This window comes from Dama dama, unplaced genomic scaffold, assembly GCF_033118175.1.
Source record: "Dama dama isolate Ldn47 unplaced genomic scaffold, ASM3311817v1 ptg000109l, whole genome shotgun sequence".
In the NCBI taxonomy this organism is placed as follows: Eukaryota; Metazoa; Chordata; class Mammalia; order Artiodactyla; family Cervidae; genus Dama; species Dama dama.
The window spans coordinates 4,499,497-4,571,585 of NW_026870920.1; positions in this window are offsets into that span (position 1 = coordinate 4,499,497).

Consider the following 72,089-nt stretch of genomic DNA (forward strand, 5'->3'; position numbering starts at 1 on the left):
CATGTTTTTGAACACCGCTTCATGCTCCTCCTATTTTTCAGTCCGTTTCATGGTCCCCTGTATTTCCCACTTTTGAAGCTCTTCATATTTTTCACACCTTTTGACGCTCTTCATTTTTTTCAACATCGCATCATGCTCCTCCTGTTAATCAGACCATCTCATGCCCCTCATATTTTTGACACCTTTTGAAGCTCTTCATATTTTTCACACCATTTCAGGCTCTTCAAGTTTTTGAACACTGCTTCATGCTCTTCCTATTTTTCAGATCGTTTCATGCTCCTCATGTATTTCACACATTTTTAAGCTTTTCATATTTTTCACACCTTTTCAGGCTCCTCATGTTTTTCAACACCACTATATGCTTCTCCTATTTTTCAGACCGTTTCATGCTCCTCATATTTTTCACACCTTTTGAAGCTCTTCATATTTTTGAACACCGCTTCATGCTCCTCTTCTTTTTCAGACCGTTTCACGCTCCTCATATTTTTCACACCTCTTGAAGCTCTTCATATGATTCACTCCTTTTCAGGCTCTTCATGTTTTTCAACACCGCTTCTTGCTCCTCCTGTTTTTCAGACCGTTTCATGCTCATCTCTTTTTTGACAGCCTTTGAAGCTCATGATATTTATCACACCTTTTGAAGCTCTTCATATATTTCACACGTTTTCATGCTCTTAATGTTTTCATCACCGACTCATGCTCCTCCTATTTTTCAGACCGTTTCATGCTCCTCCTATTTTTGACACCTTTAGAAGCTCTTCATATTTTTCACACCTTTTCAGGCTCTTCATGTTTTTCAACACCGCTTCTTGCTCCTCCTCTTTTTCAGACCGTTTCATGCTCCTCATATTTTGACAACTTTTGAAGCTCTTCATATTTTTCACACCTTTTCAGGCTCTTCATGTTTTTCAACACCGCTTCATGCTCCTCCTCTTTTTCAGACCCTTTCATGCTCCTCATATTTTTGACACCTTTAGAAGCTCTTCATATTTTTCACACCTTTTCAGGCTCTTCATGTTTTTCAACACCGCTTCTTGCTCCTCCTCTTTTTCAGACCGTTTCATGCTCCTCATATTTTTGACACCTGTTGAAGCTCTTCATATTTCTCACAACTTTTCAGGTTCTTCATGTTTTTCAACACCGCTTCATGCTCCTCCTATTTTTCAGAGCGTTTCATGCTCATCTCATTTTTGACACCTTTTGAAGCTCTTCATATTTTTCACATCTTTTGAAGCTCTTTATATTTTTCACACATTTTCAGGCTCTTCATGTTTTTCAACACCCCTTCTTGCTACTCCTATTTTTCACACCGTTTCATGCTCCTCATATTTTTGACACCTTTGGAAGCTCTTCATATTTCTCACACCTTTTCAGGCTCTTCATGTTTTTCAACATCGTTTCATGCTCCTCCTATTTTTCAGACCGTTTCATGCTCCTAATATTTTTGACACGTTTTTGAAGCTGTTCATATATTTCACACCTTTTCAGGCTCTTCATGTTTTTGAACACCACCTCTTGCTCCTCCTATTTTTCAGACCGATTTATGCTCCTCATATTTTTCACACCTTTTGAAGCTCTTCATATTTTTCACACCTCTTCTGGCTCTTCATGTTTTTGAACACCGCTTCATGCTCCTCCTATTTTTCAGACCATTTAATCCTCCTCATGTATTTCACAACTTTTGAAGCTCTTCATATTGTTCACACCTTTTCATGCTCTTCATGTTTTTGAACACCATTTCATGTTCCTCCTATTTTGCAGACCGTTTCATTGTCATCTCATTTTGACACCTTTTGTAGCTCTTCATATTTTTCACGCCTTTTCACGCTCTTCATGATTTTCAACACTGCTTCATGCTCCTCGTATTTTTCAGACCGTTTCATGCTCCTCATATTTTTGACACCTTTAGAACCTCTTAATATTTTACACACCTTTTCAGGCTCTTCATGTTTTTCAACACCGCTTCATACTCCTCCTCTTTTTCAGACCGTTTCATGCTCCTCATATTTTTGACAGGATTTGAGGTTTTTCATATATTTCACACATTTTCATGCTCTTCATGTTTTTCAACTCCACTTCATTCTCCTCGTATTTTTCAGACCGTTTCATGCTCCTCATATTTTTGACACCTTTAGAACCTCTTAATATTTTACACACCTTTTCAGGCTCTTCATGTTTTTCAACACCGCTTCATACTCCTCCTATATTTCAGACGGTTTCATGCTCCTCATATATTTGACACCTTTTGAAGCTCTTCATATTTCTCACACCTTTTCAGGTTCTTCATGTTTTTCAACACCGCTTCATTCTCCTACTATTTTTCAGACCGTTTCAGGCTCATCTCATTTTTGACACCTTTTAAAGCTCTTCATATTTTTCACATCTTTTGAAGCTCTTCGTATTTTTCACACGTTTTCAGGCTCTACATGTTTTTGAACCCTGCTTCTTGCTCCTCCTATTTTTCAGACCGTTTCATGCTCCTCATATTTTTGACAACTTTTGAAGCTCTTCATATTTTTCACACCTTTTCAGGCTCTTCATGTTTTTGAACACCGTTTCATGCTCCTCCTATTTTTCAGACCGTTTCGTGCTCCCATTATTTTTGACACGTTTTGAAGCTCTTCATATTTTTCACACCTTTTCAGGCTCTTCATGTTTTTCAACACTGCTTCATGCCCTCCTATATTTCAGACCGTTTCATGCTCATCTAATTTTTGACACCTTTTGAAGCTCTTCATATTTTTCACACCTTTTGAAGCTCTTAATATTTTTCACACTTTTTCAGGCTCTTCATGTTTTTCAACACCGTTTCATGCTGCTTCTATTTTTCAGACCGTTTCATGCTCATCTCATTTTGACACCTTTTGAAGCTCTTCATATTTTTCACATCTTTGAAGCTCTTCATATTTTTCACACCTCTTCTGGCTCTTCATGTTTTTGAACACCGCTTTATGCTCCTCCTATTTTTCAGTCCATTTAATCCTCCTCATGTATTTCACAACTTTTGAAGCTCTTCATATTGTTCACACCTTTTCATGCTCTTCATGTTTTTGAACACCATTTCATGCTCCTCCTATTTTGCAGACCGTTTCATTCTCCTCATATTTTTGAAACCTTTTGAAGCTCTTCATATATTTCACACATTTTCAGGGTTTTCATTTTTTTCAACACCATTTCATGCTCCTCCTATTTTTTAGACCGTTTCATGCTCATCTCATTTTGACACCTTTTGAAGCTCTTCATATTTTTCACACGTTTTCAGGCTCTTCATGATTTTCAACACCGCTTCATGCTCCTCCTCTTTTTCAGACCGTTTCATCCTCCTCATATTTTTGACACCTTTAGAACCTGTTAATATTTTACACACCTTTTCACTCTCTTCATGTTTTTCAACACCGCTTCATACTCCTCCTATTTTTCAGACCGTTTCATGCTCCTCATATTTTTGACAGGATTTGAGGCTTTTCATATTTTTCACACATTTTCACGCTCTTCATGTTTTTCAACTCCACTTCATTCTCCTCGTATTTTTAAGACCGTTTCATGCTCCTCATATTTTTGACACCATTAGAACCTCTAAATATTTTACACACCTTTTCAGGCTCTTAATGTTTTTCAACACCGCTTCATACTCCTCCTCTTTTTCAGACCTTTTCATGCTCCTCATATTTTGACAACTTTTGAAGCTCTTCATATTTTTCACACCTTTTCAGGCTCTTCATGTTTTTCAACACCGCTTCATGCCCTCCTATATTTCAGACCGTTTCATGCTCATCTAATTTTTGACACCTTTTGAAGCTCTTCATATATTTCACACCTTTTGAAGCTCTTCATATTTTTCACACTTTTTCAGGCTCTTCATGTTTTTCAACACCGTTTCATGCTGCTTCTATTTTTCAGACCGTTTCATGCTCATCTGATTTTGACACCTTTTGAAGCTCTTCATATTTTTCACATCTTTTGAAGCTCTTCATATTTTTCACGCCTTTTCAGGCTCTTCATGATTTTCAACACCGCTTCATGCTCCTCGTATTTTTCAGACCGTTTCATGCTCATCTCATTTTGGACACCTTTTGAAGCTCTTCATATTTTTCATAATTTTGAAGCTCTTCATACTTTCACACGTTTTCAGACTCTTCATGTTTTTCAACACCGCTTCATGCTCCTCCTATTTTTCAGACCGTTTCATGCTCCTCATATTTTTGACGCCTTTAGAAGCTCTTCATATTTTTCACACCTTTTCAGGCTGTTCATGTTTTACAACACCACTTCATGCTCCTCCTATTTTTAAGATCGTTTCATGTTCCTCATATTTTTCATACCTTTTGAAGGTCTTCATATTTTTCACACCTTTTCAGGCTCTTCATGTTTTTGAGCACCGTTTCATGCTCCTCCTATTTTTCACAGGTTTTGAAGCTCTTCATATTTTTTCACACATTTTCAGTCTCTTCATGTTTTTCAACAACGCTTCATGGTCCTCCTATTTTTCCCACCTTTTGAAGCTCTTCATATTTTACACATCTTTTCACGCTCTTCATGTTTTTGAACAACACTTCATGCTCCTACTATTTTCAGACCGTTTCAACCTCCTCATGTATTTCACACCGTTTGAAGCTCTTCATATTTTTCCCACCTTTTCAGGCTCTTCATGATTTTGAACAGCGTTTCATGCTGCTCCTATTTTTCAGACCCTTTCATACTCCTCATATTTTGGACACATTTTGAATCTCTTCATATATTTCACACCTTTTCAGGCTCTTCATATTTTTCAACACCACTTCATGCTCCTGCTATTTTTCAGACCGTTTCATGCTCCTCATATTTTTGGCACCTTTTGAGCTCTTCATATTTTTCACACCTTTTCAGGCTCTTCATGTTTTTAAACACTGTTTCATGCTCCACCTATTTTTCAGACCGTTTCATTCTCCTCATACTTTTCACACCTTTTGAAGCTCTTCATATTTTTCACACCTTTTCAGGCTCTTCATGTTTTTGAACACGGTTTCCTGCTCCTCCTTTTTTTCAGACCGTTTCATGCTCCTAATATCTTTGACACCTTTTGAAGCTCTTCATATTCTTCACACCTCTTCAGGCTCTTCATATATTTGAACAACGCTTCATGCTCCTCCTATTTTTCAGACGGTTCCATCCTCCTCATATATTTCACACCTTTTGAAGCTCTTCATATTTTTCACACCTTTTCAGGCTCTTCATGTTTTTAAACACTGCTTCAGGCTCCACCTATTTTTCAGACCGTTTCATTCTCCTCATATTTTTGACACCTTTTGAAGCTATTCCTATTTTTCACATCTTTTCAGGCTCTTCATGTTTATCAACACAGCTTCATGCTCCTTCTGTTTTTCAGACCGTTTCATGCCCCTATGTATTTCACACCTTTTGAAGCTCTTCATAATTTTCACACCTTTTCAGGCCCTTCGTGTTTTTCAAAACCGTTTCATGCTCCTCCTATTTTTCAGACCGTTTCATGCTCCTCATTTTTTTGACCTCTTTTGAAGCTCCTAATATTTTTCACACCTTTTGAAGCTCTTCATATATTTTACACTTTTTCAGCCTCTTCATGTTTTTCAACACCACGTCATGCTCCTCCTATTTTTCAGACCGTTCCATGCTAATCTAATTTTTGACACCTTCTGAAGCTCTTCATATTTTTCACACCTTTTCAGGCTCTTCATGTTTTTGAACACCGTTTCATGCTGCTCCTATTTTCAGACCGTTTCATACTCCTCATAGTTTTGACACCTTTTGAAGCTCTTCGTATTTTTCACCCCTTTTCATGCTCTACATGTTTTTTAACACCACTTCATGCTCTTCCTATTTTTCAGACCGTTTCATGCTTCTCATATTTTTGACACATTTTGAAGCTCTTCATATTTTTCACACCTTTTCAGGCTCTTCATGGTTTTCAACACCGCTTCATTTTCCTCCTATTTTTCAGACCGTTTCATGCTCCCATATTTTCGACACCTTTTGAAGCTCTTCATATTTTTCACAGCTTTTCATGCTCTTCATGTTTTTCAACATCGCTTCATGATCCTCCAATTTTTAAGACCGTTTCATGCTCTTCATATTTGTGACATCTTTTGAAGCTTTTCATATTTTTCACACCTTTTAGGCTCTTCATGTTTTTCACACCATTTCAGATCTTCAGAAAACCCAAGATCACTATTTCAAGTCTAGAGAGATCCTGAGGTCACTGGAGCAACACGAAAAGCCTCCGTGGAACCCAAATCAACTCGAGATGAGAGCTTAGTCCCTGGCTTCGACTCAAGAGGCATACCACCTTTCCATAAGCACCTCAAGAGTAGGCTTCTCTCAGCTACAGGTATGTGAGAGGGACCCTGAATTTGTGGCCTCAAGTGGAATGGACACCGAGATGCTCTGTCTCGAAGTAAGGCCGGATATCCCTGCAGTGAATTGATTGCAGCCTCGTCTTGCATCTCCCAAGAGGAAGGGATGTCTGAATCCCCTGTGGAGACCACAGAGAAAGACCTAGTCCTCCCCCTCAACGCGACCGGAGGCCTCACATCCTTTGAAAACTCGAGAGGTCCGCAGAGATCAATGCTTCCAAAGGAGAAGATGCCTGACTCCTCTTGAAAATGGATAGGAGTTCCAGGATCCCTGTGGCACGCGGAAAGGGACCCTGGGTCTCCCACCTCATGTGGAGACGCGTCTCAATTGCCATGCCAAGACTCGAGGAGAATCCCGAGGTGTCCCTCGCACCTAGGCAGGAGGGCTGACGTCGCTGAACAAACACTTGTCTGGAAGGGCCCTCCCCGTCGTAACTCGAGAATATACCCCAGGTTTCGGCCGCAACTTGAGAAAAACCATGAGACTTCCGCCTCGCCGCGAAATGAGGCCCGATTCCCCTGCACTGCGTGAAGAGCTATTCCGTGTTCCACATCAAACATGAAAGGAGCCTTGATTTCCTTGATGGCACTCCAGAGAAAACCCAAGATCACTGTCTCAAGTCTAGAGGGATCCTGAGGTCACTGGAGCAACATTAAAGGGCTCCATGGACCCAAAATCAACCCGAGATGAGAGCTTAGTCAATGGCTTCGACTCAAGAGGAGTACCAACTTTCCACAAGCACCTCAAGAGGAGGCTTCTCTCAGCTACAGGTATGTGAGAGGGACCCCGAGTTTGTGGCCTCAAGTGGAATGGACACCAAGATGCTCTGACGGGAAGTAAGGCCGGATATCCCTGCAGTGAATTGAATGCAGGCTCGTCTTGCATCTCCCAAGACGAAGGGATGTCTGAATCCCCTGTGGAGACCACAGAGAAAGACCTAGTTCTCCGCCTCATCACGACCGGAGGCCTCACATCCTTTGAAAACTCGAGAGGTCCGCGGAGATCAATGCTTCCAAAGGAGACGATGCCTGACTCCTCTTGAAAATGGATAGGAGTCCCAGGATCCCTGTGGCACGTGGAAATGGACCCTGGGTCTCCCGCCTCAGGTGGAGACGCGTCCCAATTGCCATGCCAAGACTCGAGGAGAATCCCGACGTGTCCCTCGCCCCTAGGCAGGAGTCCTGACGTCGCTGAACAAACACGTGTCTGGAAGGGCCCTCCCCGTCGTAACTCGAGAATATACCACAGGTTCCGGACGCAACTCGAGAAAAACCATGAGACTTCCCCCTCGCCGCGAAATGAGGCCCGATTCCCCTGCACTGCGTGCAGAGCAATTCCGTGTTCCACATCAAACGTGAAAGGAGCGTTGATTTCCTTGATGGCACTCCAGAGAAAACCCAAGATCACTGTCTCAAGTCTAGAGGGATCCTGAGGTCACTGGAGCAACACGAAAGGGCTCCGTGCACCCCAAATCAACTCGAGATGAGAGCTTAGTCCCTGGCTTCGACTCAAGAGGAATACCAACTTTCCACAAGCACCTCAAGAGGAGGCTTCTCTCAGCTACAGGTATGTGAGAGGGACCCTGAGTTTGTGGCCTCAAGTGGAATGGACACCGAGATGCTCTGACTCGAAGTAAGGCCGGATATCCCTGCAGTGAATTGAATGCAGTCTCGTTTTGCATCTCCCAAGCCGAAGGAATGTCTGAATCCCCTGTGGAGACCACAGAGAAAGACCTAGTTTTCCGCCTCATCGCGACTGGAGGCCTCACATCCTTTGAAAACTCGAGAGGTCCGCGGAGATCAATGCTTCCAAAGGAGACGATGCCTGACTCCTCTTGAAAATGGATAGGAGTCCCAGGATCCCTGTGGCACGTGGGAAGGGACCCTGGTTCTCCCGCCTCACGTGGAGACGCGTCCAAATTGCCATGCCAAGACTCGAGGAGAATCCCGAGGTGTCCCTCGCACCTAGGCAGGAGTGCTCACGTCGCTGAACAAACACGTGTCTGGAAGGGCCCTCCCCGTCGTAACTCGAGAATATACCCCAGGTTCCGGCCGCAACTCGAGAGAAACCATGAGACTTCCCCCTCAACGCGAGATGAGGCCCGATTCCCCTGCACTGCGTGCAGAGCAATTCCGTGTTCCACATCAAGCCTGAAAGGAGCCTTGATTTCCTTGATGGCACTCCAGAGAAAACCCAAGATCACTGTCTCAAGTCTAGAGGGATCCTGAGGTCACTGTAGCAACACGAAAGGGGTCCGTGGACCCAATATCAACTCGAGATGAGAGCTTAGTCCCTGGCTTCGACTCAAGAGGAATACCAACTTTCCACAAGCACCTCAAGAGGAGGCTTCTCTCAGCTACAGGTATGTGAGAGGGACCCTGAGTTTGTGGCCTCAAGTGGAATGGACACCGAGATGCTCTGACTCGAAGTAAGGCCGGATATCCCTGCAGTGAATTGAATGCAGGCTCGTCTTGCATCTCCCAAGACGAAGGGTTGTCTGAGTCCCCTGTGGAGAACACAGAGAAAGACCTAGTCCTCCGCTTCAACGCGACCGGCGGCCTCACATCCTTTGAAAACTCGAGAGGTCCGCGGAGATCAATACTTCCGAAGGAGACGATGCCTGACTCCTCTTGAAAATGGATAGGAGTCCCAGGATCCCTGTGGCACGTGGAAAGGGACCCTGGGTCTCCCACCTGACGTAGGGACGCGTCCCAATTGCCATGCCAAGACTCGAGGAGAATCCCGAGGTGTCCCTCGCACCTAGGCAGGAGTCCTGACGTCGCTGAACAAACACGTGTCTGGAAGGGCCCTCCCCGTCTTAACTCGAGAATATACCCCAGGTTCCGGCCGCAACTCGAGAAAAACCATGAGATTTCCCCCTCGCCGCGAGTTGAGGCCCGATTCCCCTGCACTGCGTGCAGAGCAATTCCGTGTTCCAATTCAAACGTGAAAGGAGCCTTGATTTCCTTGATGGCACTCCAGAGAAAACCCAAGATCACTGTCTCAAGTCTAGAGGGATCCTGAGGTCACTGGAGCAACACGAAAGGGCTCCGTGGACACCAAATCAACTCGAGATGAGAGCTTAGTCCCTGGCTTAGACTCAAGAAGAATACCAACTTTCCACAAGCACCTCAAGAGGAGGCTTCTCTCAGCTACAGGTAAGTGAGAGGGACCCTGAGTTTGTGGCCTCAAGTGGAATGGACACCGAGATGCTCTGACTCGAAGTAAGGCCGGATATCCCTGCAGTGAATTGAAAGCAGGCTCATCTTGCATCTCCCAAGACGAAGCGATGTCTGAATCCCCTGTGCAGAACACAGAGAAAGACCTAGTCCTCCACCTCAACGCGACCTGAGGCCTCACATCCTTTGAAAACTCGAGAGGTCTACAGAGATCAATGCTTCCAAAGGAGACGATGCCTGACTCCTCTTGAAAATGGATAGGAGTCCCAGGATCACTGTGGCACGTGGAAAGGGACCCTGGGTCTCCCGCCTCACGTGGAGACGCGTCCCAATTGCCATGCCAAGACTCGAGGAGAATCCCGAGGTGTCCCTCGCACCTAGGCAGGAGTCGTGACGTCGCTGAACAAACACGTGTCTGGAAGGGCCCTCCCCGTCGTAACTCGAGAATATACCCAAGGTTCTGGCCGCAACTCGAGAAAAACTATGAGATATCCCCCTCGCCGCGAGTTGAGGCCCGATTCACCTGCACTGCATGCAGAGCAATTCTGTGTTCCACATCAAACGTGAAAGGAGCCTTGATTTCCTTGATGGCACTCCAGAGAAAACCCAAGATCACTGTCTCAAGTCTAGAGGGATCCTGAGGTCACTGGAGCAACACGAAAGGGCTCCGTGGACCCCAAATCAACTCGAGATGAGAGCTTAGTCCCTGGCTTAGACTCAAGAGGAATACCAACTTTCCACAAGCACCTCAAGAGGAGGCTTCTCTCAGCTACAGGTATGTGAGAGGAACCCTGAGTTTGTGGCCTCAAGTGGAATGGACACCGAGATGCTCTGACTCGAAGTAAGGCCGGATATCCCTGCAGTGAATTGAATGCAGGCTCGTCTTGCATCTCCCAAGACGAAGGGATGTCTGAATCCCCTGTGGAGACCACAGAGAAAGACCTAGTCCTCCGCCTCATCGTGACCGGAGGCCTCACATCCTTTGAAAACTCGAGAGGTCTGCAGACATCAATGCTTCCAAAGGAGACGATGCCTGACTCCTCTTGAAAATGGATAGGAGTCCCAGGATCACTGTGGCACGTGGAAAGGGACACTGGGTCTCCCGCCTCACGTGGAGATGCGTCCCAATTGCCATGCCAAGACTCGAGGAGAATCCCGAGGTGTCCCTCGCACCTAGGCAGGAGTCCTGAAGTCGCTGAACAAACACGTGTCTGTAAGGGCGCTCCCCGTCGTAACTCGAGAATATACCCCAGGTTCCGGCCGCAACTCGAGAAAAACCATGAGACTTCCCTCTCGCCGCGAGATGAGGCCCGATTCCCCTGCACTGCGTGCAGAGCAATTCCGTATTCCACATCAAAAATGAAAGGAGCCTTGATTTCCTTGATGGCACTCCAGAGAAAACCCAAGATCACTGTCTCAAGTCTAGAGGGATCCTGAGGTCACTGGAACAACACGAAAGGGCTCCGTGAACCCCAAATCAACTCGAGGTGAGAGCTTAGTCCCTGGCTTCGATCAAGAGGAATACCAACTTTCCACAAGCACCTGAAGAGGAGGCTTCTCTCAGCTACAGGTATGTCAGAGGGACCCTGAGTTTGTGGCCTCAAGTGGAATGGACACCGAGATGCTCTGACTCGAAGTAAGGCCGGATATGCCTGCAGTGAAGTGAATGCAGGCTCGTCTTGCATCTCCCAAGACGAAGGGATGTCTGAATCCCCTGTGGAGACCACAGAGAAAGAAGTAATTATCCGCCTCATTGCGAGCGGAGGCTTCACATCCTTTGAAAACTCGAGAGGTCCGTGGAGATCAATGCTTCCAAAGGAGAAGATGCCTGACTCTTCTTGAAAATGGATAGGAGTCCCAGGATCCCTGTGGCACGTGGAAAGGGACACTGGGTCTCCCGCCTCACGTGGAGACGCGTCCCAATTGCCTTGCCAAGATTCCAGGAGAATCCCGAGGTTTCCCTCGCACCTGGGCAGGAGTCCTGACGTCGCTGAACAAGCACGTGTCTGGAAGGGCCCTCCCCGTCGTAACTCGAGAATATACCCCAGGTTCTGGCTACAACTCGAGAAAAACCATGAGACTTCCCCCTCGCCGCTGGATGAGGCCCGATTCCCCTGCACTGCGTGCAGAACAATTCCGTGTTCCACATCAAACGTGAAAGGACCCTTGATTTCCTTGATGGCACTTCAGAGAAAACCCAAGATCACTGTCTCAAGTCTAGAGGGATCATGAGGTCACTGGAGCAACACGAAAGGGCTCTGTGGACCCCAAATCAATTCGAGATGAGAGCTTAGTCCCTGGCTTCCACTCAAGAGGAATATCAACTTTCCACAAGCACCTCAAGAGGAGGCTTCCCTCAGCTACAGGTAAGTGAGAGGGACCCTGAGTTTGTGGCCTCAAGTGGAATGGACACCGAAATGCTCTGACTCGAAGTAAGGCCGGATATCCCTGTAGTGGATTGAATGCAGGCTCATCTTGCATCTCCCAAGACGAAGGGATGTCTGAATCCCCTGTGGAGACCACAGAGAAAGACCGAGTTCTCCGCCTCATCGCGACCGGAGGCCTCACATCCTTTGAAAACTCGAGAGGTCTGCGGAGATCAATGCTTCCAAAGGAGACGATGCCTGACTCCTCTTGAAAATGGATAGGAGTCCCAGGATCCGTGTGGCACGTGGAAAGGGTCCCTGGGTCTCCCGCCTCACGTGGAGACGCGTCCCAATTGCCATGCCAAGACTCGAGGAGAATCCCGAGGTGTCCCTCGCACCTAGGCCGGAGTCCTGACGTCGCTGTACAAACACGTGTATGGAAGGGCCCTCGCCGTCGTAACTCGAGAATATACCCCAGGTTCCGGCCGCAACTCGAGAAAAACCATGAGACTTCCCCCTCGCCGCGAGATGAGGCCCGATTCCCCTGCACTGCGTGCAGAGCAATTCCATGTTCCACATCAAACGTGAAAGGAACCTTGATTTCCTTGATGGCACTCCAGAGAAAACCCAAGATCACTGTCTCAAGTCTAGAGGGATCCTGAGGTCAATGGAACAACACGAAAGGGCTCCATGGACCCCAAATCAACTCGAGATGAGAGCTTAGTCCCTGGCTTCGACTCAAGAGGAATACCAACTTTCCACAAGCACCTGAAGAGGAGGCTTCTCTCAGCTACAGGTATGTCAGAGGGACCCTGAGTTTGTGGCCTCAAGTGGAATGGACACCGAGATGCTCTGACTCGAAGTAAGGCGGGATATCTTTGGCGTGAATTGAATACAGGCTCTTCTTGCGTCTCCCAAGACGATGGGATGTCTGAATCCCCAGTGGAGACCAAAGAGAAAGACCTAGTCCTCCGCCTCAACGCGACCGGAGGCCTCACATCCTTTGAAAACTCGAGAGGTCCGCGGAAATCAATGCTTCCAAAGGAGACGATGCCTGACTCCTCTTGAAAATGGTTAGGAGTCCCAGGATCCCTGTGGCACGTGGAAAGGGACCCTGGGTCTCCCGCCTCACTTCGAGACGCGTCCCAATTGCCATGCCAAGACTCGAGGAGAATCCCGACGTGTCCCTCGCACCTAGGCAGGAGTCCTGACGTCGCTGAACAAACACGTGTCTGGAAGGGCCCTCCCCGTCGTAACTCGAGAATATACCCCAGGTTCCGGCCGCAATTCGAGAAAAACCATGAGACTTCCCCCTCGCCGCGAATTGAGGCCCGATTCCCCTGCACTGCGTGCAGAGCAATTCCGTGTTCCACATCAAACGTGAAAGGAGAATTTATTTCCTTGATGGTACTCCAGAGAAAACCCAAGATCACTGTCTCAAGTCTAGAGGGATCCTGAGGTCACTGGAGCAACATGAAAGGGCTCCATGGACCCCAAATCAACTCGAGATGAGAGCTTAGTCCCTGGCTTCGACTCAAGAGGAATACCAACTTTCCACAAGCACCTCAAGAGGAGGCTTCTCTCAGCTACAGGTATGTGAGAGGGACCCTGAGTTTGTGGCCTCAAGTGGAATGGACACCGAGATGCTCTGACTCGAAGTAAGACCGGATATCCCTGCAGTGAATTGAATGCAGGCTCGTCTTGCATCTCCCAAGATGAAGGGATGTCTGAATCCTATGTGGAGACCACAGAGAAAGACCTAGTTCTCAGCCTCATGGCGACCGGAGGCCTCACATCCTTTGAAAACTCGAGAGGTCCGCGGAGATCAATGCTTCCACAGGAGACGATGCCTGACTTCTCTTGAAAATGGATAGGAGTCCCAGGATCCCTGTGGAACGTGGAAAGGAACCTTGGGTCTCCCCCCTCACGTGGAGACGCGTCCCAATTGCCATGCCAAGACTCGAGGAGAATCCCGAGATGTGCCTCGCACCTAGGCAGGAGTCCTGACGTCGCTGAACAAACACGTGTCTGGAAGGGCCCTCCCCGTCGAAACTTGAGAATATACCCCAGGTTCCGGCCGCAACTCGAGAAAAACCATGAGACTTCCCCCTCGCCGCGAGATGAGGCCCGATTCCCCTGCACTGCGTGCAGAGTAATTCCGTGTTCCACATCAAGCGTGAAAGGAGCCTTGATTTCCTTGATGGCACTCCAGAGAAAACCCAAGATCACTGTCTCAAGTCTAGAGGTATCCTGAGGTCACTGGAGCAACACGAAAGGGCTCTGTGGACCCCAAATCAACTCGAGATGAGAGCTTAGTCCCTGGCTTCGACTCAAGAGGAATACCAACTTTCCACAAGCACCTCAAGAGGAGGCTACTCTCAGCTACAGGTATGTGAGAGGGACCCTGAGTTTGTGGCCTCAAGTGGAATGGACACCGAGATGCTCTGACTCGAAGTAAGACCGGATATCCCTGCAGTGAATTGAATGCAGGCTCGTCTTGCATCTCCCCAGACGAAGGGTTGTCTGAATCTCCTGTGGAGACCACAGAGAAAGACCTAATTCTCCGCCTCCTCGCAACCGCAGGCCTCACATACTTGGAAAACTCGAGAGGTCTGCGGAGATCAATGCTTCCAAAGGAGACGATGCCTGACTCCTCTTGAAAATGGATAGGAGTCCCAGGATCCCTGTGGCACGTGGAAAGGGACCCTGGGTCTCCCGCCTCACGTGGAGACGCTTCCCAATTGCCATGCCAAGACTCGAGGAGAATCCCGAGGTGTCCCTCGCACCTAGGCAGGAGTCCTGACGTCGCTGAACAAACACGTGTCTGGAAGGGCCCTCCCCGTCGTAACTCGAGAATATACCCCAGGTTCCGGCCGCAACTCGAGAAAAACCAAGAGACTTCCCCCTCGCCCCAAGATGAGGCCCGATTCCCCTGCACTGCGTGCAGAGCAATTCCGTGTTCCACATCAAACGTGAATGGAGCCTTGATTTCCTTGATGACACTCCAGAGAAAACCCAAGATCACTGTCTCAAGTCTAGAGGGATCCTGAGGTCACTGGAGCAACACGAAAAGCCTCCGTGGAACCCAAATCAACTCGAGATGAGAGCTTAGTCCCTGGCTTCGACTCAAGAGGAATACCAACTTTCCATAAGCACCTCAAGAGGAGGCTTCTCTCAGCTACAGGTATGTGAGAGGGACCCTGAGTTTGTGGCCTCAAGTGGAATGGACACCGAGATGCTCTGACTCGAAGTAAGGCCGGATATCCCTGCAGTGAATTGAATGCAGGCTCGTCTTGAATCTCCCAAGACAAAGGGATGTCTGAATCCCCTGTGGAGACCACAGAGAAAGACCTAGTCCTCCCCCTCAATGCGACCGGAGGCCTCACATCCTTTGAAAACTCGAGAGGTACGCGGAGATCAATGCTTCCAAAGGAGACGATCCCTGACTCCTCTTGAAAATGGATAGGAGTCCCAGGATCACTGTGGCACGTGGAAAGGGACGCTGGGTCTCCCGCCTCACGTGGAGACACGTCCCAAGTGCCATGCCAAGACTCGAGGAGAATCCCGAGGTGTCCCTCGCACCTAGGCAGGAGTCCTGACGTTGCTGAACAAACACTTGTCTGGAAGGGCCCTCCCCGTCGTAACTCGAGAATATACCCCAGGTTCCAGCCGCAACTCTAGAAAAACCATGAGACATCCCCCTCGCCGCGAGATGAGGCCCGATTCCCCTTCACTGCGTGCAGAGCAATTCCGTGTTCCACATCAAACGTGAAAGGAGCCTTGATTTCGTTGATGGCACTCCAGAGAAAACCCAAGATCACTGTCTCAAGTCTAGAGGGATCCTGAGTTCACTGGAGCAACACGAAAGGGCTCCGAGGAGCTCAAATCAACTTCAGATGAGAGCTTAGTCCCTGGCTTCGACTCAAGAGGAATACCAACTTTCCTCAAGCAACTCAAGAGTAGGCTTCTCTCAGCTACAGGTATGTGAGAGGGACCCTGAGTTTGTGGCCTCAAGTGGAATGGACACCGAAATGCTCTGACTCAAAGTAAGGCCGGATATCCCTGCAGTGAATTGATTGCAGCCTCGTCTTGCATCTCCCAAGACGAAGAGATGTCTGAATCCCCTGTGGAGACCACAGAGAAAGACCTAGTCCTCCGCCTCAACGCGACCGGAGGCCTCACATAATTTTAAAACTCGAGAGGTCCTCGGAGATCAATGCTTCCAAAGGAGACGATGCCTGACTCCACTTGAAAATGGATAGGAGTCCCAGGATCCCTGTGGCACGTGGAAAGGGACCCTGGGTCTCCCGCCTCACGTGGAGACGCGTCCCAATTGCCATGACAAGACTCGAGGAGAATCCCGAGGTGTCCCTCGCACCTAGGCAGGAGTCCTGACGTCGCTGAACAAACACGTGTCTGAAAGGGCCCTCCCCGTCGTAAATCGAGAATATTCCCCAGGTTCCGGCCGCAACTCGAGGAAAACCATGAGACTTCCCCCTCGTCACGAGATGAGGCCCGATTCCCCTGCACTGCATGCAGAGCAATTCCGTGTTCCACATCAAACGTGAAAGGAGCCTTGATTTCCTTGATGGCACTCCAGAGAAACCCCAAGATCACTGTGGCAAGTCTAGAGGGATCCTGAGGTCACTGGAGCATCACGAAAGGGCTCTGTGGACCCCAAATCAACTAGAGAAGAGAGCTTAGTCCCTGGCTTCGACTCAAGAGGAATACCAACTTTCCACAAGCACCTCAAGAGGAGGTTTCTCTCAGCTACAGGTATGTGAGAGGGACCCTGAGTTTGTGGCCTCAAGTGGAATGGACACCGAGATGCTCTGACTCGAAGTAAGGCCGGATATCCCTGCAGTGAATTGAATGCAGGCTCGTCTTGCATCTCCCAAGACGAAGCGTTGTCTGAATCCCCTTTGGAGACCACAGAGAAAGACCTAGTTCTCCGGCTCATCGCGACCGGAGGCCTCACATCCTTTGAAAACTCGAGAGGTCCGCGGAGATCAATGCTTCCAAAGGAGATGATGCCTGACTCCTCTTGAAAATGGATAGGAGTCCCAGGATCACTGTGGCACGTGGAACGGGACACTGGGTCTCCCGCCTCACGTGGCGACGCGTCCCAATTGCCATGCCAAGACTCGAGGAGAATCCCGAGGTGTCCCTCGCACCTAGGCCGGAGTCCTGACGTCGCTGTACAAACACGTGTATGGAAGGGCCCTCGCCGTCGTAACTCGAGAATATACCCCAGGTTCCGGCCGCAACTCGAGAAAAACCATGAGACTTCCCCCTCGCCGCGAGATGAGGCCCGATTCCCCTGCACTGCGTGCAGAGCAATTCCGTGTTCCAATCAAACTTGAAAGGAGACTTGATTTCCTTGATGGCACTCCAGAGAGTTTCCAAGATCACTGTCTCAAGTCTAGAGGGATCCTGAGGTCACTGTAGCAACACGAAAAGGCTACGTGGACCCCAAATCAACTCGAGATGAGAGCTTAGTCCCTGGCTTCGACTCAAGAGGAATACCAACTTTCCACAAGCACCTCAAGAGGAGGCTTCTCTCAGCTACAGGTATGTGAGAGGGACCCTGAGCTTGTGCACTCAAGTGGAATGGACACTGAGATGCTCTGACTCGAAGTAAGGCCGGATATCCCTGCAGTGAATTGATTGCAGGCTCGTCTTGCATCTCCCAAGACGAAGGGATGTCTGAATCCCCTGTAGAGAATACAGAGAAAGACCTAGTTCTCTGCCTCTTCGCGACCGGAGGACTCACATCATTTGAAAACTGGAGAGGTCGGCGGAGATCAATGCTTCCAAAGGAGACGATGCCTGACTCCTCTTGAAAATGGATAGGAGTCCCAGGATCCCTGTGGCACGTGGAAAGGGACCCTGGGTCTCCCGCCTCACGTGGAGACGCGTCCCAATTGCCATGCCAAGACTCGAGGAGAATCCCGAGGTGTCCCTCGAACCTAGGCAGGAGTCCTGAAGTCACTGAACAAACACGTGTCTGGAAGGGCCCTCCCCGTCATAACTCGAGAATATACCCTAGGTTCCGGCCGCAACTCGAGAAAAACCATGAGACTTCCCCCTCGCCGCGAGATGAGGCTCGATTTCCCTTCACTGCGTGCAGAGCAATTCCGTGTTCCACATCAAACTTGAAAGGAGCCCTGATTTCCTTGATGGCACTCGGGAGAAAACCCAAGATCACTGTCTCAAGTCTAGAGGGATCCTGAGGTCACTGTAGCAACAAGAAAGGGCTCTTTGGACCCCAAATCAACTCGAGATGAGAGCTTAGTCCCTGGCTTCGACATAAGAGGAATACCAACTTTCCACAAGCAACTCAAGAGGAGGCTTCTCTCAGCTACAGGTATGTGAGAGGGACCCTGAGTTTGTGGCCCCAAGTGGAATGGACACCGAGATGCTCTGACTCAAAGTAAGGCCAGATATCCCTGCGGTGAATTGAATGCAGGCTCGTCTTGCATCTCCCAAGACGATGGGATGTCTGAATCCCCTGTGGAGACCACAAAGACCTAGTTCTCCGCCTCATCGCGTCCGGAGGCCTCACATCCTTTGAAAATTCGAGAGGTCCGTGGAGATCAATGCTTCCAAAGGAGACGATGCCTGACTCTTCTTGAAAATGGATAGGAGTCCCAGGATCCCTTTGGCACGTGGAAAGAGACACTGGGTCTTCCGCCTTACATGGAGACCCGTCCCAATTGCCATGACAAGACTAGGCGAGTATCCCGGGGTGTCCCTCGCACCTAGGCAGGAGTCCTGACGTCGCTGAACAAACACGTGACTGGAAGGGCCCTCCCCATAGTAACTTGAGAATGTACCCCAGGTTCCGGCCGCAATTCGAAAAAAACCATGAGACTTCCCCCTCGCCGCGAGATGAGGCCCGATTCCCCTGCACAGCGTGCAGAGCAATTCCGTTTTATACATCAAACGTGAAAGGAGCCTTGATTTCCTTGATGGCACTCCAGAGAAAACCCAATATCACTGTCTCAAGTCTAGAGAGATCCTGAGGTCACTGGAGCAACAGGAAAGGGCTCCATGGACCCCAAATCAACTCGAGATGAGAGCTTAGTCCCTGGCTTTGACTCAAGAGGAATACCAACTTTCCACAAGCACCTGAAGAGGAGGCTTCTCTCAGCTACAGGTATGTGAGAGGGACCCTGAGATTGTGGCCTCGACTGGAATGGACACCGAGATGCTCTGACTCGAAGTAAGACCGGATATCCCTGCAGTGAATTGAATGCAGGCTCGTCTTGCATCTCCCAAGACGAAGGTGTGTCTGAATCCCCTGTGGAGACGACAGAGAAAGACCTAGTTCTCCGCCTCATCGCGACCGGAGGCCTCACATCCTTTGAAAACTCGAGAGGTCCGCGGAGATCAATGCTTCCAAAGGAGACGATGCCTGACTCCTCTTGAAAATGGATAGGAGTCCCAGGATCCCTTTGGCACATGGAAAGAGACACTGGGTCTTCCGCCTCACGTGGAGACGCGTCCCAATTGCCATGCCGAGACTCGAGGAGTATCCCGAGGTGTCCCTCGCACCTAGGCAGGAGTGCTGACGTCGTTGAACAAACACGTGTCTGGAAGGGCCTTCCCCGTAGTAACTTGTGAATGTACCCCAGGTTCCGGCCGCAACTCGAGAAAAACCATGAGACTTCCAGCTCGCCGCGAGATGAGGCCCGATTCCCCTGCACAGCATGCAGAGCAATTCCGTGTTCCACATCAAGCCTGAAAGGAGCCTTGATTTCCTTGATGGCACTCCAGAGAAAACCCAAGATCACTGTCTCAAGTCTGGAGGGATCCTGAGGTCACTGGAGCAACACGAAAGGGCTCCGTCGACCCCAAATCAACTCGAGCTGAGATCTTAGTCCCTGGCTTCGACTCAAGAGGAATTCCAACTTTCCACAAGCACCTCAAGAGGAGGCTTCTCTCAGCTACAGGTATGTGAGAGGGACCCTGAGTTTGTGGCCTCAAGTGGAATGGACACCGAGATGCTCTGACTCGAAGTAAGGCCGGATATCCCTGCAGTGAATTGAATGCAGGCTCGTCTTGCATCTCCCAATATGAAGGGATGTCTGAATCCGCTGTGGAGACCACTGAGAAAGACCTAGCCCTCGGCCTCATCGCGACCGGAGGCCTCACATCCTTTGAAAACTCGTGAGGTCTGCGGAGATCAATGCTTCCAAAGGAGACGATGCCTGACTCCTCTTGAAAATGGTTAGCAGTCCCAGGATCCCTGTCCACATGGACGGGGACCTGGGTCTCCCGCTTCACGTGGAGACGCGTGCCAATTGCCATGCCAAGACTCGAGGAGAATCCCGAGGTGTCAATCGCACCTAGGCAGGAGTCCTGACATCGCTGAACAAACACGTGTCTGGAAGGGCCCTCCCCGTCGTAACTCGAGAATATACCCCAGGTTCCGGCCGCAACTCGAGAAAAACCATGAGACTTCCCCCTCGCCGCGAGATGAGGCCCGATTCCCCTGCACTGCGTGTAGAGCAATTGCGTGTTCCACATCAAACGTGAAAGGAGCCTTGATTTCCTTGATGGCACTCCAGAGAAAACCCAAGATCACTGTCTCAAGTCTAGAGGGATCCTGAGGTCACTGGAGCAACACGAAAGGGCTCCGTGGACCCCAAATCAACTCGAGATGAGAGCTTAGTCCCTGGCTTCGACTCAAGAGGAATACCAACTTTCCACAAGCACCTCAAGAGGAGGTTTCTCTCAGCTACAGGTATGTGAGAGGGACCCTGAGTTTGTGGCCTCAAGTGGAATGGACACCGAGATGCTCTGACTCGAAGTAAGGCCGGATATCCCTGCAGTGAATTGAATGCAGGCTCGTCTTGCATCTCCCAAGACGAAGCGTTGTCTGAATCCCCTTTGGAGACCACAGAGAAAGACCTAGTTCTCCGGCTCATCGCGACCGGAGGCCTCACATCCTTTGAAAACTCGAGAGGTCCGCGGAGATCAATGCTTCCAAAGGAGACGATGCCTGACTCCTCTTGAAAATGGATAGGAGTCCCAGGATCCCTGTGGCACGTGGAACGGGACACTGGGTCTCCCGCCTCACGTGGCGACGCGTCCCAATTGCCATGCCAAGACTCGAGGAGAATCCCGAGGTGTCCCTCGCACCTAGGCCGGAGTCCTGACGTCGCTGTACAAACACGTGTATGGAAGGGCCCTCGCCATCGTAACTCGAGAATATACCCCAGGTTCCGGCCGCAACTCGAGAAAAACCATGAGACTTCCCCCTCGCCGCAAGATGAAGCCCGATTCCCAGGAACTGCGTGCAGAGCAAATCCTTGTTCCACATCAAACGTGAAAGGACCCTTGATTTCCTTGATGGCACTCCAGAGAAAACCCAAGATCACTGTCTCAAGTCTAGAGGGATCCTGAGGTCACTGGAGCAACACGAAAGGGCTCCGTGGACCCCAAATCAACTCGAGATGAGAGCTTAGTCCCTGGCTTCGACTCAAGAGGAATACCAACTTTCCACAAGCACCTCAAGAGGAGGTTTCTCTCAGCTACAGGTATGTGAGAGGGACCCTGAGTTTGTGGCCTCAAGTGGAATGGACACCGAGATGCTCTGACTCGAAGTAAGGCCGGATATCCCTGCAGTGAATTGAATGCAGGCTCGTCTTGCATCTCCCAAGACGAAGCGTTGTCTGAATCCCCTTTGGAGACCACAGAGAAAGACCTAGTTCTCCGGCTCATCGCGACCGGAGGCCTCAAATCCTTTGAAAACTCGAGAGGTCCGCGGAGATCAATGCTTCCAAAGGAGACGATGCCTGACTCCTCTTGAAAATGGATAGGAGTCCCAGGATCCCTGTGGCACGTGGAACGGGACACTGGGTCTCCCGCCTCACGTGGCGACGCGTCCCAATTGCCATGCCAAGACTCGAGGAGAATCCCGAGGTGTCCCTCGCACCTAGGCCGGAGTCCTGACGTCGCTGTACAAACACGTGTATGGAAAGGCCCTCGCCATCGTAACTCGAGAATATACCCCAGGTTCCGGCCGCAACTCGAGAAAAACCATGAGACTTCCCCCTCGTCACGAGATGAGGCCCGATTCCCCTGCACTGCGTGCAGAGCAATTCCGTGTTCCAATCAAACTTGAAAGGAGACTTGATTTCCTTGATGGCACTCCAGAGAGTTTCCAAGATCACTGTCTCAAGTCTAGAGGGATCCTGAGGTCACTGTAGCAACACGAAAAGGCTGCGTGGACCCCAAATCAACTCGAGATGAGAGCTTAGTCCCTGGCTTCGACTCAAGAGGAATACCAACTTTCCACAAGCACCTCAAGAGGAGGCTTCTCTCAGCTACAGGTATGTGAGAGGGACCCTGAGTTTGTGCACTCAAGTGGAATGGACACTGAGATGCTCTGACTCGAAGTAAGGCCGGATATCCCTGCAGTGAATTGATTGCAGGCTCGTCTTGCATCTCCCAAGACGAAGGGATGTCTGAATCCCCTGTAGAGACCACAGAGAAAGACCTAGTTCTCTGCCTCTTCGCGACCGGAGGCCTCACATCATTTGAAAACTGGAGAGGTCGGCGGAGATCAATGCTTCCAAAGGAGACGTTGCCTGACTCCTCTTGAAAATGGATAGGAGTCCCAGGATCCCTGTGGCACGTGGAAAGGTACCCTGGGTCTCCCGCCTCATGTGGAGACACGTCCCAATTGCCATGACAAGACTCGAGGAGAATCCCGAGGTGTCCCTCGCACCTAGGCAGGAGTCCTGACGTCCCTGAACAAACACGTGCCTGGAAGGGCCCTCCCCGTCGTAATTCGAGAAAATACCCCAGGTTCTGCCCGCAACTCGAGAAAAACCATGAGACTTCCCCCTCGCCATGAGATGAGGCCCGATTCCCCTGCACTGCGTGCAGAGCAATTCCGTGTTCCACATCAAACCTGAAAGGAGCCTTGATTTCCTTGATGGCCCTCCAGAGAAAACCCAAGATCACTGTCTCAAGTCTAGAGGGATCCTGAGGTCACTGGAGCAACACAAAAGGGCTCTGTGGACCCCAAATCAACTCGAGAAGAGAGCTTAGTCCCTGGCTTCGACTCAAGAGGAATACCAACTTTCCACAAGCAACTCAAGAGGAGGCTTCTCTCATCAACCGGTATGTGAGAGGGACCCTGAGTTTGTGGCCTCAAGTGGAATGGACACCGAGATGCTCTGACTCGAAGTAAGCCCGGATATCCCTGCAGTGAATTGAATGCAGGCTCGTCTTGCATCTCCCAAGACGAAGGGATGTCTGAATCCCCTGTGGAGACCACAGAGAAAGACATAGTTCTCCGCCTCATCGCGACCGGAGGCCTCACATCCTTTGAAAACTCGAGAGGTCCGCGCAGAACAAAGCTTCCAAAGGAGACGATGCCTGACTCCTCTTGAAAATGGATAGGAGTCCCAGGATCCCTGTGGCACGTGGAAAGGGACCCTGGGTCTCCCGCCTCATGTGGAGACGCGTCCCAATTGCCATGCCAAGACTCGAGGAGAATCCTGAGGTATCCCTCGCACCTAGGCAGGAGTGCTGACATCGCTGAACAAACACGTGTCTTGAAGGGCCCTCCCCGTCGTAACTCGAGAATATACCCCAGGATCCGGCCGCAACTCGAGAAAAACCATGAGACTTCCCCCTCGCCGCAAGATGAAGCCCGATTCCCAGGAACTGCGTGCAGAGCAAATCCTTGTTCCACATCAAACGTGAAAGGACCCTTGATTTCTTTGATGGCACTCCAGAGAAAACCCAAGTTCACTGTCTCAAGTTTAGAGGGATCCTGAGGTCACTGGAGAAACACGAAAGGGCTCTGTGGACCCCAAATCAACTCGAGAAGAGAGCTTAGTCCCTGGCTTCGACTCAATAGGAATACCAACTTTCCACAAGCAACTCAAGAGGAGGCTTCTCTCAGCTACAGGTATGTGAGAGGGACCCTGAGTTTGTGGCCTCAAGTGGAATGGACACAGAGATGCTCTGACTCGAAGTAAGGCCGGATATCCCTGCAGTGAATTGAATGCAGGCTCGTCTTGCATCTCCCAAGACGAAGTGATGTCGGAATCCCCTGTGGAGACCACAGAGAAAGACCTAGTTCTCCGCCTCATCGCGACCGGAGGCCTCACATCCTTTGAAAACTCGAGAGGTCTGCGGAGATCAATGCTTCCAAAGGAGAAGATGCCTGACTCCTCTTGAAAATGGATAGGAGTCCCAGGATCCCTGTTGCATGTGGAAAGGGACCCTGGGTCTCCCGCCTCACGTGGAGACGCGTCCCAATTGCCATGCCAAGACTCGAGGAGAATCCCGAGGTGTCCCTCGAACCTAGGCAGGAGTCCTGAAGTCACTGAACAAACACGTGTCTGGAAGGGCCCTCCCCGTCATAACTCGAGAATATACCCCAGGTTCCGGCCGCAACTCGAGAAAAACCATGAGACTTCCCCCTCGCCGCGAGATGAGGCTCGATTTCCCTTCACTGCGTTCAGAGCAATTCCGTGTTCCACATCAAACTTGAAAGGAGCCCTGATTTCCTTGATGGCACTCGGGAGAAAACCCAAGATCACTGTCTCAAGTCTAGAGGGATCCTGAGGTCACTGTAGCAACAAGAAAGGGCTCTTTGGACCCCAAATCAACTCGAGATGAGAGCTTAGTCCCTGGCTTCGACATAAGAGGAATACCAACTTTCCACAAGCAACTCAAGAGGAGGCTTCTCTCAGCTACAGGTATGTGAGAGGGACCCTGAGTTTGTGGCCCCAAGTGGAATGGACACCGAGATGCTCTGACTCAAAGTAAGGCCAGATATCCCTGCGGTGAATTGAATGCAGGCTCGTCTTGCATCTCCCAAGACGAAGGGATGTCTGAATCCCCTGTGGAGACCACAAAGACCTAGTTCTCCGCCTCATCGCGTCCGGAGGCCTCACATCCTTTGAAAATTCGAGAGGTCCGTGGAGATCAATGCTTCCAAAGGAGACGATGCCTGACTCTTCTTGAAAATGGATAGGAGTCCCAGGATCCCTTTGGCACGTGGAAAGAGACACTGGGTCTTCCGCCTTACATGGAGACCCGTCCCAATTGCCATGACAAGACTAGGCGAGTATCCCGGGGTGTCCCTCGCACCTAGGCAGGAGTCCTGACGTCGCTGAACAAACACGTGACTGGAAGGGCCCTCCCCGTAGTAACTTGAGAATGTACCCCAGGTTCCGGCCGCAATTCGAAAAAAACCATGAGACTTCCCCCTCGCCGCGAGATGAGGCCCGATTCCCCTGCACAGCGTGCAGAGCAATTCCGTTTTATACATCAAACGTGAAAGGAGCCTTGATTTCCTTGATGGCACTCCAGAGAAAACCCAAGATCACTGTCTCAAGTCTAGAGAGATCCTGAGGTCACTGGAGCAACAGGAAAGGGCTCCATGGACCCCAAATCAACTCGAGATGAGAGCTTAGTCCCTGGCTTTGACTCAAGAGGAATACCAACTTTCCACAAGCACCTGAAGAGGAGGCTTCTCTCAGCTACAGGTATGTGAGAGGGACCCTGAGATTGTGGCCTCGACTGGAATGGACACCGAGATGCTCTGATTCGAAGTAAGACCGGATATCCCTGCAGTGAATTGAATGCAGGCTCGTCTTGCATCTCCCAAGACGAAGGTGTGTCTGAATCCCCTGTGGAGACGACAGAGAAAGACCTAGTTCTCCGCCTCATCGCGACCGGAGGCCTCACATCCTTTGAAAACTCGAGAGGTCCGCGGAGATCAATGCTTCCAAAGGAGACGATGCCTGACTCCTCTTGAAAATGGATAGGAGTCCCAGGATCCCTTTGGCACATGGAAAGAGACACTGGGTCTTCCGCCTCACGTGGAGACGCGTCCCAATTGCCATGCCGAGACTCGAGGAGTATCCCGAGGTGTCCCTCGCACCTAGGCAGGAGTGCTGACGTCGTTGAACAAACACGTGTCTGGAAGGGCCTTCCCCGTAGTAACTTGTGAATGTACCCCAGGTTCCGGCCGCAACTCGAGAAAAACCATGAGACTTCCAGCTCGCCGCGAGATGAGGCCCGATTCCCCTGCACAGCGTGCAGAGCAATTCCGTGTTCCACATCAAGCCTGAAAGGAGCCTTGATTTCCTTGATGGCACTCCAGAGAAAACCCAAGATCACTGTCTCAAGTCTGGAGGGATTCTGAGGTCACTGGAGCAACACGAAAGGGCTCCGTCGACCCCAAATCAACTCGAGATGAGATCTTAGTCCCTGGCTTCGACTCAAGAGGAATACCAACTTTTCACAAGCACCTCAACAGGAGGCTTCTCTCAGCTACAGGTATGTGAGAGGGACCCTGAATTTGTGGCCTGAAGTGTAATGGACACCGAGATGCTCTGACTCGAAGTAAGGCCGGATATCCCTGCAGTGAATTGAATGCAGGCTCATCTTGCATCTCCCAATATGAAGGGATGTCTGAATCCGCTGTGGAGACCACTGAGAAAGACCTAGCCCTCGGCCTCATCGCGACCGGAGGCCTCACATCCTTTGAAAACTCGTGAGGTCTGCGGAGATCAATGCTTCCAAAGGAGACGATGCCTGACTCCTCTTGAAAATGGTTAGCAGTCCCAGGATCCCTGTCCACATGGACGGGGACCTGGGTCTCCCGCTTCACGTGGAGACGCGTGCCAATTGCCATGCCAAGACTCGAGGAGAATCCCGAGGTGTCAATCGCACCTAGGCAGGAGTCCTGACATCGCTGAACAAACACGTGTCTGGAAGGGCCCTCCCCATCGTAACTCGAGAATATACCCCAGGTTCCGGCCGCAACTCGAGAAAAACCATGAGACTTCCCCCTCGCCGCGAGATGAGGCCCGATTCCCCTGCACTGCGTGTAGAGCAATTGCGTGTTCCACATCAAACGTGAAAGGAGCCTTGATTTCCTTGATGGCACTCCAGAGAAAACCCAAGATCACTGTCTCAACTCTAGAGGGATCCTGAGGTCACTGGAGCAACACGAAAGGGCTCCGTGGACCCCAAATCAACTCGAGATGAGAGCTTAGTCCCTGGCTTCGACACAAGGGGAATACCAACTTTCCACAAGCACCTCAAGAGGAGGCTTCTCTCAGCTACAGGTATGAGAGAGGGACCCTGAGTTTGTGGCCTCAAGTGGAATGGACACCGAGATGCTCTGATTCGAAGTAAGGCCGGATATCCCTGCTGTGAATTGAATGCAGGCTCGTCTTGCATCTCCCAAGACGAAGGGATGTCTGAATCCCCTGTGTAGACCACAGAGAAAGACCTAGTTCTCCAACTCATCGCGACCGGAGGCCTCACATCCTTTGAAAACTCGAGAGGTCCGCGGAGATCAATGCTTCCAAAGGAGACGATGCCTGACTCCTCTTGAAAATGGATAGGAGTCCCAGGATCCCTGTGGCACGTGGAAAGGGACCCTGGTTCTCCTGCCTCATGTGGAGACGCGACCCAATTGCCATGCCAAGACTCGAGGAGAATCCCGAGGTGTCCCTCGCACCTAGGCAGGAGTCCTGACGTCGCTGAAAAAACACGTGTCTGGAAGGGCCCTCCCCGTCGTAACTCGAGAATATACCACAGGTTCCGGCCGCAACTCGAGAAAAACCATGAGACTTCCCCTTCGCCGCAAGATGAGGCCCAATTCCCCTGCACTGCGTGCAGAGCAATTCCGTGTTCCACATCACACGTGAAAGGAGCCTTGATTTCCTTGATGGCCCTCCAGAGAAAACCCAAGATCACTGTCTCAAGACTAGAGGGATCTTGAGGTCACTGGAGCAACACGAAAGGGCTCCGTGGAACCCAAATCAACTCGAGATGAGAGCTTAGTTTCTGGCTTCGACTCAAGAGGAATACCAACTTTTCACAAGCACCTCAAGCGGAGGCTTCTCTCAGCTACAGGTATGTGAGAGGGACCCTGAGTTTGTGGCCTCAAGTGGAATGGACACCGAGATGCTCTGACACGAAGTAAGGCCAGATATCCCTGCATTGAATTGAATTCAGGCTCGTCTTGCATCGCCCAAGACGAAGGGATGTCTGAATCCCCTGTGGAGACCAGAGAGAAAGATCTAGTCCTCCGCCTCAACGCGACCGGAGGCCTCACATCCTTTGAAAACTCTAGAGGTCCACGGAGATCAATGCTTCCAAAGGAGACGATGCCTGACTCCACTTTAAAATGGATACGAGTCCCAGGATCCCTGTGGCACGTGGAAAGGGACCCTGGGTCTCGCGCCTCACGTGAAGACGCGTCCCAATTGCCATGTCGAGACTCGAGGAGAATCCCAAGGTGTCCCTCGCAAGTAGGCAGGAGTCCTGACGTCGCTGAACAAACACGTGTAAGGAAGGGCCCTCCCCGTCGTAACTCGAGAATATACCCCAGGTTCCGGCCGCAACTCGAGAAAAACCATGAGACTTCCCCCTCGCCGCGAGATGAGGCCCCATTCCCCTGCACTGCGTGGAGAGTAATTCCGTGTTCCACATCAAACGTGAAAGGAGCCTTGATTTCCATGATCGCACTCCAGAGAAAACCCAAGATCACTGTCTCAAGTCTAGAGGGATCCTGAGGTCACTGGAGCAACACGAAAGGGCTCCGTGGAACCCAAATCAACTCGAGATGAGAGCTTAGTCCCTGGCTTCGACTCAAGAGGAATACCAACTTTTCACAAGCACCTCAACAGGAGGCTTCTCTCAGCTACAGGTATGTGAGAGGGACCCTGAGTTTGTGGCCTCAAGTGGAATGGACACCGAGATGCTCTGACTCGCAGTAAGGCCGCATATCCCTGCAGTAATTTGAATTCAGGCTCGTCTTGCATCTCCCAAGACGAAGGGATGTCTGAATCCCCTGTGGAGACCAGAGAGAAAGACCTAGTCCTCCGCCTCAACGCGACCGGAGGCCTCACATCCTTTGAAAACTCGAGAGGTCCGCGGAGATCAATGCTTCCAAAGGAGACGATGCCTGACTCCACTTTAAAATGGATAGGAGTCCCAGGATCCCTGTGGCACGTGGAAAGGGACCCTGAGTCTCGCGCCTCACGTGGAGACGCGTCCCAATTGCCATGCCAAGACTCGAGGAGAATCTCGATGTGTCCCTCGCACCTAGGCAGGAATCCTGACGTCGCTGAACAAACACGTGTCTGGAAGCGCCCTCCCCGTCGTAACTCGAGAATATACCCCAGGTTCCGGCCGCAACTCGAGAAAAACCATGAGACTTCCCCCTCGCCGAGAGATGAGGCCCGATTCCCCTGCACTGTGTGCAGAGCAATTCCATGTTTCACAACAAACGTGAAAGGATCCTTGATTTCCTTGATGGCACTCCAGAGAAAACCCAAGATCACTGTCTCAAGTCTAGAGGGATCCTGAAGTCACTGTAGCAAAACGAAATGGCTCCATGGACCCCAAATCAACTCGAGATGAGAGCTTAGTCCCTGGCTTCAACTCAAGGGGAATACCAACTTTCCCCAAGCACATCAAGAGGATGCTTCTCTCAGCTACATGTATGTGATAGGGCCCCTGAGTTTGTGGCCTCAAGTGGAATGGACACCGAGATGCTCTGACTCGAAGTAAGGACAGATATCCCTGCAGTGAATTGAATGCAGGCTCGTCTTGCATCTCCCAAGACGAAGGGATGTCTGAATCCCCTGTGGAGACCACAGAGAAAGACCTAGTTCTCGCCACATCGCGAACAGAGGCCTCACATCCTTTGAAAACTCGAGAGGTCTGCAGAGATCAATGCTTCCAAAGGAGACGATGCCTGACTCCTCTTGAAAATGGATAGGAGTCCCAGGATCATGTGGCACGTGGAAAGGAACACTGGGTCTCCCGCCTCACCTGGAGACGCAACACAATTGCCATTCGAAACCTCGGGGAGAATCCCGAGGTGTCCATCGCACCTAGGCAGGAGTCCTGACGTCGCTGAACAAACACGTGTCTGGAAGGGCCCCCCCCCCCGTCGTAACTCGAGAATATACCCCAGGTTTCGGCCGCAACTCGAGAAAAACAATGAGACTTCCCCCTCGCCGCGAGATGAGGCCCGATTCCCCTGCACTGCGTGCAGAGCAATTCCGTTTTCCACATCAAACGTGAAAGGAGCCTTGATTTCCTTGATGGCACTCCAGAGAAAATCCAAGATCACTGTCTCAAGTCTAGAGGGATCCTGAGGTCACTGTAGCAACACAAGAGGGCTCCGTGTACCCCAAATCAACTGGAGATGAGAGCTTAGTCCCTGGCTTCGACTCAAGAGGAATACCAACTTTCCACAAGCACCTCAAGAGGAGGCTTCTCTCAGCTACAGGTATGTGAGAGCGACCCTGAGTTTGTGACCTCAGGTGGTATGGACACTGAGATGCTGTGACTCTAAGTAAGGCCGGATCTCCCTGCAGTGAATTGAATGCCGGCTCGTCTTGCATCTCCCACGACGAAGGGATGTCTAAATGACCTGTGGAGACCACAGAGAAAGATCTAGTTCTCCGCCTCATCGCGACCGGAGGCCTCACATCCTTTGAAAACTGGAGAGGTCCGCGTAGATCAATGCTTCCAAATAAGACGATGCCTGACTCCTCTTAAAAATGGATAGGAGTCCCAGGACCCTGTGGCACGTGGAAAGGAACACTGGTTCTCCCGCCTCACCTGGAGACACATCCCAATTGCCATGCGAAACCTCGGGGAGAATCCCGAGGTGTCCATCGCACCTAGGCAGGTGTCCTGACGTCGCTGAACAAACATGTGTCTGGAAGGGCCCTCCCCGTCGTATCTCTAGCATATATCCCAGGTTCCGGCCGCAACTCGAGAAAAACCATGAGACTTCCCCCTCGCTGCAACATGAGGCCCGATTGCACTGCACTGCGTGCAGAGCAATTCCGTGTTCCACATCAAACGTGAAAGGAGCCTTGATTTCCTTGATGGCACTCCAGAGAAAACCCAAGATCACTGTCTCAAGTCTAGAGGGATCCTGAGGTCACTGAAGCAACACGAAAGGGCTCCGTGGACCCCAAATCAACTCGAGATGAGAGCTTAGTCCATGGCGTCGACTCAAGAGGAATACCAACTTTCCACAAGCACCTCAAGAGGAGGCTTCTCACAGCAACAGGTATGTGAGAGGGACCCTGAGTTTGTGGCCTCAAGTGGAATGGACACCGAGATGCTCTGACTCGAAGTAAGGCCGGATATCCCTGCAGTGAATTGAATGCAGGCTCGTCTTGCATCTCCCAAGACGAAGGGATGTCTGAATCCCCTGTGGAGACCACAGAGAAAGACCTAGTCCTCCGCCTCATCGCGACCGGAGGCCTCACATCCTTTGAAAACTCGAGAGGTCCGCGGAGATCAATGCTTCGAAAGGAGACGATGCCTGACTCCTTTTGAAAATTGATAGGAGTTCCAGGATCCCTGTGGCACGTGGAAAGGGACCCTGGGTCTCCCGCCTCACGTGGAGACGCGGCCCAATTGCCATGACAAGACTCGAGGAGAATCCCGAGGTGTCCCTCGCACCTAGGCAGGAGTCCTGACGTCGCTGAACAAACACGTGTCTGGAAGGGCCCTCCCCGTCGTAACTCGAGAATATACCCCAGGTTCCAGCCGCAACTCGAGAAAAACCATGAGACTTCCCCCTAGCCGCGAGATGAGGCCCGATTAACCTGCAATGCGTGCAGAGCAATTCCGTGTTCCACATCAAACGTGAAAGGAGCCTTGATTTCCTTGATGGCACTCCAGAGAAAACCCAAGATCACTGTCTCAAGTTTAGAGGGATCCTGAAGTCATTGGAGCAACACGAAAGGGCTCCGTGGACCCCAAATCAACTCGAGATGAGAGCTTAGTTCCTGGCTTCGATTCAAGAGGAATACCAACTTTCCACAAGCACCTCAAGAGGAGGCTTCTCTCAGCAACAGGTATGTGTGAGGGACCCTGAGTTTGTGGCCTCAAGTGGAATGGACACCGAGATGCTCTGACTCGAAGTAAGGCCGGATATCCCTGCAGTGTATTGAAGGCAGGCTCGTCTTGCATCTCCCAAGACGAAGGGTTGTCTGAATCCCCTGTGGAGACCACAGAGAAAGACCTAGTCCTCCGCCTCAACTTGAACGGAGGCCTCACATCCTTTGAAAACTCGAGAGGTCCGCGGAGATCAATGCTTCCAAAGGAGACGATGCCTGACTCCTCTTGAAAATGGATAGGAGTCCCAGGATCCCTGTGGCACGTGGAAAGGGACCCTGGGTCTCCCGCCTCAACTGGAGACGCGTCCCAATTGCCATGCCAACACTCGAGGAGCATCCCGAGGTGTCCCTCGCACCTAGGCAGGAGTCCTGAAGTCGCTGAACAAACACGTGTCTGGAAGGGCCCTCCCCGTCGTAACTCGAGAATATACCCCAGGTTCCGGCCGCAACTCGAGAAAAACCATGAGACTTCCCCCTCGCCGCGAGATGAGGCCCGATTCCCCTGCACTGCGTGCAGAGCAATTCCGTGTTCCACATCAAACGTGAAAGGAGCCTTGATTTCCTTGATGGCACTCCAGAGAAAACCCAAGATCACTGTCTCAAGTCTAGAGGGATCCTGAGGTCACTGGAGCAACACGAAAGTGCTCCGAGGACCCCAAATCAACTCGAGATGAGAGCTTAGTCCCTGGCTTCGACTCAAGAGGAATACCAACTTTCCACAAGATCCTCAAGAGGAGGCTTCTCTCAGCTACAGGTATGAGAGAGGGACCCTGAGATTGTGGCCTCAAGTGGAATGGACACCGAGATGCCCTGACTCGAAGTAAGGCCAGATATCCCTGCAGTGAATTAAATGCAGGCTCGTCTTGCATCTCCCAAGACGAAGGGATGTCTGAATCCCCTGTGGAGACCACAGAGAAAGACCTCGTACTCCGCCTCATCGCGACCGGAGGCCTCACATCCTTTGAAAACTCGAGAGGTCTGCGGAGATCAATGCTTCCAAAGGAGACGATGCCTGACTCCTCTTGAAAATGGATAGGAGTCCCAGGATCCCTGTGGCACGTCGAAAGGGACCCTGGGTCTCCCGCCTCACGTGGAGACGCGGCCCAATTGCCATGACAAGACTCGAGGAGAATCCCGAGGTGTCCCTCGCACCTAGGCAGGAGTCCTGACGTCGCTGAACAAACACGTGTCTGGAAGGGCCCTCCCCGTCGTAACTCGAGAATATACCCCAGGTTCCGGCCGCAACTCGAGAAAAACCATGAGACTTCCCCCTCGCCGCGAGATGAGGCCCGATTAACATGCACTGCGTGCAGAGCAATTCCGTGTTCCACATCAAACGTGAAAGGAGCCTTGATTTCCTTGATGGCACTCCAGAGAAAACCCAAGATCACTCTCTCAAGTTTAGAGGGATCCTGAGGTCATTGGAGCAACACGAAAGGGCTCCGTGGACCCCAAATCAACTCGAGATGAGAGCTTAGTTCCTGGCTTCGATTCAAGAGGAATACCAACTTTCCACAAGCACCTCAAGAGGAGGCTTCTCTCAGCTACACGTATGTGAGAGGGACCCTGAGTTTGCGGCCTCAAGTGGAATGGACACCGAGATGCTCTGACTGGAAGTAAGGCCGGATATCCCGGCAGTGAATTGAATGCAGGCTCCCGTTGCATCTCCCAAGACGAAGGGTTGTCTGAATCCCCTGTGGACACCACAGAGAAAGACCTAGTCCTCGGCCTCAACGCGAACGGAGGCCTCACATCCTTTGAAAACTCGAGAGGTCCGCGGAGATCAATGCTTCCAAAGGAGACGATGCCTGACTCCTCTTGAAAATGGATAGGAGTCCCAGGATCCCTGTGGCACGTCGAAAGGGACCCTGGGTCTCCCGCCTCACGTGGAGACGCGTCCCAATTGCCATGCCAAGACTCGAGGAGAATCCCGAGGTGTCCCTCGCACCTAGGCAGGAGTCCTTACGTCGCTGAACAAACACGTCTGGAAGCGGCCTCCCCGTCGTAACTCGAGAATATACCCCAGGTTCCAGCCGCAACTCGAGAAAAACCATGAGACTTCCCCCTCGCCGCGAGATGAGGCCCGATTAAACTGCAATGTGTGCAGAGCAATTCCGTGTTCCACATCAAACGTGAAAGGAGCCTTGATTTCCTTGATGGCACTCCACAGAAAACCCAAGATCACTGTCTCAAGTTTAGAGGGATCCTGAAGTCATTGGAGCAACACGAAAGGGCTCCGTGGACCCCAAATCAACTCGAGATGAGAGCTTAGTTCCTGGCTTCGATTCAAGAGGAATACCAACTTTCCACAAGCACCTCAAGAGGAGGCTTCTCTCAGCAACAGGTATGTGAGAGGGACCCTGAGTTTGTGGCCTCAAGTGGAATGGACACCGAGATGCTCTGACTCGAAGTAAGGCCGGATATCCCTGCAGTGTATTGAAGGCAGGCTCGTCTTGCATCTCCCAAGACGAAGGGTTGTCTGAATCCCCTGTGGAGACCACAGAGAAAGACCTAGTCCTCCGCCTCAACTTGAACGGAGGCCTCACATCCTTTGAAAACTCGAGAGGTCCGCGGAGATCAATGCTTCCAAAGGAGACGATGCCTGACTCCTCTTGAAAATGGATAGGTGTCCCAGGATCCCTGTGGCACGTCGAAAGGGACCCTGGGTCTCCCGCCTCACGTGGAGACGCGTCCCAATTGCCATGCCAAGACTCGAGGAGAATCCCGAGGTGTCCCTCGCACCTAGGCAGGAGTCCTGATGTCGCTGAAGAAACACGTGTCTGGAAGGGCCCTCCCCGTCGTAACCCGAGAATATAACCCAGCTTCCAGCTGCAACCTGAGAAAAACCATGAGACTTCCCCCTTGCCACGAGATGAGGCCCGATTCCCCTGCACTGTGTGCAGAGCAATTCCATGTTTCAAAACAAACGTGAAAGGAGCCTTGATTTCCTTGATGGCACTCCAGAGAAAACCCAAGATCACTTTCTCAAGTCTAGAGGGATCCTGAAGTAACTGTAGCAAAACGAAATGGCTCCATGGACCACAAATCAACTCGAGATGAGAGCTTAGTCCCTGGCTTCGACTCAAGAGGAATACCAACATTCCACAAGCACCTCAAGAGGAGGTTTCTCTCAGCTACAGGTATGTGAGAGCGACCCTGTGTTTGTGACCTCAGGTGGTATGGACACTGAGATGCTGTGACTCTAAATGAGGCCGGATATCCCTGCAGTGAATTGAATGCCGGCTCGTCTTGCATCTCCCACGACGAAGGGATGTCTAAATCCCCTGTGGAGACCACAGAGAAAGACCTAGTTCTCCGCCACATCGCGACCGGAAGCCTCACATCCTTTGAAAACTCGAGAGGTCTGCGGAGATCAATGCTTCCAAAGGAGACGATGCCTGACTCCTCTTGAAAATGGATAGGAGTCCCAGGATCATGTGGCACGTGGAAAGGAACACTGGGTCTCCCGCCTCACCTGGAGACGCAACACAATTGCCATTCGAAACCTCGGGGAGAATCCCGAGGTGTCCATCGCACCTAGGCAGGAGTCCTGACGTCGCTGAACAAACACGTGTCTGGAAGGGCCCCCCCCGTCGTAACTCGAGAATATACCCCAGGTTCCAGCCGCAACTCGAGAAAAACAATGAGACTTCCCCCTCGCCGCGAGATGAGGCCCGATTCCCCTGCACTGCGTGCAGAGCAATTCCGTGTTCCACATCAAACGTGAAAGGAGCCTTGATTTCCTTGATGGTACTCCAGAGAAAATCCAAGATCACTGTCTCAAGTCTAGAGGGATCCTGAGGTCACTCTAGCAACACAAGAGGGCTCCGTGTACCCCAAATCAACTGGAGATGAGAGCTTAGTCCCTGGCTTCGACTCAAGAGGAATACCAACTTTCCACAAGCACCTCAAGAGGAGGCTTCTCTCAGCTACAGGTATGTGAGAGGGACCCTGAGTTTGTGGCCTCAAGTGGAATGGACACCGAGATGCTCTGACTCGAAGTAAGGCCGGATATCCCTGCAGTGAATTGAATGCAGGCTCGTCTTGCATCTCCCAAGACGAAGGGATGTCTGAATCCCCTGTGGAGACCACAGAGAAAGACCTAGATCTCGACACATCGCGACCTGAGGCCTCACATCCTTGGAAAACTCGAGAGGTCCGCGGAGATCAATGCTTCCAAAGGAGATAATGCCTGACTCCTCTTGAAAATGGATAGGAGTCGCAGGATCCCTGTAGAACGTGGAAAGGGACCCTGGGTCTCCCGCCTCATGTGGAGACGCGTCCCAATTGCCATGCCAAGACTCGAGGAAAATGCCGAGCTGTCCCTCGCACCTAGGCAGGAGTGCTGACGTCGCTGAACATACACGTTTCTGGAAGGGCCCTCCCCGTCGTAACCCGAGGATATACCCCAGGTTCCAGCTGCAACTCGAGAAAAACCATGAGACTTCCCCCTTGCCACGAGATGAGGCCCGATTCCGCTGCACTGTGTGCAGAGCAATTCCGTGTTTCACAACAAACGTGAAAGGAGCCTTGATTTCCTTGATGGCACTCCAGAGAAAACCCAAGATCACTGTCTCAAGTCTAGAGGGATCCTGAAGTCACTGTAGCAAAACGAAATGGCTCCATGGACCCCAAATCAACTCGAGATGAGAGCTTAGTCCCTGGCTTCGACTCAAGAGGAATACCAACATTCCACAAGCACCTCAAGAGGAGGTTTCTCTGAGCTACAGGTATGTGAGAGCGACCCTGAGTTTGTGACCTCAGGTGGTATGGACACTGAGATGCTGTGACTCTAAGTAAGGCCGTTTATCCCTGCAGTGAATTGAATGCCGGCTCGTCTTGCATCTCCCACGACGAAGGGATGTCTAAATCCCCTGTGGAGACCACAGAGAAAGACCTAGTTCTCGGCCTCATCGCGACCGGAGGCCTCACATCCTTTGAAAACTCGAGAGGTCCGCGGAGATCAATGCTTCCAAAGGAGACGATGCCTGACTCCTCTTGAAAATGGATAGGAGTCCCAGGACCCTGTGGCACGTGGAAAGGAACACTGGTTCTCCCGCCTCACCTGGAGACACATCCCAATTGCCATGCGAAACCTCGGGGAGAATCCCGAGGTGTCCATCGCACCTAGGCAGGTGTCCTGACTTCGCTGAACAAACATGTGTCTGGAAGGGCCCTCCCCGTCGTATCTCGAGCATATATGCCAGGTTCCGGCCGCAACTCGAGAAAAACCATGAGACTTCCCCCTCGCTGCAACATGAGGCCCGATTCCACTGCACTGCGTGCAGAGCAATTCCGTGTTCCACATCAAACGTGAAAGGAGCCTTGATTTCCTTGATGGCACTCCAGAGAAAACCCAAGATCACTGTCTCAAGTCTAGAGGGATCCTGAGGTGACTGGAGCAACACGAAAGTGCTCCGTGGACCCCAAATCAACTCGAGATGAGAGCTTAGTCACTGGCTTCAACTCAAGGGGAATACCAACTTTCCCCAAGCACGTCAAGAGGATGCTTCTCTCAGCTACATGTATGTGAGAGGGCCCCTGAGTTTGTGGCCTCAAGTGGAATGGACACCGAGATGCTCTGACTCGACGTAAGGACAGATATCCCTGCAGTGAATTGAATGCAGGCTCGTCTTGCATCTCCCAAGACGAAGGGATGTCTGAATCCCCTGTGGAGACCACAGAGAAAGACCTAGTTCTCGCCACATCGTGAACAGAGGCCTCACATCCTTTGAAAACTCGAGAGGACTGCGGAGATCAATGCTTCCAAAGGAGACGATGCCTGACTCCTCTTGAAAATGGATAGGAGTCCCAGGATCATGTGGCACGTGGAAAGGAACACTGGGTCTCCCGCCTCACATGGAGACGCAACACAATTGCCATTCGAAACCTCGGGGAGAATCCCGAGGTGTCCATCGCACCAAGGCAGGAGTCCTGACGTCGCTGAACAAACACGTGTCTGGAAGGGCCCACCCCGTCGTAACTCGAGAATATACCCCAGGTTCCGGCCGCAACTCGAGAAAAACCATGAGACTTCCCCCTCGCCGCGAGATGAGTCCCGATTCCCCTGCACTGCGTGCAGAGCAATTCCGTGTTCCACATCAAACGTGAAAGGAGCCTTGATTTCCTTGATGGCACTCCAGAGAAAACCCAAGATCACTGTCTCAAGTCTAGAGGGATCCTGAGGTCACTGGAGCAACACGAAAGGGCTCCGTGGACCCCAAATCAACTCGAAATGAGAGCTTAGTCCTTAGCTTCGACTCAAGAGGAATACCAACTTTCCACAAGCACCTCAAGAGGAGGCTTCTCTCAGCAACAGGTATGTGAGAGGGACCCTGAGTTTGTGGCCTCAAGTGGGATGGACACCGAGATGCTCTGACTCGAAGTAAGGCCGGATATCCCTGCAGTGTATTGAAGGCAGGCTCGTCTTGCATCTCCCAAGACGAAGGGTTGTCTGAATCCCCTGTGGAGACCACAGAGAAAGACCTAGTCCTCCGCCTCAACTTGAACGGAGGCCTCACATCCTTTGAAAACTCGAGAGGTCCGCGGAGATCAATGCTTCCAAAGGAGACGATGCCTGACTCCTCTAGAAAATGGATAGGAGTCCCAGGATCCCTGTGGCACGTGGAAAGGGACCCTGGGTCTCCCGCCTCACGTGGAGACGCGTCCCAATTGCCATGCCAACACTCGAGGAGAATCCCGAGGTGTCCCTCGCACCTAGGCAGGAGTCCTGAAGTCGCTGAACAAACACGTGTCTGGAAGGGCCTTCCCCGTCGTAACTCGAGAATATACCCCAGGTTCCGGCCGCAACTCGAGAAAAACCATGAGACTTCCCCCTCGCCGCGAGATGAGGCCCGATTCCCCTGCACTGCATGCAGAGCAATTCCGTGTTCCACATCAAACGTGAAAGGAGCCTTGATTTCCTTGATGGCACTCCAGAGAAAACCCAAGATCACTGTCTCAAGTCTAGAGGGATCCTGAGGTCACTGGAGCAACACGAAAGGGCTCCGAGGACCCCAAATCAACTCGAGATGAGAGCTTAGTCCCTGGCTTCGACTCAAGAGGAATACCAACTTTCCACAAGCACCTCAAGAGGAGGCTTCTCACAGCTACAGGTATGTGAGAGGGACCCTGATTTTGTGGCCTCAAGTGGAATGGACACCGAGATGCTCTGACACGAAGTAAGGCCGGATATCCCTGCAGTGAATTGAATGCAGGCTCGTCTTGCATCTCCCAAGACGAAGGGATGTCTGAATCCCCTGTGGAGACCACAGAGAAAGACCTAGTTCTCCGCCACATCGCGACCGGAGGCATCACATCCTTTGAAAACTCGAGAGGTCCGCGGAGATCAATGCTTCCAAAGGAGACGATGCCTGACTCCTCTTGAAAATGGATAGGAGTCCCAGGATCCCTGTGGCACGTGGAAAGGGACCCTGGGTCTCCCGCCTCACGTGGAGACGCCTCCCAATTCCCATGCCAAGACTCGAGGAGAATCCCGAGGTGTCCCTCGCACCTAGGCAAGAGTCCTGACGTCGCTGAACAAACACGTGACTGGAAGAGCCCTCCCCGTCGTAACTCGAGGATACACCCCAGGTTCCGGGTGCAACTCGAGAAAAACCATGAGACTTCCCCCTCTCCGTGAGATGAGGCCCGATTCCCCTGCACTGCGTGCAGAGCAATTCCATGTTCCACATCAAACGTGAAAGGAGCCTTTATTTCCTTGATGGCACTCCAGGGAAAACCCAAGATCACTGTCTCAAGTCTAGAGGGATTCTGAGGTCACTGGAGCAACACGAAAGGGCTCCGTGGACCCCAAATCAACTCGAGATGAGAGCTTAGTCCCTGGCTTCGACTCAAGAGGAATACCAACTTTCCACAAGACCCTCAAGAGGAGGCTTCTCTCAGCTACAGGTATGTGAGGGGGACCCTGAGATTGTGGCCTCAATTGGAATGGACACCGAGATGCCCTGACTCGAAGTAAGACCGGATATCCCTGCAGTGAATTAAATGCAGGCTCTGCTTGCATCTCCCAAGACGAAGGGATGTCTGAATCCCCTGTGGAGACCACAGAGAAAGACCTAGATCTGCGCCTCATCGCGACCGGAGGCCTCACATCCTTTGAAAACTCGAGAGGTCTGCGGAGATCAATGCTTCCAAAGGAGACGATGCCTGACTCCTCTTGAAAATGGATAGGTGTCCCCGGATCCCTGTGGCACGTCGAAAGGGACCCTGGGTCTCCCGCCTCACGTGGAGACGCGTCCCAATTGCCATGCCAAGACTCGAGGAGAATCCCGAGGTGTCCCTCGCACCTAGGCAGGAGTCCTGACGTCCCTGAACAAACACGTGTCTGAAAGGGCCCTCCCCGTCGTAACTCCACAATATACCACAGGTTCCGGCCACAACTCGAGAAAAACCATGAGACTTCCCCCTCGCCGCGAGATGAGGCCCGATTCCCCTGCACTGCATGCAGAGCAATTCCGTGTTCCACATCAAACGTGAAAGGAGCCTGAATTTCCTTGATGGCACTCCAGAGAAAACCCAAGATCACTGTCTCAAGTCTAGAGGGATACTGAGGTCATTGGAGCAACACGAAAGGGATCCGTGGACCCCAAATCAACGCGAGATGAGAGCTTAGTCCCTGGCTTCAACTCAAGACTAATACCAACTTTCCACAAGCACCTCAAGAGGAGGCTTCTCTCAGCTACAGGTATGTGAGAGGGACCCTGAGTTTGTGGCCTCAAGTGGAATGGACACCGAGATGCTCTGACTCGAAGTAAGGCCGGATATCCCTGCAGTGAATTGAATGCAGGCTCGTCTTGCATCTCCCAAGACGAAGGGATGTCTGAATCCCCTGTGGAGACCACAGAGAAAGAAGTAATTATCCGCCTCATTGCGAGCGGAGGCTTCACATCCTTTGAAAACTCGAGAGGTCCGCGGAGATCAATGCTTCCAAAGGAGACGATGCCTGACTCTTCTTGAAAATGGATAGGAGTCCTAGGATCCCTGTGGCACGTGGAAAGGGACCCTGGGTCTCCCGCCTCATGTGGAGACGCGTCCCAATTGCCATGCCAAGACTCGAGGAGATTACCGAGTTGTCCCTCGCTCCTAGGCAGGAGTCCTGACGTCACAGAACAAACACATGTCTGGAAGGGCCCTCCCCGTTGTAACTCGAGAATATAACCAAGGTTCCGGCCACAACGCGAGAAAAACCATGAGACTTCCCCCTCGCCGCGAGATGAGGCCCAATTCCCCTGCACTGCGTGCAGAGCAATTCCGTTTTCCACATCAAACGTGAAAGGAGCCTTGATTTCCTTGATGGCACTCCAGAGAAAACCCAAGTTCACTGTCTCAAGTCTAGAGGGATCCTGAGGTCACTGGAGCAACACGAAAGGGCTCCGTGGACCCCAAATCAACTCGAGGTGAGAGCTTAGTCCCTGGCTTCGACTCAAGAGGAATACCAACTTTCCACAAGCACCTCAAGAGGAGGCTTCTCTGAGCTACAGGTATGTGAGAGCGACCCTGAGTTTGTGACCTCAGGTGGTATGGACACTGAGATGCTCTGACTCGAAGTAAGGCCGGATATCCCTGCAGTGAATTGAATGCAGGCTCGTCTTGCGTCTCCCAAGACGAAGGGTTGTCTGAATCCCCTGTGGAGATCACAGAGAAAGACCTCGTTCTCAGCCTCATCGAGACTGGAGGCCTCACATCCTTTGAAAACTCGAGAGGTCGGCGGAGATCAATGCTTCCAAAGGAGAAGATGCCTGACTCTTCTTGAAAATGGATAGGAGTCCCAGGATCCCTGTGGCACGTGGAAAGGGACACTGGGTCTCCCGCCTCACGTGGAGACGCGTCCCAATTGCCTTGCCAAGACTCCAGGAGAATCCCGAGGTTTCCCTCGCACCTGGGCAGGAGTCCTGATGTCGCTGAACAAGCACGTGTCTGGAAGGGCCCTCCCCGTCGTAACTCGAGAATATACCCCAGGTTCTGGCTACAACTCAAGAAAAACCATGAGACTTCCCCCTCGCCGCTGGATGAGGCCCGATTCCCCTGCACTGCGTGCAGAACAATTCCGTGTTCCACATCAAACGTGAAAGGACCCTTGATTTCCTTGATGGCACTTCAGAGAAAACCCAAGATCACTGTCTCAAGTCTAGAGGGATCATGAGGTCACTGGAGCAACACGAAAGGGCTCTGTGGACCCCAAATCAATTCGAGATGAGAGCTTAGTCCCTGGCTTCCACTCAAGAGGAATATCAACTTTCCACAAGCACCTCAAGAGGAGGCTTCCCTCAGCTACAGGTAAGTGAGAGGGACCCTGAGTTTGTGGCCTCAAGTGGAATGGACACCGAGATGCTCTGACTCGAAGTAAGGCCGGATATCCCTGCAGTGAATTGAATGCAGGCTCGTCTTGCATCTCCCAAGACAAAGGGATGTCTGAATCCCCTGTGGAGACCACAGAGAAAGACCTAGTCCTCCCCCTCAATGCGACCGGAGGCCTCACATCCTTTGAAAACTCGAGAGGTACGCGGAGATCAATGCTTCCAAAGGAGACGATGCCTGACTCCTCTTGAAAATGGATAGGAGTCCCAGGATCACTGTGGCACGTGGAAAGGGACGCTGGGTCTCCCGCCTCACGTGGAGACACGTCCCAAGTGCCATGCCAAGACTCGAGGAGAATCCCGAGGTGTCCCTCGCACCTAGGCAGGAGTCCTGACGTTGCTGAACAAACACATGTCTGGAAGGGCCCTCCCCGTCGTAACTCGAGAATATACCCCAGGTTCCGGCCGCAACTCTAGAAAAACCATGAGACATCCCCCTCGCCGCGAGATGAGGCCCGATTCCCCTTCACTGCGTGCAGAGCAATTCCGTGTTCCACATCAAACGTGAAAGGAGCCTTGATTTCCTTGATGGCACTCCAGAGAAAACCCAAGATCACTGTCTCAAGTCTAGAGGGATCCTGAGTTCACTGGAGCAACACGAAAGGGCTCCGAGGAGCCCAAATCAACTTGAGATGAGAGCTTAGTCCCTGGCTTCGACTCAAGAGGAATACCAACTTTCCTCAAGCAACTCAAGAGTAGGCTTCTCTCAGCTACAGGTATGTGAGAGGGACCCTGAGTTTGTGGCCTCAAGTGGAATGGACACCGAAATGCTCTGACTCGAAGTAAGGCCGGATTTCCCTGCAGTGAATTGATTGCAGCCTCGTCTTGCATCTCTCAAGACGATGGGATGTTTGAATCCCCAGTGGAGACCACAGAGAAAGACCTAGTCCTCCGCCTCAACGCGACCGGAGGCCTCACATCCTTTGAAATCTCGAGAGGTCCGCGGAGATCAATGCTTCCAAAGGAGACGATGCCTGACTCCACTTGAAAATGGATAGGAGTCCCAGGATCCCTGTGGCACGTGGAAAGGGACCCTGGGTCTCCCGCCTCAGGTGGAGACGCGTCCCAATTGCCATGCCAAGACTCGAGGAGAATCCCGAGGTGTCCCTCGCACCTAGGCAGGAGTCCTGACGTCGCTGAACAAACACGTGTCTGGAAGGGCCCTCCCCGTCGTAAATCGAGAATATTCCCCAGGTTCCGGCCGCAACTCGAGGAAAACCATGAGACTTCCCCCTCGTCACGAGATGAGGCCCGATTCCCCTGCACTGCATGCAGAGCAATTCCGTGTTCCACATCAAACGTGAAAGGAGCCTTGATTTCCTTGATGGCACTCCAGAGAAACCCCAAGATCACTGTGGCAAGTCTAGAGGGATCCTGAGGTCACTGGAGCATCACGAAAGGGCTCTGTGGACCCCAAATCAACTCGAGAAGAGAGCTTAGTCCCTGGCTTCGACTCAAGAGGAATACCAACTTTCCACAAGCACCTCAAGAGGAGGTTTCTCTCAGCTACAGGTATGTGAGAGGGACCCTGAGTTTGTGGCATCAAGTGGAATGGACACCGAGATGCTCTGACTCGAAGTAAGGCCGGATATCCCTGCAGTGAATTGAATGCAGGCTCATCTTGCATCTCCCCAGACGAAGGGTTGTCTGAATCCCCTGTGGAGACCACAGAGAAAGACCTAATTCTCCGCCTCCTCGCAACCGCAGGCCTCACATACTTTGAAAACTCGAGAGGTCTGCGGAGATCAATGCTTCCAAAGGAGACGATGCCTGACTCCTCTTGAAAATGGATAGGAGTCCCAGGATCCCTGTGGCACGTGGAAAGGGACACTGGGTCTCCCGCCTCACGTGGAGACGCTTCCCAATTGCCATGCCAAGACTCGAGGAGAATCCCGAGGTGTCCCTCGCACCTAGGCAGGAGTCCTGACGTCCCTGAACAAACACGTGTCTGGAAGGGCCCTCCCCGTCGTAACTCGAGAATATACCCCAGGTTCCAGCCGCAACTCGAGAAAAACCAAGAGACTTCCCCCTCGCCGCGAGATGAGGCCCGATTCCCCTGCCCTGCGTGCAGAGTAATTCCGTGTTCCACATCAAACGTGAAATGAGCCTTGATTTCCTTGATGGCACTCCAGAGAAAACCAAAGTTCACTGTCTCAAGTCTAGAGGGATCCTGAGGTCACTGGAGCAACACGAATGGGCTCCGTGGACCCCAAATCAACTCGAGGTGAGAGCTTAGTCCCTGGCTTCGACTCAAGAGGAATACCAACTTTCCACAAGCACCTCAAGAGGAGGCTTCTCTCAGCTACAGGTATGTGAGAGGGACCCTGAGTTTGTGGCCTCAAGTGGAATGGACACCGAGATGCTCTGACTCGAAGTAAGGCCGGATATCCCTGCAGTGAATTGAATGCAGGCTCGTCTTGCGTCTCCCAAGACGAAGGGTTGTCTGAATCCCCTGTGGAGATCACAGAGAAAGACCTCGTTCTCAGCCTCATCGAGACTGGAGGCCTCACATCCTTTGAAAACTCGAGAGGTCGGCGGAGATCAATGCTTCCAAAGGAGAAGATGCCTGACTCTTCTTGAAAATGGATAGGAGTCCCAGGATCCCTGTGGCACGTGTAAAGGCACCTTGGGTCTCCCGCCTCACGTGGAGACGCGTCCCAATTGCCTTGCCAAGACTCCAGGAGAATCCCGAGGTTTCCCTCGCACCTGGGCAGGAGTCCTGACGTCGCTGAACAAACACGTGTCTGGAAGGGCCCTCCCCGTCGTAACTCGAGAATATACCCCAGGTTCCGGCTACAACTCGAGAAAAACCATGAGACTTCCCCCTCGCCGCTGGATGAGGCCCGATTCCCCTGCACTGCGTGCAGAACAATTCCGTGTTCCACATCAAACGTGAAAGGACCCTTGATTTCCTTGATGGCACTTCAGAGAAAACCCAAGATCACTGTCTCAAGTCTAGAGGGATCCTGAGGTCACTGGAGCAACACGAAAGGGCTCTGTGGACCCCAAATCAATTCGAGATGAGAGCTTAGTCCCTGGCTTCCACTCAAGAGGAATACCAACTTTCCACAAGCACCTCAAGAGGAGGCTTCCCTCAGCTACAGGTAAGTGAGAGGGACCCTGAGTTTGTGGCCTCAAGTGGAATGGACACCGAAATGCTCTGACTCGAAGTAAGGCCGGATATCCCTGTAGTGGATTGAATGCAGGCTCGTCTTGCATCTCCCAAGACGAAGGGATGTCTGAATCCCCTGTGGAGACCACAGAGAAAGACCGAGTTCTCCGCCTCATCGCGACCGGAGGCCTCACATCCTTTGAAAACTCGAGAGGTCTGCGGAGATCAATGCTTCCAAAGGAGACGATGCCTGACTCCTCTTGAAAATGGATAGGAGTCCCAGGATCCGTGTGGCACGTGGAAAGGGTCCCTGGGTCTCCCGCCTCACGTGGAGACGCGTCCCAATTGCCATGCCAAGACTCGAGGAGAATCCCGAGGTGTCCCTCGCACCTAGGCCGGAGTCCTGACGTCGCTGTACAAACACGTGTATGGAAGGGCCCTCGCCGTCGTAACTCGAGAATATACCCCAGGTTCCGGCCGCAACTCGAGAAAAACCATGAGACTTCCCCCTCGCCGCGAGATGAGGCCCGATTCCCCTGCACTGCGTGCAGAGCAATTCCATGTTCCACATCAAACGTGAAAGGAACCTTGATTTCCTTGATGGCACTCCAGAGAAAACCCAAGATCACTGTCTCAAGTCTAGAGGGATCCTGAGGTCAATGGAACAACACGAAAGGGCTCCATGGATCCCAAATCAACTCGAGATGAGAGCTTAGTCCCTGGCTTCGACTCAAGAGGAATACCAACTTTCCACAAGCACCTGAAGAGGAGGCTTCTCTCAGCTACAGGTATGTCAGAGGGACCCTGAGTTTGTGGCCTCAAGTGGAATGGACACCGAGATGCTCTGACTCGAAGTAAGGCGGGATATCTTTGGCGTGAATTGAATACAGGCTCTTCTTGCGTCTCCCAAGACGATGGGATGTCTGAATCCCCAGTGGAGACCAAAGAGAAAGACCTAGTCCTCCGCCTCAACGCGACCGGAGGCCTCACATCCTTTGAAAACTCGAGAGGTCCGCGGAAATCAATGCTTCCAAAGGAGACGATGCCTGACTCCTCTTGAAAATGGATAGGAGTCCCAGGATCCCTGTGGCACGTGGAAAGGGACCCTGGGTCTCCCGCCTCACTTCGAGACGCGTCCCAATTGCCATGCCAAGACTCGAGGAGAATCCCGACGTGTCCCTCGCACCTAGGCAGGAGTCCTGACGTCGCTGAACAAACACGTGTCTGGAAGGGCCCTCCCCGTCGTAACTCGAGAATATACCCCAGGTTCCGGCCGCAATTCGAGAAAAACCATGAGACTTCCCCCTCGCCGCGAATTGAGGCCCGATTCCCCTGCACTGCGTGCAGAGCAATTCCGTGTTCCATATCAAGCGTGAAAGGAGAATTTATTTCCTTGATGGTACTCCAGAGAAAACCCAAGATCACTGTCTCAAGTCTAGAGGGATCCTGAGGTCACTGGAGCAACACGAAAGGGCTCCGTGGACCCCAAATCAACTCGAGATGAGAGCTTAGTCCCTGGCTTCGACTCAAGAGGAATACCAACTTTCCACAAGCACCTCAAGAGGAGGCTTCTCTCAGCTACAGGTATGTGAGAGGGACCCTGAGTTTGTGGCCTCAAGTGGAATGGACACCGAGATGCTCTGACTCGAAGTAAGACCGGATATCCCTGCAGTGAATTGAATGCAGGCTCGTCTTGCATCTCCCAAGATGAAGGGATGTCTGAATCCTATGTGGAGACCACAGAGAAAGACCTAGTTCTCAGCCTCATGGCGACCGGAGGCCTCACATCCTTTGAAAACTCGAGAGGTCCGCGGAGATCAATGCTTCCACAGGAGACGATGCCTGACTCCTCTTGAAAATGGATAGGAGTCCCAGGATCCCTGTGGAACGTGGAAAGGAACCTTGGGTCTCCCCCCTCACGTGGAGACGCGTCCCAATTGCCATGCCAAGACTCGAGGAGAATCCCGAGATGTGCCTCGCACCTAGGCAGGAGTCCTGACGTCGCTGAACAAACACGTGTCTGGAAGGGCCCTCCCCGTCGAAACTTGAGAATATACCCCAGGTTCCGGCCGCAACTCGAGAAAAACCATGAGACTTCCCCCTCGCCGCGAGATGAGGCCCGATTCCCCTGCACTGCGTGCAGAGTAATTCCGTGTTCCACATCAAGCGTGAAAGGAGCCTTGATTTCCTTGATGGCACTCCAGAGAAAACCCAAGATCACTGTCTCAAGTCTAGAGGGATCCTGAGTTCACTGGAGCAACACGAAAGGGCTCCATGGACCCCAAATCAACTCGAGATGAGAGCTTAGTCCCTGGCTTCGACTCAAGAGGAATACCAACTTTCCACAAGCACCTCAAGAGGAGGCTTCTCTCAGCTACAGGTATGTGAGAGGGCCCCTGAGTTTGTGGCCTCAAGTGGAATGGACACCGAGATGCTCTGACTCGAAGTAAGGCCGGATATCCCTGCAGTGAATTGAATGCAGGCTCGTCTTGCATCTCCCAAGACGAAGGGATGTCTGAATCCCCTGTGGAGACCACAGAGAAAGACCTAGTCCTCCGCCTCATCTCGACCGGAGGCCTCACATCCTTTGAAAACTCGAGAGGTACGCAGAGATCAATGCTTCCAAAGGAGGCGATGCCTGACTCCTTTTGAAAATGGATAGGAGTCCCAGGATCCCTGTGGCACGTTGGAAGGGACCCTGGGTCTCCGGCCTAACGTGGAGACGCGTCCCGATTGCCATGCCAAAACTCGAGGAGAATCCTGAGGTGTCCCTCGCACCTAGGCAGGAGTCCTGACGTCGCTGAACAAACACGTGTCTGGAAGGTCCCTCCCCGTCGTAACTCGAGAATATACCCCAGGTTCCGGCCGCAACTCGAGAAAAACCATGAGACTTCCCCCTCGCCGCGAGATGAGGCACGATTCCCCTGCACTGCGTGCAGAGCAATTCCGTGTTCCACATCAAACGTGAAAGGAGCCTTGATTTCCTTAATGGCACTCCAGTGAAAACCCAAGATCACTGTCTCAAGTCTAGAGGGATCCTGAGGTCACTGGAGCAACACGAAAGGGCTCCATGGACCCCAAATCAACTCGAGATGAGAGCTTAGTCCCTGGCTTCGACTCAAGAGGAATACCAACTTTCCACAAGCACCTCAAGAGGAGGCTTCTCTCAGCTACAGGTATGTGAGAGGGCCCCTGAGTTTGTGGCCTCAAGTGGAATGGACACCGAGATGCTCTGACTCGAAGTAAGGCCGGATATCCCTGCAGTGAATTGAATGCAGGCTCGTCTTGCATCTCCCAAGACGAAGGGATGTCTGAATCCCCTGTGGAGACCATAGAGAAAGACCTAGTCCTCCGCCTCATCTCGACCGGAGGCCTCACATCCTTTGAAAACTCGAGAGGTACGCAGAGATCAATGCTTCCAAAGGAGGCGATGCCTGACTCCTTTTGAAAATGGATAGGAGTCCCAGGATCCCTGTGGCACGTTGGAAGGGACCCTGGGTCTCCGGCCTAACGTGGAGACGCGTCCCAATTGCCATGCCAAAACTCGAGGAGAATCCTGAGGTGTCCCTCGCACCTAGGCAGGAGTCCTGACGTCGCTGAACAAACACGTGTCTGGAAGGTCCCTCCCCGTCGTAACTCGAGAATATACCCCAGGTTTAGGCCGCAACTCGAGAAAAACCATGAGACTTCCCCCTCGCCACGAGATGAGGCCCGATTCCCCTGCACTGCATGCAGAGCAATTCCGTATTCCACATCCAACGTGAAAGGAGCCTTGATTTCCTTGATGGCACTCCAGAGAAAACTCAAGATCACTGTCTCAAGTCTAGAGGGATCCTGTGGTCACTGGAGCAACACGAAAGGGCTCCGTGGACCCCAAATCAACTTGAGATGAGAGCTTAGTCCCTGGCTTCGACTCAAGAGGAATACCAACTTTCCACAAGCACCTCAAGAGGAGGCTTCTCTCAGCTACAGGTATGTGAGAGGGACCCTGAGTTTGTGGCATCAAGTGGAATGGACACCGAGATGCTCTGACTCGAAGTAAGGCCAGATATCCCTGCAGTGAATTGAATGCAGGCTCGTCTTCCATCTCCCAAGATGAAGGGATGTCTGAATCCCCTGTGGAGACCACAGAGAAGACCTAGTTCTCCACCTCTTCACGACGGGAGGCCTCATATTCTTTGAAAACTCGAGAGGTCCGCGGAGATCAATGCTTCCAAAGGAGACGATGCCTGACTCCTCTTGAAAATGGATAGGAGTCCCAGGATCCCTGTGGCACGTGGAAAGGGACCCTGGGTCTCCCGCCTCATGTGGAGACGCGTCCCAATTGCCATGCCAAGATTCGAGGAGAATACCGATGTGTCCTTCGCACCCAGGCAGGAGTCCTGACGACGATGAACAAACACGTGTCTGGAAGGGCCCTCTGCATCGTAACTCGAGAATATACCCCAGGTTCCGGCCGCAACTCGAGAAAAACCATGAGACTTCCCCCTCGCCGCGAGATGAGGACCGATTCCCCTGCACTGCGTGCAGAGCAATTCCGTGTTCCACATCAAACGTGAAAGGAGCCTTGATTTCCTTGATGGCACTCCAGAGAAAACCCAAGATCACTGTCTCAAGTCTAGAGGGATCCTGAGGTCACTGGAGCAACATGAAAGGGCTCCATGGACCCCAATTCAACTCGAGATGAGAGCTTCGTCCCTGGCTTTGACTCAAGAAGAATACCAACATTCCACAAGCACCTCAAGAGGAGGCTTCTCTCAGCTACAGGTATGTGAGAGGGACCCTCAGTTTGTGGCCTCAAGTGGAATGGACACCGAGATGCTCTGACTCGAAGTAAGGCCGGATATCCCTGCAGTGAATTGAATGCAGGCTCGTCTTGCATCTCCCAAGACGAAGGGATGTCTGAATCCCCTGTGGAGACCACAGAGAAAGACCTAGTATTCCGCCTCATCGCGACCGGAGGCCTCACATCCTTTGAAAACTCGAGAGGTCTGCGGAGATCAATGCTTCCAAAGGAGACGATGCCTGACTCCTCTTGAAAATGGATAGGAGTCCCAGGATCCCTGTGGCACGTGGAAAGGGACCCTGGGTCTCCCGCCTCACGTGGAGACGCGTCCCAGTTGCCATGCCAAGACTCGAGGAGAATCCCGAGGTGTCCCTCGCACCTAGGCAGGAGTCCTGATGTCGCTGAACAAACACGTGTCTGGAAGGGCCCTCCCCGTCGTAAATCGAGAATATACCCCAGGTTCCGGCCGCAACTCGAGAAAAACCATGAGACTTCCCCCTCGCCGCGAGATGAGGCCCGATTCCCCTGCACTGCGTGCAGAGCAATTCCGTGTTCCACATCAAAGGTGAAAGGAGCCTTGATTTCCTTGATGGCACTCCAGAGAAAACCCAAAGTCACTGTCTCAAGTCTAGAGGGATCCTGAGGTCACTGGAGCAACACGAAAGGGCTCCGTGGACCCCAAATCAACTCGAGATGAGAGCTTATTCCCTGGCTTCGACTCAGGAGGAATACCAACTTTCCACAAGCACCTCAAGAGGAGGCTTCTCTCAGCTACATGTATGTGAGAGGTACCCTGAGTTTGTAGCCTCAAGTGGAATGGACCCCGAGATGCTCTGACTTGAAGTAAGGCCGGATATCCCAGCAGTGAATTGAATGCAGGCTCGTCTTGCATCTCCCAAGACGAAGGGATGTCTGAATCCCCTGTGGAGACCACAGAGAAAGACCTAGTCCTCCACCTCAACGCGACGGAAGGCCTCACATCCTTTGAAAACTCGAGAGGTCTGCGGAGATCAAGGCTTCCAAAGGAGACGATGCCTGACTCCTCTTGAAAATGGATAGGAGTCCCAGGATCCCTGTGGCACGTGGAAAGGGACCCTGGGTCTCCTGCCTCACGTGGAGACGCGTCCCAATTGCCATGCCAAGACTCGAGGAGAATCCCGAGGTGTCCCTCGCACCTAGGCAGGAGTCCTGACGTCGCTGAACAAACACGTGTCTGGAAGGGCCCTCCCCGTCGTAAATCGAGAATATACCCCAGGTTCCTGCCGCAACTCGAGAAAAACCAAGAGACTTCCCCCTCGCCGCGAGATGAGGCCCGATTCCCCTGACTGCGTGCAGAGCAATTCCGTGTTCCATATCAAGCGTGAAAGGAGCCTTGATTTCCTTGATGGCACTCCAGAGAAAACCCAAGATCACTGTCTCAAGTCTAGAGGGATGCTGAGGTCACTGGAGCAACACGAAATGGCTCCGTGGACCCGAAATCAACTCGAGATTAGAGCTTAGTCCCTGGATTCGACTCAAGAGGAATACCAACTTTCCACAAGCACCTCAAGAGGAGGCTTCTCTCAGCTGCAGGTATGTGAGAGGGACCCTGAGTTTGTGGCCTCAAGTGGAATGGACACCGAGATGCTCTGACTCGAAGTAAGGCCGGATATCCCTGCAGTGAAGTGAATGCAGGCTCCTCTTGCATCTCCCAAGACGAAGGGATGTCTGAATCCCCGGTGGAGACCACAGAGAAAGACCTAGTTCTCCGCCTCATCGAGACCGGAGGCCTCACATCCTTTGAAAACTCGAGAGGTCCGCGGAGATCAATGCTTCCAAAGGAGACGATGCCTGACTCCTCTTGAAAATGAATAGGAGTCCCAGGATCCCTGTGGCACGTGGAAAGGGACCCTGGGTCTCCTGCCTCACGTGGAGACGCGTCCCAATTGCCATGCCAAGACTCGAGGAGAATCCTGAGGTGTCCCTCGCACCTAGGCAGGAGTCCTGACGTCGCTGAACAAACACGTGTCTGGAAGGGCCCTCCCCGTCGTAACTCGAGAATATACCCCAGGTTCCGGCCGCAACTCGAGAAAAACCATGAGACTTCCCCCTCGCCGCGAGATGAGGCCCGATTCCCCTGCACTGCGTGCAGAGAAATTCCGTGTTCCACATCAAGCGTGAAAGGAGCCTTGATTTCCTTGCTGGTACTCCAGAGAAAACCCAAGATAACTGTCTCAAGTCTAGAAGGATCCTGAGGTCACTGGAGCAACACGAAAGGGCTCCGTGGACCCCAAATCAACTCGAGATGAGAGCTTAGTCCCTGGCTTCGACTCAAGAGGAATACCAACTTTCCACAAGCACCTCAAGAGGAGGCTTTTCTCAGCTACAGGTATGTGAGAGGGACCATGAGTTTGTGGCCTCAAGTGGAATGGACACCGAGATGCTCTGACTTGAAGCAAGGCCGGATATCCCTGAAGTGAATTGAATGCAGGCTCGTCTTGCATCTCCCAAGACGAAGGGATCTCTGAATCCCCTGTGGGGACCACAGAGAATGACCTAGTCCTCCGCCTCAACGCGAACGGAGGCCTCACATCCTTTTAAAACTCGAGAGGTCCGCGCAGATCAATGCTTCGAAAGGAGACGATGCCTGACTCCTCTTGCAAATGGATAGAAGTCCCACGATCACTGTGGCACTTGGAAAGGACCCTGGGTCTCCCGCCTCACGTGGAGACACGTCCCAATTGCCATGCCAAGACTCGAGGAGAATCCCGAGGTGTCCCTCGCACCTAGGCAGGAGTCCTGACGTCGCTGAACAAACACGTGTCTGGAAGGGCCCTCCCTGTCTTAACTCGAGAATATACCCCAGGTTCCGGCCGCATCTCGAGAAAAACCAAGAGACTTCCCCCTCGCCGCGAGATGAGGCCCGATTCCCCTGCACTGCGTGCAGAGCAATTCCGTGTTCCACATCAAATGTGAAAGGAGCCTTGATTTCCTTGATGGCACTCCAGAGAAAACCCAAGATCACTGTCTCAAGTCTAGAGGGATCCTGAGGTCACTGTAGCAACAGGAAAGGGCTCCGTGGACCCCAAATCAACTCGAGATGATAGCTTAGTCCCTGGCTTCGACTCAAGAGGAATACCAACTTTCCACCAGCACCTCAAGAGGAGGCTTCTCTCAGCTACAGGTATGTGAGAGGGACCCTGAGTTTGTGGCCTCAAGTGGAATGGACACCGAGATGCTCTGACTCGAAATAAGGCCGGATATCCCTGCAGTGAATTGAATGCAGGCTCCTCTTCCATCTCCCAAGACGAAGGGATGTCTGAATCCCCTGTGGAGACCACAGAGAAAGACCTAGTTCTCCGCCTCATCGAGACAGGAGGCCTCACATCCTTTGAAAACTCGAGAGGTCCGCGGAGATCAATGCTTCCAAAGGAGACGATGCCTGACTCCTCTTGAAAATGGATAGGAGTCCCAGGATCCCTGTGGCACGTGGAAAGGGACCCTGGGTCTCCCGCCTCATGTGGAGACGCGTCCCAATTGCCATGCCAAGATTCGAGGAGAATACCGAGGTGTCCTTCGCACCCAGGCAGGAGTCCTGACGTCGATGAACAAACACGTGTCTGGAGGGCCCTCTGCATCGTAACTCGAGAATATACCCCAGGTTCCGGCCGCAACTCGAGAAAAACCATGAGACTTCCCCCTCGCCGCGAGATGAGGACCGATTCCCCTGCACTGCGTGCAGAGCAATTCCGTGTTCCACATCAAACGTGAAAGGAGCCTTGATTTCCTTGATGGCACTCCAGAGAAAACCCAAGATCACTGTCTCAAGTCTAGAGGGATCCTGAGGTCACTGGAGCAACATGAAAGGGCTCCATGGACCCCAAATCAACTCGAGATGAGAGCTTCGTCCCTGGCTTTGACTCAAGAGGAATACCAACATTCCACAAGCTCCTCAAGAGGAGGCTTCTCTCAGGTACAGGTATGTGAGAGGGACCCTCAGTTTGTGGCCTCAAGTGGAATGGACACCGAGATGCTCTGACTCGAAGTAAGGCCGGATATCCCTGCAGTGAATTGAATGCAGGCTCGTCTTGCATCTCCCAAGACGAAGGGATGTCTGAATCCCCTGTGGAGACCACAGAGAAAGACCTCGTACTCCGCCTCATCGCGACCGGAGGCCTCACATCCTTTGAAAACTCGAGAGGTCTGCGGAGATCAATGCTTCCAAAGGAGACGATGCCTGACTCCTCTTGAAAATGGATAGGAGTCCCAGGATCCCTGTGGCACGTGGAAAGGGACCCTGGGTCTCCCGCCTCACGTGGAGACGCGTCCCAATTGCCATGCCAAGACTCGAGGAGAATTCCGAGGTGTCCCTCGCACCTAGGCAGGAGTCCTGACGTCGCTGAACAAACACGTGTCTGGAAGGGCCCTCCCCGTCGTAACTCGAGAATATACCCCAGGTTCCGGCCGCAACTCGAGAAAAAGCATGAGACTTCCCCCTCGCCGCGAGATGAGGACCGATTCCCCTGCACTGCGTGCAGAGCAATTCCGTGTTCCACATCAAACGTGAAAGGAGCCTTGATTTCCTTGATGGCACTCCAGAGAAAACCCAAGATCACTGTCTCAAGTCTAGAGGGATCCTGAGGTCACTGGAGCAACACGAAAGGGCTCCGTGGACCCCAAATCAACTCGAGATGAGAGCTTAGTTCTTGGCTTCGACTCAAGAGGAATACCAACTTTCCACAAGCACCTCAAGAGGAGGCTTCTCTCAGCTACAGGTATGTGAGAGGTACCCTGAGTTTGTGGCCTCAAGTGGAATGGACACGGAGATGCTCTGACTCGAAGTAAGGCCGGATATCCCTGCAATGAATTGAATGCAGGCTCCTCTTGCAACTCCCAAGACGAAGGGTTGTCTGAATCCCCTGTGGAGACCACAGAGAAAGACCTAGTCCTCCGCCTGAACGCGAACGGAGGCCTCACATCCTTTGAAAACTCGAGAGGTCCGCGGAGATCAATGTTTCCAAAGGAGACGATGCCTGACTCCTCTTGAAAATGGATAGGAGTCCCAGGATCCCTGTGGCACTTGGAAAGGGACCCTGGGTCTCCCGCCTCACATGGAGACGCGTCCCAATTGCCATGCCAAGACTCGAGGAGAATACCGAGGTGTCCCTCGCACCTAGGCAGGAGTCCTGACGTCGCTGAACAAACACGTGTCTGGAAGGGCCCTCCCCGTCATAACTCGAGAATATACCCCAGGTTCCGGCCGGAACTCAAGAAAAACCATGAGACTTCCCCCTCGCCGCGAGATGAGGCCCGATTCCCCTGCACTGCGTGCAGAGCAATTCCGTGTTCCACATCAAACGTGAAAGGAGCCTTGATTTCCTTGATGGCACTCCAGAGAAAACCCAAGATCACTGTCTCAAGTCTAGAGGGATCCTGAGGTCACTGTAGCAACAAGAAAGGGCTCCGTGGACCCCAAATCAACTCGAGATGAGAGCTTAGTCCCTGGCTTCGACTCAAGAGGAATACGAACTTTCCACAAGCGCCTCAAGAGGAGGCTTCTCTCAGCTACATGTATGTGAGAGGGACCCTGAGTTTGTGGCCTCAAGTGGAATGGACACCGAGATGCTCTGACTTGAAGTAAGGCCGGATATCCCTGCAGTGAATTGAATGAAGGCTCGTCTTGCATCTCCCATGACGAAGGGATGTCTGAATCCCCTGTGGAGACCACAGAGAAAGACCTAGTTCCCCGCCTCATCGCGACCGGAGGCCTCACATCCTTTGAAAACTCCGGAGGTCCGCGGACGTCAGTGCTTCAAAAGGAGACGATGCCTGACACCTCTTTAATATGGATAGTAGTCCCAGGATTCCTGTGGCAAGTGGAACGGGACCCCTGGTCTCCCCCCTCAGCTGGAGAGACATCCCAATTGCCCTGCCAAGCCTCGAGGAGAGTCCCGAGGTGTCGCTCGCATCTAGGCACAAGTCCTGACGTCGCTCTTCACGCTCTTCATATTTTTCAGACCTTTTCATGCTCTTCATATGTTTCACACCTTATCATGCTCTTCATATTTTTCACACCTTTTCATGCTGTTAATATTTTTCACACCTTTTTATGCTCCTCATATTTAACACACCTTTCCATGCTCTTCTTATTTTTCAGACCTTTTCATGCTCCTTATATTTTTCAGACCTTTTCATGCTCTTCGTATTGTTCACAACTTTTCCTGCTCCTCGTATTGTTCACACCATTTCATGCTCCTCGTATTGTTCACACCGTTTCATGCTCCTCATAATTTTCACACCTTTTCATGCTCTTCATATTTTTCACAGCATTTCATGCTCTTCATATTTTTCACACTTTTTCAATCACTTCATATTTTTCAGATCTTTTCATGCTCTTAAAATTTTTCAGACCTTTTCATGCTCTTCATAGTTTTCAGACTGTTTCATGCTCCTCGTATTTTTCTGACCTTTTCATGCTCTTCTTGTTTTTCAGATCTTTTCATGCTCCTCGTATTTTTTAGACCTCCTCATGCTCTTAGTATTTTTCAGACCTCTTCATGCTCCTCTGATATTTCAGACCTATTCATGCTCTTCGTATTTTTCAGAACTCTTCATGCTACTCGTATTTTTCAGAAATTTTCATGCTCTTCATACTGTTCACACATTTTCATGCTCTTCGTATATTTCAGACCTTTTCAAGTTCTTGATATTTTTCAGACCTTTTCATGCTCTTCGTATTTTTCAGACCATTTCATGCTCCTCATATTTTTCACACCTTTTCATGCTCTTTGTAATATTTCACACCTGTTCATGCTCTTCGTGTTTTTGACACCTTTTCATACTCCTCGCATTTTTCACACCTTTTTATGCTCCTTCTATTTTTCAGACCTTTTCATGCTCCTCGTATTTTTCACACCGTTTAATGCTGTTCATATTTTTCACACCTTTTCATGCTCTTCGTATTTTTCACACCTTTTCATGCTCTTTTTATTTTTCACATCTTTTCATGGTCTTCGTAATTTTTTACAACTTTTCCTGCACTTCGTAATTTTTCACACCTTTTCATGCTCTTCGTATATTTCACACCTTTTCATGCTACTCGTATTTTTCAGACTTTTGCAAGCTCCTCGTATTTTTCAGACCTTTGCATGCTCCTCGTATATTTCAGAACTTTTCACGCTCCTCGTGTTTTTCACAGCTTCTCATGCTCCTCACATTGTTCACACCTTTTCATACTCCTCATATTATTCACACCTTTTTATGCTCCTGGTATTTTTCAGACCTTTTCATGCTCCTCCTATTTTTCAGAACTTTTCATTCTGCTCGTAAATCACAGCTTTTTATGCTCCTGGTATTTTTCACACCTTTTCATGCTCTTCATATTTACACACCGTTTCATGCTCTTCATATTTTTAACACCATTTCATGAACCTCATATTGTTCACAACTTTTCATGCTCTTCATAGTTTTCAAACCTTTGCATGCTCTTCGTATGTTTCAGAATTTTTCATGCTCTTCGTATTGTTCACAGCTTTTCATGCTCCTGGTATTTTTCACACCTTTTCATGCTCTTCATATTTTTCAGAACTTTTCAAGCTCTTCCTATTTTTCACAGCGTTTCATGAACTTTGTATTTTTCACACCGTTTAATGCTCTTCATATTTTTCACACCTTTTCATGCTCTTCGTATTTTTCACAGCTTTTCATGCTCTTTGTATTTTTCACATCTTTTCATGGTCTTCGTAATTTTTCACAACTTTTCATGCACTTCATAATTTTTCACACCTTTTCATGCTCTTTGTATATTTCACACCTTTTCATGCTTTTTGTATTATTCACACCTTTTCATGCTCCTTGTATGTTTTAGACCCTTTCATGCTCCTCGTATTATTCACACCTTTTCATGCTCCTCGTATATTTTAGACCTTTTCATGCTACTCGTATTTTTCAGACCTTTGCAAGCTCCTCGTATTTTTCAGACCTTTGTATGCTCCTCGTATTTTTCAGACCTTTTCACGCTCCTTGTGTTTTTCACAACTTCCCATGCTCCTCATATTGTTCACACCTTTTCATACTCCTCATATTATTCACAACTTTTTATGCTCCTGGTATTTTTCAGACCTTTTCATGCTCCTCGCATTTTTCACACCTTTTCATGCTCCTCCTATTTTTCAGAACTTTTCATTCTCCTCGTAAATCACAGCTTTTCATGCTCCTGGTATTTTTCACAGCTTTTCATGCTTTTCATCCTTTACACACCGTTTCATGCTCTTCATATTTTTCACACCATTTCATCAACCTCATATTGTTCACAACTTTTCATGCTCTTCATAGTTTTCAGACCTTTAAATGCTCTTCGAATTTTTCACAGCTTTTCATGCTTCTGGTATTTTTCACACCTTTTCATGTTCTTCATATAATTCAGAACTTTTCAAGCTCTTGATATTTTTCAGACTTTTTCAAGCTCTCGTAGTTTTCATAACCTTTCATGCTCTGCACATTTTTCACACCGTTTCAGGCTCTTCGTATGTTTCACACCTTTTCATGCACTTATTGTTTTTCACAACTTTTCATGCTCTTCGTATTTTTCACACCTCTTCAGGTTCTTTGAAATTTTTCACACTTTTTCATGCTCTTCATATTTTTCACACATTTTCATCCTCTTCTCATTTTTCACACCGTTTCATGCTCAATGTATTTTTCAGACCTTTTCATGCTCTTTGTATTTTTCAGACCTTTTCATGCTTCTCGTATTTTTCAGACCTTTGCATGTTCCTCATATTTTTCTGAACTTTTCACGCTCCTCGTATTTTTCACAACTTCTCATTCTCCTCATTTTGTTCACACCTTTCATACTCCTCATATTATTCACAACTTTTCATGCTCATTATATTTTTCACACCTTTTCAGCTCTTCATATTTTTCAGAAATTTTCATGCTCTTCATGCTCTTCGTATTTTTCAGACCTTTTCATGCTCTTCGTATTTTTCAGAACTTTTCATGCTCTTCGTATTTTTCACACCTTTTCATGCTCTTGATATTTTTCAGAAGTTTTCATGTTCTTGATATTTTTCAGACCTTTTCATGCTCTTCAATTTTTCACAACTTTTCATGCCTTTCATATTTTTCAGACCTTTTCAATCTCTTGATATTTTTCAGACCTTTTCATGCTCTTCGTATTTTTCAGACCTTTTCATGCTCTTCATATTTTTTACAGCTTTTCATGCTCTTCTTATTTTTCACACCATTTCATGCTCCTCATATATTTCACATCTTTTCATGAGCTTCATGTTGTCACACCGTTTCATGCTCCTCAGATTTTTCACACCTTTTCATGCTCTTCATATTTTTCAGACCTTTTCATGCTCCACATATTATTCACACGTTTACATGCTCTTCATATTTTACACAACTTCTCATGCTCTTATTATTTTTTAAACCTTTTCTTGCTCTTCTTATTTTTCACACCGTTTCATGCTCTTCATATATTTCACACCTTGTCATGCTTTTCAAATTTTTCACACCTTTTCATGCTCTTCGTATTTTTTAAACCTTTTCTTGCTCCTCATATTTTACACAACTTTTCATGCTCTTCATATTTTTTAAACCTTTTCTTGCTCTTCATATTTTACACACCGTTTCATGCTCTTCATATTTTTCACACCTTGTCATGCTTTTCAAATTTTTTACACCTTTTCATGCTCTTCGTATTTATCAGATGTTTTCATGATCTTCTTATTTTTCACACCGTTTCATGCTTTTCGTATTTATCAGAACTTTTCGTGATCTCCATATTTTTCAGAACTTTTCATGCTCTTCGCATTTTTCACACCGTTTCATGCACTTCATATTTTTCACACCTTTTCATGCTATTCATATTTTTCACACTGTTTCATAATCTTCATATTTTTCACTTCTTTTCATGCTCTTCATATATTTCACACTGTTTCATGCTCTTCATATGTTCACACCATTACATGCTCCTCATATTTATCATAGTTTCATGCTCTTCAAATTTTTCACACCTTTACATGCTCCTCATATTTTTGACACCATTTCTTGCTCCTCGTATTTTTCAGAACTTTTCATGCTCTTCATATTTTTCACACCTTTACATGCTCCTCATATTTTTGACACCTTTTCTTGCTCCTCATATTTTTCACACCGTTTCATGCTCTTCATATTTTTCACACCTTTTCCTGCTCTTCATATTTTTCATACCGTTTCATGCTCTTCATATTCTCACACTGTTTCATGCTCCTCATATTTTTCAGACCTTTTCATGGTCCTCGTATTTTTCAGACCTTTTCATGCTCCTCATAATTTTCAGACCTTGGCATGCTCCTCGTATTTTCCAGACCTTTTCATCCTCCTCATATTTTTCACACCTTTTCACGCTCTTCGTATTTTTCAGGCCTTTGCATGCTCCCTGTATTTTTCACACATTTTCATGCTCCTCGTATTTTTCAGAACTTTTCATGCTCCTCATATTTTGCACACCTTTTCATGCTCTTCGTATTTTTCAGACGTTTGCATGCTCTTCGTATTTTTCAGACCTTTTCATGCTCTTGATAGTTTTGAAACCTTTTCAGGCTCCTCGTATTTTTCAGACCTTTTCATGCTCCTCGTATTTTTCACACCGTTTCATGCTCTTCATATTTTCAGATAGTTTCATGCTCCTCATATTTTTCACACGTTTCATGCTCTTCATATTTTTCAGAAAGCTCTTTGTATTTTTCAGACTTTTTCATGTTCTTGGTAATTTTTCACATCTTTTAATGCTCTCTGAATTTTTCACAACTTTTCATGCTTTTCGTGATTTTTCACAACGTTTCATGCTCTTCATATTTTTCACACCATTTGATGCGTTTGTACTTTTCACACTTTTTCATGCTCTTTGTATTTTTCACACATTTTAATGCTCTTCGTATATTTCACACCTTTTCATGCACTTCGTATGATTCACACCTTTTCATGCTCTTCATATTTTTCACACCATTTCATGCTCTTCATATTTTTCACACCTTTTCATGCTCTTCATATTTTTCACACCATTTCATGCTCTTCATATTTTTCACACTGTTTCATGCTCTTCGTATTTTTGACACTTTTTCATGCTCTTCGTATATTTCACACCTTTTCATGCTCTTCATATTTTTCACACCGTTTCATGCTGTTCATATTGTTCACAACTTTTCAGGCTCCCCGTATTTTTCAGACCTTTTCATGCTCCTTGTGTTTTTCAGACCTTTTCATGCTCCTCGTATTTTTCAGACCTTTTCATCCTCCTCGTATTTATCAGACCTTTTCATGCTTCTCGTATTTTTCACACCTTTTCATGCTCCTCGTATTTTTCACACTTTTTCATTCTCCTCGTATTTTTCACACCTTTATATGCTCTTTGTATTTTTCACACCTTTTCATGCTCTTCCTGTTTTTCACACCTTTTCATGCTCTTCGTGTTTTTCACTCCTTTTAATGCTCTTCATATTTTTCAGGCCTTTTCATGCTCTTGATATTTTCCACACCTTTTCATGCTCTCCATGTTTTTCACACCGTTTCTTGCTCTTCGTGTTTTTCACACATTTCATGCTCCTATTTTTCACACTTTTCATGCTCTTCATATTTTCCACACCTTTTCATGCTCCTCGTATTTTTCACACTTTTTCATGCTCCTCATATTTTTCAAACCTTTTCATGCTCTTCGAATTTTTCATTCATTTTCATGCTCTTCGTGTTTTTCACACCTTTTCATGCTCCTCGTATTTTTCACACCTTTTCATGCTCCTCGTATTTTTCACACCTTTTCATGCTCCTCGTATTTTTCAGACCTTGCCTGGTCCTCGTATTTTATAGACCTTTCCATGCTCTTACTATTTTTCAGACATCTTCATGCTCCTCTTATTTTTCAGACCTATTCATGCTCTTCGTATTTTTCAGAACTCTTCATGCTACTCGTATTTTTCAGAACTCTTCATGCTCTTCATACTGTTCACACGTTTTCATGCTCTTCGTATATTTCAGACCTTTTCAAATTCTTGATATTTTTCAGACCATTTCATGCTCCTCATATTTTTCACACCTTTTCATGCTCTTTGTAATATTTCACACCTGTTCATGCTCTTCGTATTTTTGACATCTTTTCATACTCCTCGTATTTTTCACACCTTTCCATGCTCCTCGTATTTTTCAGACCTTTTCATGCTCCCCGTATTTTTCAGACCTTTTTATGCTACTTCTATTTTTCAGACCTTTACATGCTCCTCGTATTTTTCACACCTTTTCATGCTCTTCGTGATTTTCACGCATTTTCATGGTTCTCGTATTTTTTACACCATTTCATGTTCCTCGTTTTTTTTCAGACCTTTTCATGCTCCTCGTATTTTTCACACATTTTCATGCTCCTCGTATTTTTCACACCTTTGCATGCTCTTCGTGATTTTCACGCCTTTTCATGCTCTTTGTATTTTTCAGACCTTTTCATGCTCCGGGTATTTTTCAGAACTTTTCATGCTCTTCATATTTTTCAGAATTTTTCAACCTCCTCGTATTTTTCAGATCTTTTCATGCTCCTCAAATTTTTCAGACCTTTCAAGCTCCTCTTATTTTTCAGACCTTTTCATGCTCCTCATATTTTTCACACCTTTTCATGCTCTTCATATAGTTCACACCTTTTCATGCTCTTCATATTGTTCAGAACTTTTCATGCTCCTCGTATTTTTCACAACTTCTCATGCTCCTCATATTGTTCACACCTTTTCATGCTCGTCATAATATTCACACATTTTCATGCTCTTCATATTTTTCACAACTTTTCATGCTCTTCATATTTTTCAGAACTTTTCATTCTCTTCATGCTCTTCGTATTTTCAGACCTATTCATGCTCCTCCTATTTTTCAGACCTTTTCATATTCTGCGTATTTTTCACACCTTTTCTTGCTCTTCATATTTTACACACCGTTTCATGCTCTTCATGTTTTTCACACCATTTCATTAACCTTATATTATTCACACCTTTTCATGCTCTTCATATTTTACACACCGTTTCAGGCTCTTCGTATGTTTCACACCTTTTCATGCACTTCGTATTTTTCACAAATTTTCATGCTCTTCGAAATTTTTCACCCCTTTTCATGCTCTTCGTATTTTTCACACCCTGTCGTGCTCTTCATATTTTTTACATCTTTTCATCCTCTTCGTATTTGTCCCATCTTTTCATGTTCTTCGTATTTTTCAGAACTTTTCATGCTCTTCGTATTTTTCACACTATTTCATGCTCTTCATATTTTTCAGACATTCTGATGCTTCGTATTTTTCACAGCGTTTCATGCACTTCGTGTTTTTCACACCGTTTAATGCTCTTCATATTTTTCACACCTTTTCATGCTCTTCGTATTTTTCACACCTTTTCATGCTCTTTTTATTTTTCACATCTTTTCATGGTCTTCGTAATTTTTCACAAATTTTCATGCACTTTGTAATTTTTCACACCTTTTCATGCTCTTCGTATTTTCACACCTTTTCATGCTTTTCGTATTATTCACACCTTTTCATGCTCCTTGTATATTTTAGACCTTTTCATGCTCCTCGTATTATTCACACCTTTTCATGCTCCTCGTATATTTTAGACCTTTTCATGCTACTCGTATTTTTCAGACGTTTGCAAGCTCCTCGTATTTTTCAGACCTTTGCATGCTCCTCGTATTTTTCAGAACTTTTCACGCTCCTCGTGTTTTTCACAACTTCTCATGCTCCTCATATTGTTCACACCTTTTCATACTCCTCATATTATTCACAACTTTTTATGCTTCTGGTATTTTTCAGACCTTTTCATGCTCCTCCTATTTTTCAGAACTTTTCATTGTCCTTGGAAATCACAGCTTTTCATGCTCCTGGTATTTTTCACACCGTTTCATGCTCTTCATATTTTACACACCGTTTCATGCTCTTCATATTTTTCACACCATTTCATGAACCTCATATTGTTCACAACTTTTCATGCTCTTCATAGTTTTCAAACCTTTACATGCTCTTCGTATGTTTCAGAATTTTTCATGCTCTTCGTATTGTTCACAGCTTTTCATGCTCCTGGGATTTTTCACACCTTTTCATGCTCTTCATATTTTTCAGAACTTTTCAAGCTCTTCCTATTTTTCACAGCGTTTCATGCACTTCGTATTTTTCACACCGTTTAATGCTCTTCATATTTATCACACCTTTTCATGCTCTTTGTATTTTTCACCTTTTCATGCTCTTTGTATTTTTCACATCTTTTCATGTTCCTCGTAATTTTTCACAACTTTTCTTGCACTTCGTAATTATTCACACCTTTTCATGCTCTTCGTATTTTTCACAACTTTTCGTGCTTTTTGTATTATTCACACCTTTTCATGCTCCTTGTATATTTTAGACCTTTTCATGCTCCTCGTATTATTCACACCTTTTCATGCTCCTCGTATATTTTAGACCTTTTCATGCTACTCGTATTTTTCAGACCTTTGCAAGCTCCTCGTATTTTTCAGACCTTTGCATGCTCCTCGTATTTTTCAGAGCTTTTCACGCTCCTTGTGTTTTTCACAACTTCCCATGCTCCTCATATTGTTCACACCTTTTCATACTCCTCATATTATTCACAACTTTTTATGCTCCTGGTATTTTTCAGACCTTTTCATGCTCCTCGCATTTTTCACACCTTTTCATGCTCCTCCTATTTTTCAGAACTTTTCATTCTCCTCGTAAATCACAGCTTTTCATGCTCCTGGTATTTTTCAAACCTTTTCATGCTCTTCATATTTTACACACCGTTTCATGCTCTTCATATTTTTCACACCATTTCATGAACCTCATATTGTTCACAACTTTTCATGCTCTTCATAGTTTTCAGACCTTTACATGCTCTTCGTATTTTTCAGAATTTTTCTTGCTCTTCGTATTTTTCACAGCTTTTCATGCTCCTGGTATTTTTCACACCTTTTCATGCTCTTCATATACTTCAGAACTTTTCAAGCTCTTGATATTTTTCAGACCTTTTCAAGCTCTTCGTAGTTTTCACAACCTTTCATGCTCTGCACATTTTTCACACCATTTCAGGCTCTTCGTATGTTTCACACCTTTTCAAGCACTTCGTATTTTTCACAACTTTTCATGCTCTTCGTATTTTTCACACCTCTTCAGGCTCTTCGAAATTTTTCACACCTTTTCATATTTTTCACACCTTTTCATCCTCTTCTCATTTTTCCGTTTCATGCTTTTTGTATTTTTCAGACCTTTTCATGCTCCTCGTATTTTTCAGACCTTTGCATGCTCCTCGTATTTTTCTGAACTTTTCACGCTCCTCGTATTTTTCACAACTTCTCATCCTCCTCATATTGTTCACAACTTTCATACTCCTCATATTATTCACAACTTTTCATGCTCATTATATTTTTCACACCTTTTCAGCTCTTCATATTTTTCAGAAATTTTCATGCTCTTCATGCTCTTCGTATTTTCAGAACTTTTCATGCTCTTCATATTTTTCATACCTTTTCATGCTCTTGATATTTTTCAGAAATTTTCATGTTCTTGATATTTTTCAGACCTTTTCATGCTCTTCAATTTTTCACAACTTTTCATTCCTTTCATATTTTTCAGACCTTTTCAATCTCTTGATATTTTTCAGACCTTTTCATGCTCCTCCTATTTTTCAGAACTTTTCATGCTCTTCGTATTTTTCCCACCTTTTCATGCTCTTTGTATTTTTCACACCTTTTCATGCTCTTCATATTTTTCACACCTTTTCATGCTCTTCATATTTTTTAGAGCTTTTCATGCTCTTCTTATTTTTCACACCATTTCATGCTCCTCATATTTTTCACATCTTTTCATGAGCTTCATATTGTCACACCGTTTCATGCTCCTCAGATTTTTCACAGCTTTTCATGCTCTTCACATTTTTCAGACCTTTTCATGCTCCAGATATTTTTCACACGTTTACATGCTCTTCATATTTTACACAACTTCTCATGCTCTTCTTATTTTTTAAACCTTTTCTTGCTCTTCTTATTTTTCACACCGTTTCATGCTCTTCATATTTTTCACACCTTGTCATGCATTTCAAATTTTTCACACCTTTTCACGCTCTTCGTATTTTTTAAACCTTTTCTTGCTCCTCATATTTCACACAACTTTTCATGCTCTTCATATTTTTTAAAACTTTTCTTGCTCTTCATATTTTACACACCGTTTCATGCTCTTCATATTTTTCACACCTTGTCATGCTTTTCAAATTTTTCACACCTTTTCATGCTCTTCGTATTTTTCAGGTTTTATCATTATCTTCGTATTTTTCAGATCTTTTCATGCTCTTTGTATTTTTCACACCGTTTCATGCTCTTCGTATTTATCAGATGTTTTTATGATCTTCTTATTTTTCACACCGTTTCATGCTTTTCGTATTTATCAGAACTTTTCGTGATCTCCATATTTTTCAGAACTTTTCATGCTCTTCGCATTTTTCACACCGTTTCATGCACTTCATATTTTTCACACCTTTTCATGCTATTCATATTTTTCACACTGTTTCATAATCTTCATATTTTTCACTTCTTTTCATGCTCTTCATATATTTCACACTGTTTCATGCTCTTCATATGTTCACACCATTACATGCTCCTCATATTTAACATAGTTTCATGCTCTTCAAATTTTTCACACCTTTACATGCTCCTCATATTTTTGACACCATTTCTTGCTCCTCGTATTTTTCAGAACTTTTCATGCTCTTCATATTTTTCACACCTTTACATGCTCCTCATATTTTTGACACCTTTTCTTGCTCCTCATATTTTTCACACCGTTTCATGCTCTTCATATTTTTCACACCTTTTCCTGCTCTTCATATTTTTCATACCGTTTCATGCTCTTCATATTCTCACACTGTTTCATGCTCCTCATATTTTTCAGACCTTTTCATGGTCCTCGTATTTTTCAGACCTTTTCATGCTCCTCATAATTTTCAGACCTTGGCATGCTCCTCGTATTTTCCAGACCTTTTCATCCTCCTCATATTTTTCACACCTTTTCACGCTCTTCGTATTTTTCAGGCCTTTGCATGCTCCCTGTATTTTTCACACATTTTCATGCTCCTCGTATTTTTCAGAACTTTTCATGCTCCTCATATTTTGCACACCTTTTCATGCTCTTCGTATTTTTCAGACGTTTGCATGCTCTTCGTATTTTTCAGACCTTTTCATGCTCTTGATAGTTTTGAAACCTTTTCAGGCTCCTCGTATTTTTCAGACCTTTTCATGCTCCTCGTATTTTTCACACATTTCCATGCTCCTCGTATTTTTCACACCTTTTCACGACCCTTGTATTTTTCAGACCTTTCCATGCTCCTCGTATTTTTCACACCGTTTCATGCTCTTCATATTTTCAGATAGTTTCATGCTCCTCATATTTTTCACACGTTTCATGCTCTTCATATTTTTCAGAAAGCTCTTTGTATTTTTCAGACTTTTTCATGTTCTTGGTAATTTTTCACATCTTTTAATGCTCTCTGAATTTTTCACAACTTTTCATGCTTTTCGTGATTTTTCACAACGTTTCATGCTCTTCATATTTTTCACACCATTTGATGCGTTTGTACTTTTCACACTTTTTCATGCTCTTTGTATTTTTCACACATTTTAATGCTCTTCGTATATTTCACACCTTTTCATGCACTTCGTATGATTCACACCTTTTCATGCTCTTCATATTTTTCACACCGTTTCATGCTCTTCATATTTTTCACACCTTTTCATGCTCTTCATATTTTTCACACCATTTCATGCTCTTCATATTTTTCACACTGTTTCATGCTCTTCGTATTTTTGACACTTTTTCATGCTCTTCGTATATTTCACACCTTTTCATGCTCTTCATATTTTTCACACCGTTTCATGCTGTTCATATTGTTCACAACTTTTCAGGCTCCCCGTATTTTTCAGACCTTTTCATGCTCCTTGTGTTTTTCAGACCTTTTCATGCTCCTCGTATTTTTCAGACCTTTTCATCCTCCTCGTATTTATCAGACCTTTTCATGCTTCTCGTATTTTTCACACCTTTTCATGCTCCTCGTATTTTTCACACTTTTTCATTCTCCTCGTATTTTTCACACCTTTATATGCTCTTTGTATTTTTCACACCTTTTCATGCTCTTCCTGTTTTTCACACCTTTTCATGCTCTTCCTGTTTTTCACACCGTTTCTTGCTCTTCGTGTTTTTCACACATTTCATGCTCCTATTTTTCACACTTTTCATGTTCTTCATATTTTTCACACCTTTTCATGCTCCTCGTATTTTTCACACTTTTTCATGCTCCTCATATTTTTCAAACCTTTTCATGCTCTTCGAATTTTTCATTCATTTTCATGCTCTTCGTGTTTTTCACACCTTTTCATGCTCCTCGTATTTTTCACACTTTTTCATGCTCCTCATATTTTTCACACCTTTTCATGCTCCTCGTATTTTTCAGACCTTTTCATGCTCCTCGTATTTTTCAGACCCTGCCTGGTCCTCGTATTTTATAGACCTTTCCATGCTCTTACTATTTTTCAGACATCTTCATGCTCCTCTTAATTTTCAGACCTATTCATGCTCCTCGTATTTTTCAGACCTTTTCATGCTCCCCGTATTTTTCAGACCTTTTTATGCTACTTCTATTTTTCAGACCTTTACATGCTCCTCGTATTTTTCACACCTTTTCATGCTCTTCGTGATTTTCACGCATTTTCATGGTTCTCGTATTTTTTACACCATTTCATGTTCCTCGTTTTTTTTCAGACCTTTTCATGCTCCTCGTATTTTTCACACATTTTCATGCTCCTCGTATTTTTCACACCTTTGCATGCTCTTCGTGATTTTCACGCCTTTTCATGCTCTTTGTATTTTTCAGACCTTTTCATGCTCCGGGTATTTTTCAGAACTTTTCATGCTCTTCATATTTTTCAGAATTTTTCAACCTCCTCGTATTTTTCAGATCTTTTCATGCTCCTCAAATTTTTCAGACCTTTCAAGCTCCTCTTATTTTTCAGACCTTTTCATGCTCCTCATATTTTTCACACCTTTTCATGCTCTTCATATAGTTCACACCTTTTCATGCTCTTCATATTGTTCAGAACTTTTCATGCTCCTCGTATTTTTCACAACTTCTCATGCTCCTCATATTGTTCACACCTTTTCATGCTCGTCATAATATTCACACATTTTCATGCTCTTCATATTTTTCACAACTTTTCATGCTCTTCATATTTTTCAGAACTTTTCATTCTCTTCATGCTCTTCGTATTTTCAGACCTATTCATGCTCCTCCTATTTTTCAGACCTTTTCATATTCTGCGTATTTTTCACAGCTTTTCTTGCTCTTCATATTTTACACACCGTTTCATGCTCTTCATGTTTTTCACACCATTTCATTAACCTTATATTATTCACACCTTTTCATGCTCTTCATATTTTACACACCGTTTCAGGCTCTTCGTATGTTTCACACCTTTTCATGCACTTCGTATTTTTCACAAATTTTCATGCTCTTCGAAATTTTTCACCCCTTTTCATGCTCTTCGTATTTTTCACACCCTGTCGTGCTCTTCATATTTTTTACATCTTTTCATCCTCTTCGTATTTGTCCCATCTTTTCATGTTCTTCGTATTTTTCAGAACTTTTCATGCTCTTCGTATTTTTCACACTATTTCATGCTCTTCGTATTTTTCAGACATTCTGATGCTTCGTATTTTTCACAGCGTTTCATGCACTTCGTGTTTTTCACACCGTTTAATGCTCTTCATATTTTTCACACCTTTTCATGCTCTTCGTATTTTTCACACCTTTTCATGCTCTTTTTATTTTTCACATCTTTTCATGGTCTTCGTAATTTTTCACAAATTTTCATGCACTTTGTAATTTTTCACACCTTTTCATGCTCTTCGTATTTTCACACCTTTTCATGCTTTTCGTATTATTCACACCTTTTCATGCTCCTTGTATATTTTAGACCTTTTCATGCTCCTCGTATTATTCACACCTTTTCATGCTCCTCGTATATTTTAGACCTTTTCATGCTACTCGTATTTTTCAGACGTTTGCAAGCTCCTCGTATTTTTCAGACCTTTGCATGCTCCTCGTATTTTTCAGAACTTTTCACGCTCCTCGTGTTTTTCACAACTTCTCATGCTCCTCATATTGTTCACACCTTTTCATACTCCTCATATTATTCACAACTTTTTATGCTTCTGGTATTTTTCAGACCTTTTCATGCTCCTCCTATTTTTCAGAACTTTTCATTGTCCTTGGAAATCACAGCTTTTCATGCTCCTGGTATTTTTCACACCGTTTCATGCTCTTCATATTTTACACACCGTTTCATGCTCTTCATATTTTTCACACCATTTCATGTACCTCATATTGTTCACAACTTTTCATGCTCTTCATAGTTTTCAAACCTTTACATGCTCTTCGTATGTTTCAGAATTTTTCATGCTCTTCGTATTGTTCACAGCTTTTCATGCTCCTGGGATTTTTCACACCTTTTCATGCTCTTCATATTTTTCAGAACTTTTCAAGCTCTTCCTATTTTTCACAGCGTTTCATGCACTTCGTATTTTTCACACCGTTTAATGCTCTTCATATTTATCACACCTTTTCATGCTCTTTGTATTTTTCACCTTTTCATGCTCTTTGTATTTTTCACATCTTTTCATGTTCCTCGTAATTTTTCACAACTTTTCTTGCACTTCGTAATTATTCACACCTTTTCATGCTCTTCGTATTTTTCACAACTTTTCGTGCTTTTTGTATTATTCACACCTTTTCATGCTCCTTGTATATTTTAGACCTTTTCATGCTCCTCGTATTATTCACACCTTTTCATGCTCCTCGTATATTTTAGACCTTTTCATGCTACTCGTATTTTTCAGACCTTTGCAAGCTCCTCGTATTTTTCAGACCTTTGCATGCTCCTCGTATTTTTCAGACCTTTTCACGCTCCTTGTGTTTTTCACAACTTCCCATGCTCCTCATATTGTTCACACCTTTTCATACTCCTCATATTATTCACAACTTTTTATGCTCCTGGTATTTTTCAGACCTTTTCATGCTCCTCGCATTTTTCACACCTTTTCATGCTCCTCCTATTTTTCAGAACTTTTCATTCTCCTCGTAAATCACAGCTTTTCATGCTCCTGGTATTTTTCAAACCTTTTCATGCTCTTCATATTTTACACACCGTTTCATGCTCTTCATATTTTTCACACCATTTCATGAACCTCATATTGTTCACAACTTTTCATGCTCTTCATAGTTTTCAGACCTTTACATGCTCTTCGTATTTTTCAGAATTTTTCTTGCTCTTCGTATTTTTCACAGCTTTTCATGCTCCTGGTATTTTTCACACCTTTTCATGCTCTTCATATACTTCAGAACTTTTCAAGCTCTTGATATTTTTCAGACCTTTTCAAGCTCTTCGTAGTTTTCACAACCTTTCATGCTCTGCACATTTTTCACACCATTTCAGGCTCTTCGTATGTTTCACACCTTTTCAAGCACTTCGTATTTTTCACAACTTTTCATGCTCTTCGTATTTTTCACACCTCTTCAGGCTCTTCGAAATTTTTCACACCTTTTCATATTTTTCACACCTTTTCATCCTCTTCTCATTTTTCCGTTTCATGCTTTTTGTATTTTTCAGACCTTTTCATGCTCCTCGTATTTTTCAGACCTTTGCATGCTCCTCGTATTTTTCTGAACTTTTCACGCTCCTCGTATTTTTCACAACTTCTCATCCTCCTCATATTGTTCACAACTTTCATACTCCTCATATTATTCACAACTTTTCATGCTCATTATATTTTTCACACCTTTTCAGCTCTTCATATTTTTCAGAAATTTTCATGCTCTTCATGCTCTTCGTATTTTCAGAACTTTTCATGCTCTTCATATTTTTCATACCTTTTCATGCTCTTGATATT